Source organism: Pan paniscus, chromosome Y, assembly GCF_029289425.2.
Source record: "Pan paniscus chromosome Y, NHGRI_mPanPan1-v2.0_pri, whole genome shotgun sequence".
In the NCBI taxonomy this organism is placed as follows: Eukaryota; Metazoa; Chordata; class Mammalia; order Primates; family Hominidae; genus Pan; species Pan paniscus.
The window spans coordinates 16639523-16711611 of NC_073273.2; the positions used below are offsets into that span (position 1 = coordinate 16639523).

The following is a 72089-nucleotide window of genomic DNA, read 5'->3' on the forward strand; positions in this document are numbered from 1 at the left end:
TGCCCTCCTTGGCCTCCCAAAGTGCTGGGATTACAGGCCTGAGCCACCACACTCAGCCCAATATCCTAAGTTTTGAGAGTGACACTTTTAACTGTTAGCTTGGGGTCTATAACAAAGTCACACAGTCACATGTGTACTGGGACACCAAATGACACTGTCTACAACATCCAAGGGCTTCATATGGCATGAATTATATTTGCAAACTTCTCTGAGGCCCATATGCTTGTATGAACTCAGAATCTTATATATTGCCTTAAATTCAGGTACAATAGTCAAAATCTCTCATCTGGGCTACATTCAGGAAGGAGAACCATTTTTATGCCTGTGAGGTGGGTCCAAAAATAAGTCACGATCGCACCTGAGGCCAGATGCACATGTAAGAGTCACAATTCCATTTTTGTACTGTTTTCTCGTGTTAAACTTAGTAACTCAACAGTATACTTTGTAATTGTGGGATGGTGACAATTTTACTTTCACCTGGGTGTGCAACTGAGAGTCAAAATTTTAACTTTTTGCTGGGCCTTGTTATGAAACTCTCTGTACCACCCATAAAGTTTATACAAAAATGAATTATTTTTGTAAACTTCCATGAGCTTTGTACAAATATGCAACCCAGAATTTTTTCTATTGCCATAAGCCTAGTGATGAGAGGCAAAATATCTTCTATTGGCTGAATCCCAATATAGGTTTGATCATCATGCCTGTGAACTGAGCAAGGTATGTTCCATAATCCCATTAGTGGGCAAAAAGTTAGAAAAAGAGTAACATCACTTAGGTGATGTGGCAATCAACATGTCACACTGTTCCCTCTAGGCAGAATCTAGGAAGGAGGGTCACATTAACTGGGTGCTGGAACCAGCAATATGTCAATTCCACATGGTGAAAAACATAAAAAAGTGATGAGAGCCAAAACACTTACGAATAAGCCAAAGATATTTCAAAATACTCTCTGTGGCTCTGGCATAGGCAGGACAGAACTGCAGTGAAAGAGTTATATTACCTTGGTGCAGGTTTAACTTTTATGTCACAATGATCTATACAGGTGAGGCCCAAGTATTCAGTCACATCACCTAGGTGATAAGCCCAGAGATATGTCACAAGGACCTCCTTGAAATATAGCCCTGGCAGAAAGTATCATTACCTGTGTTCCTGATCTACCAATATGTCACCCCATCCTCTGTGCTCAGGGCACCTTCCAGAGAAAGGAGTTACATCACCTAAGTGGTGAACACAGTAATATGTCACAATGATATCTGTGGGTGTGGTCCAGGCAAGAATGTAACATCATCTGGATGTTAGGTCCAGTGATATGTCATTATCCTTACTGAGAAAAGGGACCAGGCAGGAGAATCACATCACCTAGACATTAGATCAGGATGAGGTAGAGATTATAATCCCATATATGTGCTAGAACCTGTCTGGAGAGTCAAATCACACAGATGCTTGGCAAAGATATGAACGACATTCACACTTGGAGGATATTGCAGAGATGAGATTTACAATAACATACATGTCCTGTTTTCATGTTTCACAGTAGGCTTCATATTTATGAGATGCAGACAATACTTCCTGTCAGCTGGGTATGTATATGAGACTCCCAATTTCATCTTTTGGCTGGGTTTTGTTATGGCATTATCTGCACAAGCCAAAGGTTGTAAAATATCTCAGGCTGCTATAATCTTCTATGAACTTTTTACCAGAAAGATATCTGAGACATCACTTGCATTGCTAAACCAAGTTACATGAGTCAAACTTACTCCTATTTCAGGGGTCCACATATGAGTCATTATCATGCCTGTGAGCTGTGCCTAGCTATTTGTCAAATGTTACTCTGTAGTAATGAAACAGGCATGACAGTCACATAACCTAAATGCTGAGACCGAAATGTTCCAATATTCTCTTTGTAGGCAGGTTCCTCACAGAAAAATCGCATAACTTCGGGGTCTATGCCCAACTCTACGGCACAGTGTCTCTTGTGAATAATGTCAGGCAGAAGAGAGTCATATCACCTAAATGATAGGCCCACAGATATGTTACAATGCCACCTGTTGAAAGGGCTAGGCAGGTATCATTTATAATTATAGTCATTTTGTGTCTTATTGTAGCTTTGATTTGCATTTTTCTAATAATAATGTTGAGCATCTTTGCATACGTTTGGCCATTTCCATGTCTTCTTTGGAGAAATGTTACTTGGTGTCTCTTGCCTATTACTAAATTTTCTGTTATTTTTGCTTTAAGTTTCTTATATATTCTTTATATTTTTCCATTGCCATATGTATATTTTGCAAGTATATTCTCCCACACTGTAAGTTGTCCCTTCACTCTGTTAATTTATTTTTGCTATGTAATTATTATTTTTTTTTTAGAATCTGGTAATTTTATTTGTCTGCTTTTGTTTTTCTTGCCTGTTCTTTTGAGGTCTTATTTAAATTTTTTTTCCTGTCCTATTTGGTAAAGAATTTCTCTATGTTTTATTCAAATAGTTTTATACATTTGAGTTTACATTTCAATCTTCTACTTATTTTTATTTAAATTATTTTAATATGGTAACAGGTAGGAACCTAGTTGTATTCCTCTGTATTTAAATAATCAATTTTCCCAATACCATTCATTGAAAAGATTGTCTTTTCTTAAATGTGTATTCTGAACCACTCAAAAATTACTTGGCTCTAGGTTTATGAATTTTATTACTGGGATCACTGGATACTTTGGTCTATGTGTCTGTTTTCTATGCCATTATCATGCTGTTTTGCTTGTTATAGCTTTGCAGTATGTTTTGAATTCAGGTGGTTTGATGTTGTCAGCTTTGTTCTTTTTTCACAGGATTACTTTAGCTATTTCAAGAGTTTGTTTGTTTGTTTGTTTTGGTTCCACATAAATTTTGTGCCTCTTTATTTCATTTCTATACAAAAATATTCATGGTATTTTTAGAGAGTTTGCATAGAATCTGTAGATTTCTTGTGTAGCATAGCTATCCTACCTATATTTTTTATAACTCATGAGAAAAATATCTATTTTTTTTACTTTTTTACCAATGTTTTATAATTTATTGTGTAGAGACTTTTTCTCTTTTTAATTAAGTCTACTTCTACACACCTTTATTTTTTATTCTAGATAAACAAAAAGTATTTGGAAAATTTTACATGCCTTTGTGATTAAAACAAGTTAACAAATTAGGTATAGATGATATGTACTTCAACACAGCTAAAGCAAAATATGACAAATCAATAGCAGTTATTGTTACTGGTGGGTCTTCTTTATTCTCAGAGCTCCAAAGATGGTAGTAGGCTGCTCCCAACATGAGGCAGACAGCTCCGAAGATGACAGCAAGCTTTTTCTTCTCTGACCTGGGGTCTTGGCCTCAGGGATTCCAAGGAATGGAATCTTGGGCCATGCGGTGAGTGTTATAGCCCTACTAGAGGCTGTGGTTCATGGAAGAGAACCATGGAAGCCAGCAAATAGTGTTCTGCTCGATAGGACAAACCTGGGCACTTAGCCATGCAGGAACAATGGTGAGCCTGTAGCCCAATCAGGCTTGGCAATGGATGCCTAGCTGGATTAGGAGCACCATGAACACCCTGCTGGATCCAGAGGGGTGGAAGTCAGTGGCTGGTCTGCCATGGCAGCATTTAGCAGTGATTATCGGAGAGCAAAATCTCAGCTTCAGCAGGAACAAATACAGACCAGAGGACTGTGCAGTTGCAAGATTTAATAGAGTGAAAACAGAGCTACCATAAAATGGGAAGGGACCCAAACATGGTTGCCCCTTCCTGCTCTAATGCCAGGGTTTATATCCCAATCATTGTCCCTCCCGTCTGTGTTCTCAGGTGATATATGATTTGACTATTTCTTTATCTCCAGCTTTTGACTAATTTGTATTTTAGTTAACCCTCTTTACTATCTGATTGGTCATGTGTGAGCTGAGTTACAAGCCCCATGTTTAAAGGTAGGTGTGGTCACCTTCCTCAGCTAGGCTTAGGAATTTTTAGTCAGCCCAGGATATCCAGCTTGTCCTATCTGTCAGTCCCCTCTCTAAACAGGAAAACCAAAGTGCTGTTGGGGAGGTTGGACAATGATGGCTCTTAACTGCTTCCTGTTGAATTGGGGTGTAGTAGGGGTTGTGCAGTTGAGATTTCCTCAGGAGTGGTGCCTTTAATGTCATTAACATCAGATCATGGGATAGCAGGCCAGTTCAGTGGTCCAAGATAGATCTTAGTCACGAACTGCATCTGGAACTCCATTTGAAGAATGATTAGTAGTTTTTACAGCTTCGATTCTGGAAGAGAAAAACTTAACAAGGTGGTTAAAGGTACAGGGATTGAAATGTATGGCCTGAAGTGCAGGGGATTGTTTCTTAGGTACACTTCACAGGCCCTGACTATCTAACTGATAGTTTTGAAAAGGCCTGGTCCAGCAAATAATGATTTGGTCATCAGATGGATGCTATCAATGCCTAAATGAAAGGTTAGGTGAAAGGTCTGAAGTAATTTCCATTGGTTAGCTGCAGGCAAAATTATTTTTTCTTCTTCAGTGGCTAGCCATCCTAAAGGGCAGAAACTATGTCGTCATGAGGTTCCCCATTGTATTTCTTCTGCTAAATACTGGGGCTTGATTTCCCAGAGGGGATTATCCCATACTATGGGTCCTTCTATAAACATTTCTAATGAAGTCCCACATTGGGGCTCTTTTGCCTTCAATATCTGCATGGCAGTCCCCTTCTATTTCCTTTTTCTTTCCTTTCTGATGACCCTGGCAGTGTAAGAATGCCACCTCTTTAGTTTTCTGTACAGCCAATAATAATCTCCTAATGGTTTTCTGACGTTTGATAGGTATTCCCTTAGAAGTTAGGAATTCCCTTTCTTTTCATATTGCTGCGTGGGCATGGAGGACTAAATGGGTATTAGCTTTCTGAGTTTCTTTAATTAGTGTGTATAATGGCCTGGCTATTTCACTGTACCTGGGAATCCATATTCAGCAGAAACCTGATAATGCAAAGGAACCCTCTTAATTGATCCAGGGTTTTGGGATAAGCATAAGGAAGTATAGGCTGTATGGATTCCTCACTGAGGACCCTGGTGCCTTTGGATAAATTTTAGCCCTGAGTATTTAATCTGGTGCAAACACAGCTGAGTCTTTGGTTTGGAAATCTTGTAGCCACAGGTGGCAAGGAAGTTCAAGAGCATGTAGGTGGCTTGATGGCACAAGATTTCTGAACGGGTGGCTAAAAGTAAATCTTCCACATACCGAAGGACAAGAATGTCCAAGTATGAGAACTGTCTCAAGTCTTGGGTTAATGCCTTGTCAAATAGATGGGGCCTATCCCTGAAACCTCGGGTAAAACTGTCCAGGTTAGTTGAGACATTGGATTCAAAGGATCTTCAAAGGCAAACAAAAATTGAGAGTCAGGATGTACAGGGATGAAGAAAAAGGCATCCTTGAGATCCAGGACTGTAAACCACTCACTTCCTCTGGTATTTGGGAAAGTAGAGTACAAGGGTTAGATACATCTGAGTATAGATTGACAATGGCCTTATTGATAATCCTGAGATCTTGCACTAACCTCCCCTCTCCATTTGGTTTTTTTACTCCTAAAATTGGAGCATTGTTGGGACTATTGCATGATTTTACCAGGACTTGGGCTTTTAGGTCCTTAACATCTTCTGGAGTCCTTGTTGAGCCTTGGGTCTAAGGATTTACTGCCTTTGGTAGGGAAAGGAGGCAGAATCTTTTCATTTAACTTTAATGGGATGGACAATCTTTGCTTGTCCTTTTTGTCCTTCTGTTGCCCAGACTTCAAGATTAATTCCTTCTTCAAGTAAGGTACAACAAATGGTGTACCTAATCGAAAGACAAGTGAAAGCTCTGTGAGGGTGACGGCATGGGCTTCCACTTGCCCCAGGCACCGTCAGTCCTGCTGCTAGATCATCTGGTTAATGTCTTCTGACTCAGAGGACCTTTGTCACCTGGGGCAGTGGTCTTCCAGTGATTCCCTTGACATAAGGCACTTGGATGAGGGGGAGCTTATTTCTATTCGGACAATCTTTATTAAAGTGTCCTCATAGACTGCACTGGAAGCAAACCCTATTATGCATTTGATTTGCCCAGGCTTTCCCTGTTCCAGAGCCTCCAAAGTCCACTTGCCTGAGGACCATGACTAAAGTGGGGGCCTTTTATTTATTTATTTATTTATTTATTTATTTATTTATTTATTTATTTATTTAAATCATGTATGTCCCATTCTGCCTGCTCCTCCTGATCTTTATTATAAAAAAACAGAGGTTGCCAAGTTCAATAGTGTTTCTGAGTTTTGCTCTGGGCCTAAGGCAGACTTTTGTTTTTTTTCTAATATCTGCAACTGACTGAGTGATAAACTAATCCTTTAAGATTAGTTGGCCTTCAATAGAGTCAGGTGACAGAGTAGTATGATTGCTCAATGCCTCCATTAGTCTCTCCAGAAAGGCAGTAGGATTTTCTTCCTTTCCATTTGTTATAGTGGACATCACTGAATAATTCACAGGCTTCTTCCTAGTTTTCCTTAGTTATTCTAACATGCAAGCTAGCAAATGTCTGTGGCACCACTTTCCATGTTCTGATTATGCATTCCAATGAGCATCTACACTAGGAACTGCCTGCTGGCCTATGGGGAATTGTTCTCTTTCCTCTGTTATCATCCTATCATTGACCTGACTGAGATACCAGAGGTCACCAAACTCTCGGGCTGCTGCTATGGAGGCACTTCTTTCATTTAGGGCGAGTGCCTGATCTAGTAGTAACATTATGTCTCTCCATGTAAGATCAAAGGATTGCCCTAACCCTTATAAAACATCAATAGTGCCATCAGGGTTATATGATAATTTGCCTAGGTCTATTTTGACTTGCTTTAAGTCTGAAAGGGAAAAAGGTACAGATACTCTGACTGGGCCGAATTCTCCAGTATATATCATACGGGCATTTTTGACTTGGGGGGAATGATTCTCATCAGAAAAAAGAACACAGGGATGCCAACACCCCTAGTCATTTTCTGATAAGCGTTAGTTCCTAGAGCGTCCTCTATGGTCCTAATGCTTATTCCTTTACAGGGTGCATAACGACACATGGACCTCTGTTTCTCAGATTAGTGATGCTCACTGATGTAGCAGTACTGTACCCCTTTTCCCACCTTTCTTGACCACAAAGAAATGGGTCTGGGTTGCTGGAATCCAGCGGTCCTTTAACCAGCATGCCCAACATTGCCTTTGTGCTCAGAGGTGAGTTTCTATCCACGGTGTGGATAGAAACCTCTGCTTATCAGATTAGTTATGCTCACTGATGTAGAAGTTCTGAACCCCTTTTCCTGCCTTTCTTGACTGCAGAGAAAGGGAACCAGGCTGCTGGATTCTAGTGGTCCTTTGCCAGCATACCCAACATTGCCTTTGTACTCAGGGGTGAGTTCTAGAGCTAGGCTGAGTTCCTGAGTATTTTACAACAACCCAGTTGCCCAATCAAGATGCATTCCCATAAACAGTTATTATGGAAATTCGCTTCAGAGAGGGTGTAGGTAAGCTTTTTGAGTCAGGATTGAGATAGAGTTTTTTGATTATGTAAGTACTTTAAGACTGGGCTGAGTGCAAACAGCTTGCACGTTTGAGCAGACCCGTTATTAGGTAGTTCTCCTAACTCTGTTTCCACAATTACTGAATACCCATTGTGTTTTTTTTTTTTTTTTTTCTCAAACACCTGGGATGAACTGTCTATCTTCCTGTCCTGAAGGGAGTTCCTCCTAGATGTGGTCGGATCTTTGTAAGGTAATTAAAATTTAAATCCTCTGTTACAAAATCTGCTGGGTTAACAGAATTTTCAGTGGTTAATGTTAAATCACCTTTATCTACCAGAATAGCCCCATACTTTAAGATTTGTGAGTTAGTAAGTTAACTTTTTGCCTTTTTTTTTTTTTTTTTTTTTTTGATTTAGGATAGCTCTGAACTGGTGAGGTGTTCTCACAATGAGGTTTGCTCTAAAGGTTATTTTTCTACTTTTAGCAAAGCAGTTGCTTGTACCAGCTGAATGCATTTGGCCCATCCGTACATTACTAGGTTAAGGAATTTTGATAGGAAGGCTACGGGTTGTCAGTGGTCTAAGTGTTTTCAGGCTATGCCCTCATTTATACTGACAACAAGGTAGAATTGGAGAGTTATAGGGTCATGGAGAAGACCTTCTATTATCAATTATAGGTTTTAAATTTAGCCTGTCTTTTAAAATAGGGCACACTGTTTTTTCTTTACTACTTCTATCTTTCTCTTTCTCCCTTTGTCTCCCTCTTTGTCTCTCTCTCTCTCCTATCTCTCTTTCTGTCTCTCTCTTTCCACTCTGTTTCTCTCTCTCTCTCATCTCTGTCTCTCTCTCCTTTCTGTATCTCTCTGTCTACTCTCTGTCTCTATCTCTTTCTGTGTCTCTCTCTCATTCCTCTCTGTTTCTATCTCTCTTCTCTCTCTCTTTTCTCCTCTCTCTCTCCTTTCTCTCTTTGCAGATGGATTTTGGAAACACAGTAGAAGTACAGTTGCTTGTTGCTCCAATTTGCCACTATAGGAATATGTGCCACCCTTTAATTACTCAATTTGGGAAAGAAAGTGAAAGTCTGAAGCATTAGTATCTAGGAGGCAGGGATCAGAGGAAATAGATTCAGAGGTAATGAGAATTTTGCTGATACATTTTCAAGAAATCATGGTCAGGACCCAGGAGGTATGGGTCAGGAGAGGTAGGGGTGCATGCATGGGTGACTGCTGAGTAGAGACTTCTGGATGTGAAATTATCTTGACCAACCAATGCCAGGAGTTTGGGACGACAGTTTTCTGCCTCTAGTTGATCCTCAGCTTCCCCAGGATAATTGTGAAAGTGGAAGCGGTTCCAGGCAGACCAATGCTCCCAATGCAGAAGGGTTGGGGGTTATTAGAAAGCCTTTTCCCCAAAAGCCTCACACCTGAGTCTTTAGTCTGGCAGCTACGCTAACCAGCCGAGAGGTGCCCAGTATTTTCTTCCAATTCTAAGAAAGGATAGGACAAAACAGCAAGTGAAAGTGGTCTGATATTACTCGCCTCTTTGGAAAAGCCCCATATGGGTCACCAAATGTTACCAGTGGGTCTTTGTTCATAGAGTTCCCAGGATGGTGGGGGGCCACTGCCAAGATGGGGCAGGCTGCTGCCAAGATGACAGCAAGCCTTTTGTTCAATGACCTGGGTTTGTTGACCTTACAGATTCCAAGGAACGGAACTTTGGGCCATGTGGTGAGTTTTATAGCTCTATTAGAAGCCATGGGTCATGGAAGAGAACCATCAGACCCAGTGACTAGTGTTCAGCTAGATTAGGATGAACCCAGGCACTTAGCCATGCAGAAACAATGATGAGCCTGTGGCCCAATCAGGAGTGGCAATGGGATCCTCACTGGATCAGGAGTGCCGTGAACACCCTGCTAGATCTGGGGAGATGGGATTCAGCAGTGGGTATGCAATGATAGCATTCAGTAGTGGTGGATGGTGAGCAAAAGCTCAGCTCCAGCCAGAAAACAGACCAGAAGACTGTGTACTTGCAAGATTTAATAGAGTGAAAACAGAGCTCCCTTACAGTGGGAGAGGACCCAAAGGGGATTGACACCCCCACTCTAATGCCTTAGTTTGTATTCCAATAATTGTCCATCCCCTTGTGCTCTCAGGTGATATATGATTTCACTATTTCTTTACCTCCTGCTTTTGCCTAATTGGCATTTTAGTGAGCCCTCTTTACTAATTGATTGGTAAGGTGTAAGCTGAGTTACAAGCCCCATGATTAAAGGTAGGTGAAGTCACCTTCCCTAGCTAGGATTGGGAATTTCTTAATCAGCCTAGGAAATCCAACTAGTCCTATCTCATATTATCACAGCAAACGGGAAAGGAAAATGCTTTTTACTGAAGATCTGAAACAAGACAATTATGTCAACTTTTACAATTTGTATTCAACAGAGTACTGGAAGCCCAAGAAAGATCATTTATGCAAGATAAAGAAATAAAGCACATCCAAATAAAAAATTAGAACATCAAAATTTCTCTGTTTGCAGATCATATGATTGTCTCTATAGCAAACCTAAAATACTGCACTAAAAATCTTGAGAATTAATAAAAAATTCGATGAAGTGGCAGAATACCAAATTAACATAAAAAAATTAGTAGAAACAGGGTTTTTTTGAGATAGAGTCTTGCAGCAGAAGCATTTTGGTATGCCACCAATAAGTCGTCTGAAAAAAAATTAAAGAAAAAATATTTAGAAGAGCTATAATATATGTTTTACTTAATTTTAATTTTATGTTTGTGGAAAGGTTCACCTTTGTTTGTTTGTTTGTTTATTTATTTATTTTTGAGACAGAGTCTTTCTCTGTCACCCAGGCTGGAGTGCAGTGGCATGATTCCGCTTCACTGGAAGCCCCACTGCCCAGGTTCACGCCACTCTCCTGCCTCATCCTCCTGAGTAGCTGGGACTACAGGTGTTCACCATCACTCCTGCCTAATGTTTTTGTATTTTTAGTAGAGACAGGGTTTCACCAGTTAGCCAGGATGGTCTCGATCTCCTTACTTCGTGAGCCACCCACCTCAGCCTCTGAAAGTGCTGGGATTACATGTGTGAGCCACCACACCCAACCAGTTCAACTTTATTTGTTGTAATTCGGACTTACAGCACTCTCGCTCCAACCAATTTGGTAAAAAGACTGTTTCTTTCTCATTTTAAGTGATAGAGACAGGAGCTAGTCAAGGGGCCTTTTCTCCTTTTAAGTAATGGAGACATGCGATAGTCAAGGGAAATTTTTATTTTGAGTGATGAAGACAGGAGATAGCCAAGGGACCTATTCTCTTTTTGAGTTATGGAGACAAGAGATAGTCACAGGTACTGGCCAAAACTCCGTCTTCAAGCTTAAAACAGCCTGAAGCCTAAAAAACTGGGTAGCTTGTTTCACACTCACCCTTTTCTAATCTCTTCTCACTGAGTAATATCTACCTCTACATTGGGAAAAGGAAGTGGAGACATTTAAATTCACACCTTTTGGCAGGGCAGGAGCCTGGACTCTTTCGTTGGCATGTGGTGAACTAGCATTCATCAACCTGTGAAAAGGGGCCTGTTAAAAGGAGTCCCACTCACTTTGCTGACAGGTTTCTTTCTCTTTGTTTGTTTGTATTTTTTTCTTTTTGCCCAATGAACTTTATTCTTCCCCCTTCAGTGTGTCTTTTAGCCTATTCACTCCTGATCATGTGACAAGATCCTGGTTTTAGCTTTCCAAAAAACAAATAATAATTAAAAAAAACAAAATAAAGAAAAGAAAGAAAAAAACTTGTAAAACATTTCAGTGTCTAGATGTGGGGCTTGAGGAGGGGTAATAGGTATACCAAGAAAAAAAAAATTCTATTTCGTTTATAAGACTTTTCATCCTTGGATTTCTCCTGAGGCTAGAGGAAACTGCACCACCTCACCCCACAAGCCCCAGGCACATCCCATGTATGGTGGCCCTTACCCTTATCTCCTCTGGGATGGAAAATGCCAAGCATTCATGTTGTCTACCCCTTCACTGGCCAAGGGATTCAGTCTCCTCTAAAAACAATTATGTTTTTCTCTCTGTTGATAAAAACCATTTGCAAAAGAATGAATATTTTCTTCCCTCCCCTACACTTTAGCCTTTCATTTTAGTTTTTGTGTCTTTTATTGTTTGTATTGTCTTATTGTTGTTTTTCTTCACACTGTCTGCAGTTTCCTTTTAAACAAAAGGGTCTTTTAATTTTTCTTCATAGAAAATGTTTTGCTGGGATAAGACCCCAACGATCACTGCTTATATTCTTTGTAGTGTTTTAATCGTGAAAGGGTATTTTTGAGGTTGATCTTGAGCTGTGGCCAATCTGGTATGCTTTCTATGTGATTCTCTATGATTGTTAGAAAATTTTGCAGCAGGCCTCCATCTTGTTTTATGCTTTAGAAACATGACCTGTCACCAGGTTGTAATGTTTTATTTTGGCCTCTTCAGTTTTATGATGGTGGCCCAGGTTTAATTCTGGCTTAGGGAATGTGTCTCTTCTGGTTTCACATCAGCATGTGACTTTTGCTATTTGCAGATTCTCTTCCCCTTCACAAACTACCTTAACCTTTTTTTCTCTGAGCACCTGGTAAGGTATCTCTGATAAAGTTTGAAAGCCAGAAATACTGGCTACTTGGTACTTCTTGCATCAGGTAATATGCATGTAAAAGGATTTTCTTAAACAGTACTCAACTCAATTAAAAGTACATATCCAAATAATAGGTATGGTTAAAAGACATTTATATTTTTCTCTTCTGGGTTCTTGTTTGGCTGGGGAAAGGATTTTTCTCAGCTAACTGAATTATTTTTCTTTATTTGGGCTTGCCACTCTCCTGCATAAATGAGAGTCCAGTAATTCTATCAGGAAAATCGCAAATAAAAAACATATTGGCTACTGGGTTTTCGTTTGCCAGTCTATGTAGTTATATATGTGCTATGTGAGTGACATCTATAAAGAAGAGCTCTAATAAATTCACTTAAAGAATGATAAGACCTTGGATCAAACATTTTCTGACGGGAAGATAAAAGCTATATACCTTTAAGTTCACATGATTTTCATCTTAGAGACATAAAAACAGCCTTAAAGATGATAAAAAAAAAAAAAAACACACACAAATGTCATCAATGTATGAGTAGGTGCACTAAATTATGCAGGTCAGATACTAGGCTTGCTAAATATTTTAAGGTTATAAACTGATTTTTTGGTTTTAGAGAACAGTTCAACTTTGCTTTACAATTGATAAGGCACCCTTATCAATTAACCACACCCTTAAGCTGAAAGGAGACAAAACCTTGGCTGCACTTAGTACATAATAACAACAATTTACCTGGCATTACATTAAAGTTAAAATTACTAGAATTTGCCATTACAACATGTAATCAAAACCAATGGAAATATATTTACAAATGACTTAGATTATAAGAAGTCATGGTAATATAAATTCTTGACTAGGCTTGAACAATTGTTTTGAAATAGATAAGATGAAGTTAACAGTTCAAACAAATTGTAGAAGTATTGTAAAACCAAATGATGACAAAGAAATTCTTCATGTGAACACTAATTAAATTCTAAAGGTATTATATGGAGATTTTATAAATTAAACATTGAAATAAAAACAGCACAGTAGTCTTAATGCAATAATCTGCTCTTTAGCATAATTTTTGAAGAATTATTAAAAGTTTCTGCTTTTTACATTTCTAAGTCATCGTTTTGGTTAAATAAGTTATTTATGATAATCTGGAATTTTATTTCATAACATTAAGTGTTTTAAACCACTAATATGTAACATGCTTCTCAAAACCAATGTTTGTTATAAAATTGTCATTCTGAATTTCTGGCTTTTAGATGATACAGAGGGCCCATGAAGTATCCACAAGAGAGGCAAACAGGATTATATGACATGATTAGTTACATTAAATTGCCAAAATGGTGTTCAATATTCTTTAGATGATGTTTTGGTGAGTAATGCTAGTACATGTTTCAAAACTGTATGGGATTTCTAAAATTCTAATATCTGAAGTATATGCTATCAACCACAATTAAAGTTGTTATGTTAAGTTGTTGGAACCACAGAAATAATTTTTTTTGTCAAAGAAATAGCCAAAATATTTTGTCAATCATGTTTCTTACTGTAATTACCCTTGACATTTGTTATACACAGATAGTTCTTTTCCTGTTTTGATTTTTTTCAAAAAAGGGATGAATCAGCTATAGAACTTTGCACAGATGCTCTCAAATACAGGTTTCTGATAACTTTGTAGATTTACATAAAAGTTAAATTAAAGTTAAAGTTAAATTAATTAAATTTGAAGTTAAAGTAAAATTAAAGTTAAAGTTAAAGATTGTGATATTAGAAAACAGAAAAAATGTACAGGACTCATGGAGAGCTAAAGTGTTCATGATTATGAAACAAAACAAGAGTTAACTGAATAGACTGGAAGAATAGAGAACCAAAATAATCTTTCTCACTTTTGCTTGTACCATTAATGATCATTGTATTGTTTATCATAGTCAAGGAAACATATTTTGAGTTTCTTATAGCCTTTAATGTTTGACTAAGTTGTACTCTTGTGACCACAATTTAGAGCATGTTTTTCTCTCTCTGCCTGGCTTCTGCACAATTTGAAAAATAGTTGTGACTATTTTTAACTTTAGACAATGTATCTATTTGCATCAGTGCCATAATAACTTTTCTTTTGCAACAGGACACAACTAAAAAAACTGATTGTTTTACCAAAGCCATGACTAAAATGGTCTGCTTTCCTTTAAGGAGTCAAGTTCTACTTGCAGAGCCAATGAAAGTCCCTTGGAAGAACTGGGCTTATACCTTGTCTTCACAGTCCTTGCACAGGGTTCCTGATCTGTGGTAAGTAAAGAATGAAACTTTCTGACAGGCCCAGTAGCTCCAAGTTTCTCTTGGGATCATAGCAGGAGATTACCCAAGTCATAATTAATTGATGATACAAGCCAATTGCTTGGCATGAATTTTGAAAGTCCTATCTGAAATTTCTTCTGGAAGAGAGTTCCATCAAATCTAACATAAAAGACCTACGGATACAAAATTATTCTTGCTGCACTTTATGCAAATAATTAGGCCTTATATAAGACTAAAGTTTATTTCACAAACAAATCAGTCCTATTGTGATTTGTCTTTTTAAATTAGAGGACTGGACAGAGAAAGATTATATATCAAAACTTACTATGCATTTGTCATTAAATTTTAAAACCATGAGTTTGAATTTTTGCCCACATTTTAGATCAACCGTGCTTGTTCCTGTGAAATAACTTGCAATCTTCAACTGCAGCTCAGAAGAAACAAAAAGGGATGAGTAATGTAAAAGTCTGGTTTAATATTCTGGTTCTGGGCAGTTATCCTGCAAATTTTTCAGGTAGTGAAAATAAATAGGATGCCCACCCACATCTTAGCAAGTTTAACTATTGTCACTAGTTATCTGGGTTTGTCACAAGACATTTTTATTTTCTCTTCCTGTGGAAAGAGGACTCAATTCCACAACTTTATCTTAGCATTCAGCTATTAATAAGGAGTCCGTGCAATCCCTTGAGAAACATTTTTGTCCCAACCTCAATTCCTAGCCTCCAGTTGAAGTCCTAAGAAAGTATACTGGAGCTGAGAAACCCAGAAGTAGATGATTATGGGGGTTAAAATTCACAGTGGAGGAGAGCATGACTAATTCCAGTGGATTAAGCCAAGCCTCACATTTCATGGATAAAGGTCATGATACTATCTGTTACGTAAATGAGATCTAGTGAACTCCAGAACTACTGACAGCAGGGGAGATATGACATATGTAGGTAACAGCAGATATTTCCACCCCCAACAGGGGTCCATGTTAACATGAGTGAAAGCTGCTTTGACATCCATGGGTTGCACCCTATCACAATCACTGGGATTTGAGGATACAAGGATGCAAGGGGGAAAGACAACATTCCTTCTTCTATCTCTCAACATACACTGGATATTTGGTAGAAAGATAAAGGAATCAAGAATACCTTCTCTCTCTTTCTAGATGTGTAGTCATTCATTTTCAGTCTATATTCCTTTTAAATGCATCCTAAAATTTTGGGCCTCCTATGAAAAAGTGCTTACTTTTTACCTTTTTTTCTCCTCTGTCCTCTGTTTATAGACAGGTATTCATGTCTTTATACTACGAGACAGTCACTTCAGATGCATCCTAGAAGTTTGGAATAGTTAATTTCCCAAAGCTTAGACTGGTTGGCTTAGCTTAGGATTGGACTCAGGACAGAAGAACACAGAAGCCAGACATGCTTGCAAAAGGGTAAAAAAAAAATTTTTCTTTTGAAGTTGTGCTTTCGTTGCCCTTCTTCCTGTGCAAACTGGAAAAAATATCTTGGAATTTTTGCGCTGTACTTTACACCTTCTCCTTGTTTCATTTTAATACATGATTTTTAATAACCCAGTTTGATTCTTCTCACATTTAGGCTACCAAACTTCTGACACTCATGCCACCAGAGGCTCAGACAAGGCCCCTTTCACTAGAGACATTTAGATAGGGCTTTTAGGAAAAACTGACTGCTGGTTTTCCAAAACAGTGCCCCCTGTTAGCAGGAAGCTCTTAAAAGTGGTGTTTGTCCTGATACTTCTCCTTATTCTAATGGCAGTTAGATATACCTCTTTATATGGGGAACTTACAGAGTTAGAAAACAGCCAAATGGTCCTGGGTGAAACCCCACCTTCAAGCCTAAAACACCATAATGACTGAAAAATCAGACTGCTTCTCCTGGAGGAAGCCACCCTTTTTTCAACTGATTCATTCTGAATAATGTCCACCTCCACAATGGGGGAAGTGATCGGAGCCATGGAGCCACGGAGTGTTCACTCTTGTTCAAGGAGAAGACTGGCCTCTGCAGTTCTTGTGTTACAGTTTAGTGTATCTGGAAGGTGGGGCCTCCTCCTAGGACTCCCACTCACTTTGTTGACAGTTTATGTTTTCTTCTTTTTATCTTTTTACCCAATCAACTCTACTCCTCATCCTTCAGAGTATCCCTGAGCCTCATCTTCCATAGTCATGTGAGAAGAACCCAATTTTGCTGAAGTGAGGAGAAAGTTCTGCAAAATGAGGATTGTGAATCCTCATTTATGGTAAGCTGAGTATAAGCATGTGGATTTCTTTCTGGCTTCTCTTATTGGTTTCAACAATTATTTTTCTGTCTTTATGCCAGCACCACACAATTTTGATTAATGTAACTTTGCAATATGTTTGGAAATACAAAACAATTATTCCTCTGAGATTTTTTTAGGTTGTTTTCTTACTTGTGGTTTTTTGAGTGTTTATAGGGCAATATTTGTTGGCTCACTCCTGTAAACCCAGAACTTTGGGAAGCCAAGGTAGGTAGATTGCTTGAGTCCAGGAGTTTGAGACCAGCCTGGGAAATACAGTGAAACCCTGTCTCTTAAAAAAAAAAAAATACAAAAACTTTCTGAGCTTACTGGCGTGAACCTGCAGTTTCAGCACTTCTGAAGCTGTGGTGGGAGAATCAATTGAACTTTAGACTTCAAGGATACAGTGAGCAATGATTATGACACTATACTCTAGCCTGAGTGACACAGGTAAATATTGATTCAAACATTTTATCATAATTTAGTATTTCTGCAAAAATTATGATTTTTAAAGAGTTCTCACTGATCTGTAGATCACTTTGTATATCATTAACATCTAAAAATCTTGCATGTTCTAACTCTTGAAAAATAGTATGGTAAAGAATATATCTATTTTTCAAATACATGCAAACACGCTAGTTTTGTTTTAACTTCCAGTTATATTTTACTGTAGTCAGAAATAATACTTTTTGTGAATACCATCTGTTTAAATATGGTAAAAATAGTATGCTACCTTAGAAGTTTGCCTATTTTAGAAAAGGTGTCATATGCAATTAGTAGTGTTATGTATTATGCTATTGTTGGGTAAAGTGTTTTGTAGATAAACTTAACGTCTTATTTCTCTGTTCAACATTTTTATTTCTTTGTGCATTTGTCATCTTTATTTTGTTTCTCTTTATTTTTATTTATTTTCATTTTTTCTGTTAATTTAATTTAATTTAGTTTATATTATTTCTCATTTATTCTCTTCATCTCCAGTATACTCCAAGTTGTATCTTGTTTGTAGCAGTTTAATTTTATATTGCTACTTTTATTTATTTCTCTTCATATTCCTTCATATTAATTTTTATTATTTAATTTTTATTTTTTCTTTATTCTGAAAATTTTTACTGCAAATTATTTCATTTCTGTTTATTTCTTTTTTGTATTTATTGTTTATCTTAATCTTAATTTTTATTTCACTGATTTAATTGCATTTCTCGTTATTTTTCTCTATTTTATTTCAGTTTATTTTATTTGTCCTTACATTTTTCACTTACTTTAAATTTATTTTTATATTTTATTTCTCTTGATTTTTCTTATGTATTTTTCTATATTTTGCTTTGTAAAACAGAAGAGATGAGATATTTTAGATTGGCTCAGCCATAGCAGTCAAGACTCATGTTTGCTGTGGCTCTCTGACAGCTACTGTACCCTAGGAGTCTTCAATGAAAAGTATGATCAGGGCATCCTAGCAAGACTGCTAAGATCCCTAGACAGATCTTCCATTGCTACAGGCCCATCTAGCATTCAGTGTCATGGGTCATTTCCGCTGCTTTCAGAAGGCCCCTGCAAGCCTCAGTGTTGCTAGGCCAAAGCCCTGACTGCCTCTTTGTTTGTGTCCCAATGGATCCCCCACACATAATCCAGGATCCTGACCGTTCTTTCTTTTTTCCCAGAACGGGGTCACACCCACTCCACTCCACATCAGGGCATATCTAGACCATAAGTGTGTCTTTGTGTTTTTAAAAAGAGTATCTTTTTTTTTTTGGACAGATAATTGCTTTATGATTCAGGCTGGAGTGCAATGACACGATGTCTGTTCAATGCAATCTCTGCCTCATGGATTCAAGTGATTCTCCTGCCTCAGCCTCCCAAGCACCTGGGATTACAAGTGCCTGTCATTTTTTTTAATATTTAGTAGAGATGGTGCTTCACCATTTGCCAGGCTTGTTTTGAACTCTTGACTTCAAGTGATCCATCCTTCTTGGCTTCCAAAAGTGCTGGGATTACAGGTGTGAGCCACCACTCCCAGTTGATTTTTTTTAATATATGTTCACTTGACATATAACTGGTTTATTGTGAAAATATCAGCTTTATTGGTAGATACACATGCAAATTTCTGCAAAAATGCTAATGATGTTAGGAGATGACATTTCTACATTTCATCTGATGATTTCATGGTGTTGCTATTTTACTTTTTCTGGTCTTTATCTCTATATTTTCAATGGGAAAATCCTCAATGAAGAATCCTCAGTATGATAGACAAAATGTTGTTTAATTGATCATTGATAGACGCAATGAGTTAACTTCTGGTTTTTACTTGGAGTTCTTATAGCTAGGATTAAAACCTCTTGGTTGTATACTCACACGATGAGGAGTTATACTATGCTGTCCTCTTCTATACATTTGTCTGCTGTCACAACTTTTCGAACTTGCCAACGGAAATTGAGGAAAATTGTTTCCCTCAGACTTACTCATTTCCCTTTAGTAAATTTTAAAGTGGTGCATTATTTAGATTTCTTATAACCTCATAATCACAGAGGCCGTATTTGTCAATAGAAAGATTTCTTGCATCAGGATTAAGTAAAGGTGTTTAACAATCATGGCTTATGGTTCCTCCAGAGGCAAAATGGAGCTTAAAAACCATTACTGAAACAAAAAAGTAATAAAAGAAGTTGAGGGCTGCCCAGAGGATAAAGAAAAAAATGCTCCCTTTTACTTCCCAAGTGGTCACTTCTTATTTTGACATTAATCTTGCTTCTGACCGTGATGTGTTTCTTACTGATCTTTCTTGGTATTCCACTGATTGTGCATCTATAAAAAGAGGCCTGGATGAAAGTAGTAAAAAGAACAACTGCATCCTTCTATAGCTGATAGCTTGTTGAGCTGTGAAGCACATTGAGCAGAGTCTGAAATTCTTCCTCACTATGGGGTAAGTTGTGTCAAACTCAACACCAATTGAAATGGCACAAGGATCAAGATGCCAAAGAAGAGACTCAGAACCAGTACATGAGATATGGACTTTTAGTGGAAACTTCTATAGAGGGCAGAAAGTACAGTGTCAATGGGCTTAACTGAATAACCGTGCCCACTTGCAAAAAGTCTGCAGTTTGTATAGCCTTTTTATCTGGCACTTTTTTCCTGAAGAAACTTTCACCTGTCAGCCTTCATTTAATAAAAATGGAATAGCCTCAATTCCATGTGTGGCCTGTGTTCCATGTCATAAGATGAGACAGAACAGATGCTCAGACATTCCTTATAGATAAATAGTAATCTCCAGGTTGACTACAACTAGACTTTTTAGCATTGGAACTATGAACAATCAAAAGCATTTATTTATGCAGGGTCAGTATCCAGGTATTCCCAAGTCAACACTGTCAGTTTTGTCCATCATACAGGCTGGTTCAGGCTGTGGAGTTTCTTCTTCCTGAGATTCTAGATTCAAAATAGTTTTTGCTTTTACTTGAATTTTTGAGTTGACAGGAGTTTATCTAAAAGGCCTGATGTGTGTGAACTTTGCAGGTACAGTTGTATAAGTTAATACAATGACTTCTTAGTTGGTAGAGTTTCTGTCTGTTACAGGTGTGACTGTGTGTTTACAGGTTGCTGAGGTGACCTTCTCCAGATTTTCATTGGACCGTGACATTCTGGAGCCCCAGTTCCACTATTTTCCAAGGTGGGACATGCTGAACCAGACCCTGAAATTGTGGTTCAGTGTGACCAGGCTGAGACTGCCCTTTAAAAGAAAGAACTGCAAAGTTGGTGTCTTATTTTCCTTGTCATTCCAGTGTATCTTTTGATAAGGAGACCAGAAAGGACTATTTTGGTATGGAGACCAGAAAAGAGTGAGTATGTGACAGCCCTCCTCATAGAGTGGTACTATTTATTCATGACTCCTAAGTGTCAAGAAAAGTTGAGAGAACTGTCTTCCTGGCACAGCCTGAGTAGGCTAGAGCACTGTGACCCTTAATACTTAGTTCATGTATTCTTCACAGAAATAAAAAAAAATCGTATATGGGGGGTAGAGAAATGGTTGGTACAAATAACAAGTTGCAGATGAAATAATTGGAGACAGGAAGAGAATGGAATCTGCTTACACCAGTACACATACTGCCTAGGTGCTGCTGAACAGTCAAGTCAGTTCTCTGATTTGAGCCTTGTGTCTTGGAATTAACAGGCCCACTTCTGCTCTGGCCTGAGTGCTAAACTTTTTTGTTCTAGAATCAAATGTGAATTCTGGACTCTGGAATTCCAGTTGCGTTTCACAGGCCAGTGGATTAAGGAGGCCCAAATCAGCCCACAAAAGGGGCTGTGGATGGCTCTACCACAAGTGACTGGTTGCTTTTGTGCCTACACTCATGAAGAAGAGGCATCTCCTTCCTCAAGGCAAGCCCAGAGAGATCTGAAGGGTACAGGTGCCAGTGAAGGAAAAAGGTAATGCCTCAGGCCATTGCTTTTGCCCCTCCTGTGTTGTGTCTTTGGAGGCTCTATTTGCTCATCCAAAAATGGGCAATGAAAGCCCCTTGGTGACTGGCTGCTCACCCCACATTTACCAGGCCACTGCAGAGTGCCCACCCAGCAGCTCTAGGTACATCCTGTGCTTCAAAAAGCTGGGGAAACTCTGGGCTGAGTTAACAGCCCTGAGAGGGTTCTCCCACTCTGGGAGCACTCCTGCCCGCCCCTTTATATCCACGTGACAGCTGAGCATGTCTGCTATATGCCAACCTTATTGTCTGCTTTTGCCAAGCCCAGGGCTTCACTGATTGGCTAGGGGAACGTGCTCACAGAAGCCCAGGTGAACTATCTATACTTTCTCCAATGCACAACCTCATGCAGGTGCCACCCAGGTTTTCTTTTAAAGTGTAATCTTAGGGGGTTAGAAGGCACTAAATTATTCACTAATAAATCTTCTCTAACTTCTTGACTAATCAATCAATAAGTCACTTAATGGGAAAAGATGGGTGTGGGCCTTGATATTCTTAATCTCCTTCCTCTAGTGGGACTGAATTGGGGTTGTCATCCTGATTTCTTTTTCAAAAAAGCTAGCAAGTGAGGCAGGACTCAAGGTCCAGGAACAGTACCGAACTCCTAGGCTGGAGTCGCGCAGGGCCTTCTGAGGTCCCTGCAGATAGGAGGCCTTAGTGGAGGTCCAGCTCCCTTTTCTAGGATGATAACTATGGACCCTTCCTGAAACACCAAGGAGGGCCTACTCTTTCTGCAAATTGCAATCTCTGGTTTCTGAGGGGTGAGATTGTGTGTATATGTGTATGTGTGTGTGTGTGCGTGAGTGTGTGTGTGTGGACATGGCCTTCTGCTTCATTTCCAGGGGTGTTTCCCTAGAAGAAATTCCTAGGGAATCTTGAGACTGTGCTGGAGGTTGTCATACTGCCAAAGTCAGTAAGAGTGTCTCAAGGCTATAATTAATATGTTTTCTGAACATTATTTTGTCAAGATTACTTTTGCCAAATAATGTGTAAAAGAAAGTTGTTTATCCTTTACATTATTTTAATTAGGGCATCAAACAAACCTTTTATTTTCTTCAAATTTATTTTCATGACACTTATTTAATTTTTGTTTTCTTCTTTGTTCAAATTGTTACCTGATTTAGAGCCAAATATTTAAAGAATGTGATACACAAATACTAAAAAGTGACAACAATTTATTTGAGAAGTAATTAAATTTCTTAAATTAGTAAATAATTTCAATAAACTTAGTTTATGTTACTTATATAAATTATTTTTCATCTTATCCTTAATCTTAAAAAAATTTAGCTAGGTACACAATTCAAAATTGAGGGATGATTTAAATAGGCAACATAAAAATATTTTATTAGACATGTTGAGTAGTTTAATTCTCAAATATTTTTTCTTAGAAACCAATATACTTGACAATTGATATTGATAGTATCTACATAAGTGGCATTATAAACATGCTTTTATAGTTTCCAAAATTTTAGAAGAAAAAAATCTATTCTTGTCTTCATCAGTAAAACTTTAAGATTACAGCAATGAGATTATGTTGACCGGCTAAATTACCCACAAAAAACTGAAACAGATTAATTTACTTACTCTTTATCTTTCAGTATCTGATAATGAACAGATTTTAAGAGGCTCAGAATCTGCTTCAGTATAGAAATAAAGCCAAACAACTCTTCTGAAAGAATTATTAAAAATATACAGAAAAAACTGATTATTTATAATATTTAAAAATTTGCCCAATTCATAGTTCTAAAAATACCATTCTTACTGTGTTTTACTACTGGCAGAAGGCATGTTTTCTTAATGACCTGACACAACATAACCACTCTTTATATATTATTTAATTGCCCAAAATCTACCCAGAACTGAAGGCTAATTCTGCCAGTTCCTAAAAAGACAGTTTTCAGACACAAAACCATTTTCATTTAGGCTTGTTGCCTACATTGACCTTCCAGTAATGTCTGCCAGAACTACACTTCTAAGAGCCCAGGAGAGTAGGGCAGAAATAAAGACTCCTTGGGTTATAACAATTATTTGGTTTTGTTCTTCCATATCACACAGTATTTCTATCCTCAGAGACAATAAGTTGAGGATGTGCTGTGTCAAGATCTACAATCGAGGCAAGGAGTAGTGGCTCATGTCTGTAATCTTAGCACTTTAGGGTGCCAAGGTGGGCAGATCACAAGGTTAGGAGATCAAGACCATCTTGCCTAAAACGGTGAAACCTTATCTCTACTAACTGGCCATCAGAGAAATGCAAATCAAAACAACAATGAGATACCATCTCACACCGGTTAGAATGGCAATCATTAAAAAGTCAGGAAACAACAGGTGCTGGAGAGGATGTGGAGAAATAAGAACACTTTTACACTGTTAGTGGGACTGTAAACTAGTTCACCCATTGTGGAAGTCAGTGTGGTGATTCCTCAGGGATCTAGAACTAGAAATCCCATTTGACCCAGCCATCCCATTACTGGGTATATACACAAAGGACTATAAATCATGCTGCTATAAGGACACATGCACACGTATGTTTATTGTGGCACTATTCACAATAGCAAGGACTTGGGACCAACCCAAATATCCAACAATGATAGGCTGGATTAAGAAAATGTGGCACATATACACCATAGAATACTATGCAGCCATAAAAAATGATGAGTTCATGTCCTTTGTAGGGACATGGATGAAATTGAAAATCATAATTCTCAGTAAACTATCACAAGGACAGAAAACCAAACAACACATGTTCTCACTCATAGGTGGGAATTGAACAATGAGAACACGTGGACACAGGAAGGGGAACATCACACTCTGGGGACTGTTGTGGGGTTGGGGGAGGGGGGAGGGATAGCATTAGGAGGTATACCTAATGCTAAATGATGAGTTAATGGGTGCATCACACCAGCATGGCACATGTATACATATGTAACTAACTTGCACATTGTGCACATGTACCCTAAAGTATAATAATAACAATTAAAAAAATACAAAGAATTAGCTGGGCTTGGTGGAGGATGCCTGTATTCTCAACTACTCAGTATGCTGAGGCAGGAGAATCAAACCTGGGAGACAGAGGTTGCAGATTGTACCATTGCACTACAGCCTGGGTGACAGATGGAGACTCCATCTCAAAGGAAAAAAAAAAAAAAACCTAGAGTTAAATGTAAAAAAATGGAGTGATAATTCTGTCTAAGCCAGATTATAGAGGGGGAAGACTAATACCATGTTTTGTTAATCTAAATGAAAAGACTACGGGACATTTTAGGTTTCAATATCTGTTCTGAATACCCTTAACATGTGTCAGCCATTCCATAGGCTTACCATCTGCCCTCCTTAGTAAATGTTCAAATGTAGAAACATAAATGTTCAAATGTAGAAACATAAACCAAAAAAAAATACAAGTTTTTAATTCAATTATGCACTCTTCCTGTGAACAATTAATGTCATTTCTTTACTACAGCTATTGTTAATTTTTCACCTGAGACAACAGGCTAATTTCAGAAAGAATATTTATTTCCAATTATGTAGCTTCTATTACATAGCTAATTTTGTTTTTTTTTACTTCATGTATATGCCAAAAAGACCGTATGACTTATAAAACATTCAACTATTCACTTGAATGAATTGGTCCTTTACATTTAATAAACTCATTTATATAAATTTTATAAAATAAAATGAATTATAACTAACCAAAAAATGGATTAATAGGATTTTTAATTGAAACAACTTATAAAATGTACTAAATAAATAACATAAATAACATACAGTAATACACTGTGAAATTACTCATATATGAAAATTATTTTGTGAACACCATTAAATTTTATCAAAGCTATTTTCATAATCTTCAAGGAAATTATACAAATAATGTTTTATAAAATTAAACAAACACCAAATTGTGTATTATATTTGTGGTTAACAACATGCAAACTGATATAAAAAAAGAATTTGCACAAGATGTTTCTAAGCCAGCAGCAATGACATTTTAGATAAATAAATTTAATACAAAGCAGAGAAAATAAATTTGCTTTCAAAATCTTTGAAGATTTTGGTTTGCTGATAATTTATCAGTGCTTGTAAAATTGTTTCATTATAATATTTTTCTTGTAAAATTAGGTACACGATCATAAAAAATATGATTATTCTTTATAAATCTGTTACACCTAAAGTTCATTTTACAGTGATAGATTTGTATATTTAAATCCATGTAAACCAAAACTGAAGATGTGTATATGTTTAGCAGACCAGAGAAGTTGTATTTCCAAAAAAAATTGGGATAAAATTTTGTAAATAGTTGTTCAGAATCCCAAAACATATATTTCCATTATATTCATAATCTTCATTGCAACCATCATAATAATCTGTAGTTACAAGGAAAACAAAAATGTAAGTGGTAGAAACCATATTCTCCACATTATTTTCAATTAAAGACCACAACAAAGTAATCACTAGAGATGTTATTCCACTGTCACCCAATAGTACATTGTTACCATCTGTTACCTACAACCTTGGGTAAAAATGGGATAAGTTAACATCAGTGGCAAGATACACATTCAATGTTAAATAGCCTTAATACAATAATAACAATTTTGATTTATTAAAACAAATTAAGTTCACACTTGTCATTAAAAAGGACTTTTAAATTAACTGCATTTTAATTACCTTAATTTGCAAATGGTAAAGCAATTTCCTTCTAAAATTCATATTGTTTCTCTTACTGTGTATATTAACGTGATCACTTAACAGACTCCTGTCATCCTGACACTTATAATACTGCTGCAAACCAACCACTAAGTGACATTTCTACTTAGATTTTCTTCATGTATCTTAGATTTCACTTTCCTTAATCTTCCATAGAAAAGAATGTAAATTTATCTATATAATATAGAAAACCTCTCATAACTCTGGTACAGCAATCATTGAACATGTTCTTTCATGTAAATTCTATAAATTAAGAGATCATCAAATGTATGAGTTAAATTACATCAATAATTGCTTTAAAAATTACATTATATTTTTTATTTTTGTTTGAGACATAATCTCACTCTGTCACCAGGCTGGAGTGCAGAGGTGCGATCTCAGCTAACTGCAACCTTCACCTCCTGGGTTCAAGGGATCTTTCTGCGTCAGCCTCATATGTAGCTGGGAATACAGGCACCCACCACTATGGCCAGCTAATTTTATTGTATATTTAGTACAGATGGAGTTTCACCACGTTGGACAAGATGGTCTGGATTTCTTGACCTCCTGATCTGTCCTGGGCATTCCAAACTGCTGGGATTACAGGTGTGAGCCACGGGCCAGACCTAATTTCTTTTAAAATAGTTAATTAGGTTTCTTTTAGAGAAAAGTAATCAAGACTGCCAACTAGAAACTTCTAGACTCTGTTGTTCTCACAGAGAGAAATGTGAAATGTTCAGAAATACAGCACATTCAACTGAAACATCCAGGTACTTATGTTGGGATCAATCAAAGAAACAATGTATCTAATGGAAAATGGAACAAAACAAGGCAAGAAAATGGGCCACCCAGGAAAAACATGAAGCCAAGGGAAATTCCCCACCCAGTAAATCAGTAATTGCTTATGTGGCCCTAACAACCTGTGATTCTCTCACAGATCTTTGCAGCCCTCAGGTAACGAGATACCCTCATGAACCCACTTCATCATAGCCTTCCATTTAACACACAGAGTTACAGAAAGTCTCAGAAGATCAGCCACTCAGGCTAGTGCAGAGATTCAAGAGTCTTAGATAATCTGTCTTCCAAGGCTTCCCAGAAAAATTAGCTGCAACTCCAGCAAAGCAGGAGGTTAAATGCTTTTCCATACCCACAGGAAAGAGGCAGAATCCATGGTGCTGAGCAGTGATGGTCTGTAGAACTCACTTCCACAATTCCTCACAGCGTAAGACCTACTGGCTTAGAATTCCAGCCAACCATTGAAACCGAATTTCACCTTCTTGTGATAGAGCTACCAGAAAGAAAATTGGGCCGCCATCTTTGTTGCCTGTGCAAGTTAGCCATTTCAGCCTTCAGGCTGAGAAGAGCCCAAGCCAACTGGGAACAGAAAGAATCTCCTACCATGGTACAGGTGCTCTAAAAAGACATGGTCAGACTGCCTGTTAAAGCAGGTCTGCAATCTCATTCCTCCTCACTGGAAACTGCTTTCCAACCAGCGTGTCCAGCTACCACCACTTGTGCTATTTTGTAGATGGAATTTTGAAACATATTTGGGATATAGTTCCTGGAGGGAAGAGTGAGCTGCCACATTTGCTGTTTGTGTGACTTAGCTGTTCCAGCCATCTGGCTTTTGAGAATCCAGATAAACTGAGTGTAAAAGTGGTACCTCTGTCCAGCAAAGCTGTCCTACAAAAATGTGGCTAAACTGCTTTTTAAGTGGGTCCCCAATCACATTATTCTCACTGCCTAAACCTTTCAACAGAGGTTTTTAGCTACCTCCTATATGTGCTTTTGTCCTGGAAACAGGTCTATACCTCCCTGGGATAGAGTGCCCAGAAAAAAAGGGCATGCTGCCATTGTTGCTGCTTTGCAGCATTTACTGTTGATAACTTCAGGTACTGGAAAATCTGAGGTGACTAGAAACTGTAGTGCACACTCAGCATCCTGCAGCAGCCCTTCAGAAAGTAGTCAGACTGTTACGTAAGCAGCTGTTCTCATATATTCTCACTGGGAAGATTCTCCAGGACTGGGCCACTAGCCAATCATTGCCAGAGCTATTGAACCAGTAGAAAATTAGCAATTCCCTGGACAGGGGCTCCAGCACCAACTGAATATATTTCTGCCACTACTTCTGCAGTAGATCTGTCCTTGCTTCCCTCAGGTTAATGAAAAACCCAAAAATCTAAGTGCTTTATTCACAATTTAAACAAGCTGCAGTTTACCCAAGGAGAGGAGGCCAGTCCATCCTCCATGGGTTCCACACACTACTCACAGCTGCTCACCAGAAGTGAACCTCTAACTTGGCCAAAAGCATAGATCCTCCATCCTGGGCTGACTGCACTGCGGGATTGCTGACCTACATCCCTCTGAGATTCAGCCCCCAGAAGAGAAGCAAAGAAGTGGGGCTGCAAGCCAGCTTATGTGGTGTCCAGTGGGTTTGGCACAAGAGCATCTGTATTAAAGTGTGGCCAGTGATGGCAATTTCTCTAGGCTAAACTTTCTCTCATAAAAGGCTTTAGCCCTAGAGAACCTGTTGGACCTAACTTCTGCAGGATGTTTTTACAAATGAGAGGAAACTGCTCCAAGTGAGCACTTTTAAGTCTGCTCAGCTCTCCCAGGATCCCAGTCTGGCTGCAGCTGCTTACAGTGTAGTCTCAGCTCCCCTAGAAGAGTAGTTTACCATACCATAGCATCTGCATTGGTGGGCCATGCCTCAGCCCTCTGTGCTCCAGCAAGGCAGCCCCTATGACTGCACCAGCCCACATTTATACTCCCCATATGCAGCTTCTCCAGAGACCATAGCAACTCCTGATATTACTTTGGTGGCACATGTCTGCAAAGGTGGGTTTGGCTTTCCTTGCCCCACCAGCAAATGAGAATGCAGTATGCCCCTGCCACCCACAGCAGCTGCCATTATAGATGAAGTTTGGTGGGCAGAAAGCCACAACTCTGCCTTTGTGCTAACACTGTGAAGAGAAATGTGTATTCTCCCACACTCTGAACCATCACTGTGTTATTGGTGGGGCACAAAGAAGGCATCACAACATTTGTTGGCCAGCATGCTGCCCCAAGCTAACATCACCATTAGTGCAACAGCACACACAGTCTCCAGAAGGTAACTTCCAGTTCCCCTTCCAGCTTCTTTGCTCCTGCCAGTAAGGTAAATGCCCAAAGACAGGCAGAAAACCCATATCCACTAGCACTTTGCTGCAGCTGTGGCAGGTTAGTCATACAGAGTGATGGACTCCAAATATCAAGGAGCCACAGAAGACAGTTGGAAAAAAATACAACTGCCCAAGAGCATGCAGCCTATGAATTGTGAGCTGAGCATTGCCAAACACACCAACAAAAAACAAACAAACAAAAATATTCCAGGAACAAAGGCTGTTGGCTTAATCCACCTTATACCACAGTCAAATATTAAAGACAATTGAATAGGATCAAAAAAAGAATACTCCATTCAAAGGTCAGCAACCTCAAAGTTATGCCCACAAAGATTAGGCAAAAATCACTGCAAAAATGTTGAAAACAAAAAAAGCCACAGTGACTTCTTTTATGCAAATGACCAAAATTACATAATTTGGTCAAGATGACAGAAGGCCAAAGACGACAGAAGGAGAATTCAGAATTTGGATAGAAATAAACTTTATTGAGCTACAAATGTAACTTGTAACACAATGCAATGAAGGGAAAAATTTGTAGGAACTGCTAGAAAAAGCAGCCAATCAGGAGGAAGATGTGGTCAACTGGATAGAGCTAAAACACAAAATATAAAAACTTTATAATGTAATCACAAGTATTAACAGAAAAATGGGCCACGTAGTGAAAAGAATCTCAAAGCTTCAAGACTGGCTTTCTGAGATAAAACAGAGAAAAATAGTGAAAGAAAATAAAGAGGAATGAACAAAGTCGCTAAGAAATGCAAGATTATGTAATGAAACCAAATCTATGGTTAAAAAGAGTGCCTGAAAGTGAGGGGGAGAATGAAAACAACTTGAAATACATATTTCCAGATATTATCCAACAACAAATCTTTCAGCTGAAATCCTACAAGTCAAAAGAGACTTGGGGCCAATATTCAACATTCTTAAAAAAAAAGAATTCCAAACCAGAATTTTATATCTTACCAAAGTAAGCTTCAAAATAAATAATAAATATAATCCTATTTGGATAAACAACAGCTGAGGAAATCTATTACCACAAGACCTGTCCTACAAGAGCTTCCGAAAAAAGCATTAAATAAGAGACTATTAGCAGTCACTACAAAAAAAAAAAAAAATACGCTAAAGTACATAAATAGCTAGCACTTTAAAGCAACTACATAAATGTGCAAAATAACCAGTTAAGATCATAGTGACAGAATCAAATCCACACTCATAAATAGTAATGCTAAATGTAAATGGGCTAAATGCCCCAATTGAAAAACAGTTGAATGCAGGTTTAATATTTAATGGTATGTTGTAATCCAGACACCCATCTAAAATAAGTTCAAAATACAGGGAAAAAGAACATTCTACCAAGCAAATAGAAAGCAGAAAAAAGCAGGGGTTACAATTATAGTTTCTTGTACAACAGGCTTTTAGTTAACATAGATTAAAAAAAGACAAAAAAGAATATTCCATAAGAGTAAAGTGCTATATATACATCCAATGCAAAAGCATCCGGATTATAAAGCAAGTTCTCAGATACCCTCCAAGATGTCAAATTAAATGGTCTTAAACAGTCATTACCTTTATATTGCATTTGTTCAGTGTTAAATCTCTGTTGCTGAACACAATGTGAGGACTTGTTAAAGGTCCACTTTTTTTTTTAACACTTATGGACCTTCTCTCTACTATGAATTATCTTATGTCTAATGAGCTGTGAAAACAAGCTCAATGATTTGTCACATTTTTCACATTTGTAGGGTTTCCCTCCAGTTTGAATTTTCTTATGATTAGTAAGGTCTGAGAAGTACTTAAAGGCTTTACCACATTCTTCACATTTGTAGGGTTTACCTCCAGTATGATTTCTCTTGTGTTTTAATAAGGGTTGAGGAGCATGTAAATGTTTGCCACGTTCTTTATATTTGTAGGGTTTTGCTCCAGTATGGACTCTCTTATGTTCAGTAAGGCTTGAAAACTTTTTAAAAGCTTTGTCACATTCTTTACATTTGTAGGATTTATCTGCAATATGAATTATCTTTTTTATAGTAAAATCTGAGAACAACTTACAGTCTTTGCCACATTCTTCACATTTGTAGCATTTCTCTCCACTAAATTTTTTTTATGCTCACTGAAGTTTGAGCACAACTCTAAAGCTTTGCCACATTTATTACACTGACAAGTTTTGCTATGGGTAGTTGATAAACATTGATGAAATCCATTAAACTGCTTTTCTGCCCTTTGCAATTACCCACACTTTGGTAGTCTTTCTTTAAATGAAAATCAGTAAAGTCACAGCTTTCATATTTTATCAGAATCACTTTTTGGAATGAATCTTTTCTTTTGTGGTCTGTCAATATCTCTGCAGTTAAATGAAAAGAGCCAACTGAAGACAAAAGAAAAAAATTTCTCCCTCATTAGACTCAGGTGAGTACATTTTACAATGTAATTATACAAATCACATTAACAAAGTGACAATAGAATACCATAGTCCCTAATTCCTTTACAGACATATAAATTTAACAGTAATATACTTACCAAAATGCCTTTGTGAGAAGTCTAAGAATCAGTTAAGCATTTGCAGCACCCCAAGTGAGCAAAATGCCAAGAACCGTATAGAAGTGTAACAAAACTATTTCATATTTACACACCACGGACATTTTTTATCCTATGAGAAATGTAGAGACTGATAACTCCTATCTGACCCTCCAAAAATAAATAAAATAGTGGTACTTATGTCCATGCTTCTGGCTTTCTGAGACCTTATCAAAGACTAATTTGTATATTCCACAACAGTGTTTAAAGGAAAGGTGGTAAACTTTGACAGTTTTGGGCAGTTGTGACTAAAGACAAAAGACCATCAAAAGAAAAAATCTTCAGTGTCATAGACAGACAATGGGCATCCAGCTGACTGCAGGATCTCAATGAGAAATATGGGGAATTACTGGGAGCGTTGATTCACACCTGTAATTCCAGCACTTTGGAGGCTGAGGAGGGTGGATCAACTGAGGTCAAAAGTTCAAGACCAGCTAGGTCAACATGGTGAAACCCTGTCTCTACTGAAAATACAAAAGTTAGCCACAGCAGAAACCAGTAATCCAAGCTCTTAAGTAGGCAGAGGCAGGAGAATTGCTTGAATCTGGGATGTGGAGGTTGCAGTCAGCCAAGTTTATGCCATTGCACTCCAGCCTGGGCAACAACAGTGAAACTCCAACTCAAAAATAAAAAATAAAAATAAAGGAAAGAAGAAAACAAGAAAAAAAAATGAGGAAATCTTTTTAACAAACAAACAAACAAAAAACAGAGAAAGCATCCAAAGAACAGGCTTGAGAGACTCCAAGAACCTCTAGCCTAATAAATTGGTACCATATTCCCCCAGACAAAGCCACTTAATGGAGATTTTGAAATGTTGTTTTTTATTATACAAATTGCAACCTAAGATAACAACATATACAAAACATCAAGATAATATGGCTCAAAGATAAAAATGAATATCCAGAAATCAACTATAAGAAAAAAGAGATGTAAAAATTACCAGAGGCAATTTGGATTAAATTCTAGGTTTATTTTTAAAAAGAAATAAATAAATTATGCTAAAATTTAAAATCGCCATCTCAATGATGTTAATCAGTAAAATGGAAATAAAGAAAAAATAAAAAAAGAAAAGAAACCAACAAAAAGATAAAAATCCCAAAATAAATAAAAATTGTGGAGTAGAAGTACAAAAACAGGCTAATATGAACTTCAACATTAGTAGAAAAGTTTAAGAAAATCAAGAAGCTCAGCTAATTTTAACTAAGGTTAACAGAAAGATATTTCTAATGGACAAAATATAAGCAATGTTGTGAAAGTCACAGACAAGAAGATAATCTGGAATTCAGGAAGAAAAAATAGATGTGTATGTATGCTTCTGCCAGATTACTACAAATTTATGAACGTCAATCTTTTGGGCATGAAGGGTATAAGATGATGTAGTTAAAACACTGAAAAAAAAAAAAAAAGCCTAAGCAGGAATACTATAGCCTCCAAAAGTAGCCATCCAAATGAAAAAACAAATCTGACTATACCGTAATCTGTATCAAGAACTAACTATTTAGAACAGGTAATTATTTATTAAGTTGAAAACTGTTATATTTTCTATAATTATTTTAAGTCAAAATTCACAATAGACAAAGTAAGACATTCAAATATAGTAAGAGGTTTAATTCACTGAACACCTATAAAGACAGTTCTTCCAAACACATAAACCAACATTGACAGAATTGAATGAAAAATAGGCAGCAATATAATAATGGATGTATACATCAATATCTTACTTTCAGTAATAAATAAAGCAAGACAGAATATCAATAAGGGAACAAAAAACTGGAATGCACTACACAATAATTACACCTAACAAATGTATGCAGACAACAGAATAGACATTCTTTTCAATAGCTCATAAAACATTTTCCTAGATGGATGATCTGTGACACCACAGATGAAGCCTTAATAATTTTTAGTAGAAATTTTACAGAAAATTATTTATAGCCCAGGTTGAATGAAACTAGAATTCAATAACAAAAGAAGAGCAGAAAAACCCCAAAAATATAAAAAATAAGCAAGAGTTTGTTTGTTTATTTTTTATTTATTTATTTATTTATTTATTTATTTATTTATTTATTATTTATTTATCTTTTGATGGAGTATCACTCTGAAGCTAGGCTAGAGTCCAGTGGCACAATCTCAGCTCCACTGCAATCTTCACCTTTGGTGTTCAAGTGATTCTCCTGATTCAGCCTCCAGAGTAGCTGTGACTACAGGCGTGCAACAACAAGCCCAGAATTTTTTTTTTATTTTAGTAGACATGGGGTTTCATTATGTTGTCCAGGACCACCTGTATCTCCTGATCTTTCTATGCATGCTACTCAGCCTCCAGAAGTGCTGGGTTTACAGGCATGAGCCACTGCACCCAGCCAACAGCACACTTTTAAGCATGCTGTTTTTCTAGGGTTGGAAGATAAAATATTGTGAAGATGTCCACGCTGCTCAAAGTGACACAAACCCGCAACACAACCTTTTTCAATTTTTAATTTTACTTTTCCAAAATAGAAAAAACCCACAAAATTACATAAGATTCCAAGAAACCATGAAAAGTCCAACAATCTTAAAAAAAAGAAAAAGAAAAATATTGGAAGCATTACATATAACAATTTCCAAACACTAAGCAAACCTACAGTAACAAAGGACTTTGCTACCAGTATAAAGGTAGAACACCAAAGTAATGAAATAAAATGCAGCACAGATATAAACTCTTGAATAGACAGGAGAGACATCATACCACCTAGGTTTTTCATTCAGCCATATGTCATAATTCCTTCAATAAGCAAGACCCAGGCAGGAGATCAGAGTTACATTACGTAGATGCTAGTTTCAGTGATATTTCAAAATGTCCTCTGGGTGAAGGACACAGGCTGCAGAGACACATCACCTACCTGAAAGGCCCAGAAATATGTAATAGTACTCCCTATTGACAGGGCCCAGGCAAACGAGTCATGTTATTATGATTCTGACCCATCAATATGTAACAATGAACCCATGGGAAGGAATATGAGCCAAAAAGTCTCAACACCTGGGTACCAGGATGAGTCATATGACCCGATCTCCACATCTTTGAGTGTGACAGCTTTAACTTTTACCTGAGAAAGTATATTAGAGTCACAGTCTTATATGTGTTGCAGGACAATATATAACACTGTCTACAGGAGCTGAGGGTTTTATAAACCTGTATGAGAGTTGCAAAGTTCTCTGAAGTCTACATGCTCCTATGGACTTACAATCTTACATATCGCTCCAAACTCAGATCTAATAGTCAACATCTTTCCTATAGGCAGGGTTAAGAAAAAAATCCATTATTATGCCAATGAGCTGGATCCACAAATGAGATACCATCCCGATTCTTGTCAGATTAACATATAAAAGTCAAACCTCCAACTTTGTGCTGTATTCCTTTGTTAGACTCAGGACCTCAACATTGGGCATTATAAATATTGGATGGTGACAATTTTAAATTCACCTAGGTATGTAAACATGAGTCTCAATCTGAACTTATTGCTGGGCCCTGTTAGGAAACACTCTACCACCAAGGAGTTTGAAAAATATAAGTCAGTGTTGTAAGCTTCTGTAACATTGGTAGAAATATGTAACAGAGGACCTTACCTAATGATGTGAGATAAGATATCTCCTATTGGCTGAATCCCAACATAAATTTGATCATCTATGCCTGTCAACTAAAGCAAGGTGTATGTCCTAATCCCATATGTGGGCAAATAACTATGCAGGAGGGAAATATCTCTTATATGCTGTGCCAGCCAATATGTCAAAATACCTTTTCTAGGCAGGGTATAGGATATAAGGTCACATTAACTGGGTGCTGGACCCAGTAATATGACCCTATTCCACATGTGGAAAATACCCAGCCAAGTTATGAGAGCCAAAACGTCTACATAATGGGCTGAAGCTATGTCAAAATACCTTCAGTGGCTCCAACACAGGCCGAAAAGTCATATCATAAGGATGCTGGTCTTAGCAATATGCAATATGCCATAATTTCTTCTTTATGGAAAACAAAGGCAGGAGAGTAACATCATCAGGATGTTGGTCCGTGCAATTGGTCAAAATTCCTTTTTTGGTTGCATGTTCAGAAACAAGAGGAGAGTTACATATTCTGAGTGCTGGGATCAGCTATGTGCCAAAATCTTCTTACTGTGAAGGCCCAGTCAAAAAGTAGAGTCATATTTTCAAACTATGGGCTCAGAAATATGTCCAAATGTTTCCATTAGGTAGGTCTCATTGAGATGAGGAAAGTCATATCCTAGGTGCTTCCCTTCATATATGAACAAAGTAACATGTTTGCAGAAATCATGAAGAAGAACCACATCACTTGGGTGCTGGGTCCTGAGATATGTCACAAGGCCTTCTTAGAATATCATCAAGCACAAAGGGTAACATAAACTATGTGCAGATTCTCTGTTTATTCCACAATGTTCCGTGAGTGTAGGTCCCAGAGAGGGAGTCATTTCAGTCAGCTGACAGCCCAAGAGACTGTTACAATGTCCTCTGTGAAGCATAGACCTGGCTAAAGAGTACCCTCACCTGTATGCCTGGCCTAGAAATATGTCACTCTTAAGGTTGGCAGGGCCCAAGCAGGAGAACCACATAGCCTAGGTGATGGGCCCGGATATATGTCATAATGTCCTTCTTTCAGGTTGGCTCTGGCAAAAGAGTATCCTCACATGCTTGATTGGCCTTGCTATATGCCGCTATCCTTCCTCTGTGCAGGGCCCACTGCAGAGATGAAAGTTACATCACCTATGAGGTGGGCACAGAAATATGACACAGTAATTTTGATGGACATGGCACTGGCAAGAATGTAACATCACCAAGCTGCTAGATCCAGTGATATGTCACAACCCTCACTGAGAGAGGCACCCAGGTAGGAGAGTCACATCCCCTCGAGGTTGAACTAGGTAGATATCACAATTTCATATATAAACTCGGACCTTTCTGCAAAGTAAAACTACATAGGTGCTTGGCAAATATGTGTATCAAAATAACACTGTCAGAAAATGTCAAAGGGGAGATTTACAATACCGCTCATGTTCTGTTTTATATGTGACAGTTGGCTTCATCCATGTGAAATGATGACAGTTCTGTCAGCTGGGTTTTCATACAAGACTCACAGTTTTGCCTGTGTGCTGAGTGCTACGTTAGTTCTGCTTATATAACCCAAATACTTTATAAAGTATGTGTGAGTGTTGTAATCTTTTGTGACCTTTGTACAAGAAAGTGATCCATGACATCACACATGTCACTACACCTAGTTATAAGAGCCTAAATATTCTCTATTTGCTGAGTCCACATATAAAAGTCATTATCATTCCTGTGAGCCCTGCCTAGGTATATGTTACAATTCCATCTTGGTTATAAGGCAGGCAGAACAGCCTCATCACCTAAATTCTGGGCCTAAAATATTTCAATATTCTCTTTGTAGGCAGGGTCCTGTCAGAAATGTCACATAAGTTTTGTGCTAGGGCCAGGTCTGTGGCATAATGACCCTTGTGGGCAGTGTCTGGGCAGAAGAGGAGAGTAATATCACCTAAATGATGGGCTGATATATATGTCAAAATGCTGCCTGTTGACAGAGCCCAGGAAAGAAAGTCATATAATTTGGATGCAGTGTTTAGAAATGTTACAATTACCAAAGGAAGCAGGGTACAGGCAGGAGAGGAGTCATGTAACCTAGATGGTGTGTTCAGAAATATGTTACAATGTCCCCTGAAGACATTGTTAAGATAACACAATAAAATCACCAAGTTACTTGGTCAGGTATTTGTCAAAATCTCATTTGTGGGCTATACCTAGGGAGAATTATTAAATCTATCTGGAGCTGGGCAAAGATATGTGTCACAATTTCACTTGTGGAAAGATTTAAGAATTAGAGTCACCATCCTGCACATGTCTTGGCTCTAGGCATATGAGTTGTTCTTAGGCTTTTGTTTTGGTCTCAGTTATATGGCATAATATCACCTGTGGTCAGAGATAAGGCAAGAAACTCATATCATCTACATGGGTGAGGGTCCAGTGAGATGTTACAATCCACCTGGTGGGCAAAGCCCTTCCAGAAGAGTCATATAACTTGGATGCTGGTTTCAGCGATACATAAAAACCATTCTCTGAGGTAAGGACTTTGGCATGAGAGGAGACCCACTTCATCTAGGCAATTGGCCTAGATATATGTCACAATGACCATTAACTGCAGGAATAAGGCTAAAGAGTGACCTCACCTTGGTGCTGTGCCCAGCAGTATGTCACATGCTCCCTGAGGTCAGGGCACAATGAAAAGTAAAGAAACATCACCTTGGTACTGAGAGAAGTTATAGGTTACAATGCTTCCTATTGGCAACCCCCCCACCAAAAAGAAATCACATCTCCTGGGTGCACAACCCTGTTATGTGTCACAATACTCTGTAACTGGAGGGCCAAGACAGTAGAAGGGAGTCACGTAATTTATGTGATGGACCTAAATATAACACACAATTCTCTTTGTAGGCAGTTTTCAGGTGGGTAAATCACATCATCTGGGTGATGGTCCCAGTGATATATAAAACTGCACTTTGTAGGCAGAACAAAGTATGATGTTATGTATTGATTTGGGGCTTTTTCCACATATGGCACAATTTCATCTGTGGTTTGGGCCTAGAAAAGTTCATCAAACTACCCATGTCCTGGGCAGAGTTACCTGACCCAATCACACTTTCAGAAAGGTTCAGAAATAATTTTCAGTCCACACAAATCCTAGCTTCAGGTATGAGAATTAACACGTTCTGTGAGTTGGGTCGGAGTACAGGACTCACAATCAACAATGGGAAGGTCAATGTGTAAGAACCCCAATCCCACTTGAAGATTGTGTTCCAATAAGAGAGACACAACACCACAGTTCTGCTTAATCGTGGTTCAAACATCATCAAACAAACACCTGCGGATCAGATTTATATATGAGAGTAACAATTTAAAGCTTTGATGGCCTATGTGAGTGAGATTTAGTATCACATTGGTAGGATCTGTTTATGTGTGAAAAAAACAGTTGTGTCAGCTGGGTGTACATCCAAGACACCCTGGCTTCTGTTGCCTCTTATGACACACTTTGGACCACTCAGGCTTTATATGATATGCCTCAGTGGGATACTTTTCTGTGTATTCTTACAGGTGGGTGGTATAGGACTTTTCTCATGGCTGTAAGACTCGATATGAGAGTTGAAATACCTTCCCAGGCTGGGAGTAGTTTTGAGAGTTATTATTATGCACATAAGCTGAATCCAGGTATATGTCACAATCTCACCTTTGGACAGAGACAAGACAGAAGAGTCCTATCATCTGGGCTCTGATCCAGGGATACATTTTAATCTACTTCATAGGCAGGATCCAGTCCAAAGAGTCATGTCACCTGGGTACAGTCTTAAGTAATATGTCATTATGCCCACTGTAAATACAGGGTTGAAAAAGTAGTGGATAATCACATTCTCTTGGGATTGGCCTCAGTAATATGTTATAATTTTCTCTATTGGCAGAGTCCAGGACAAAGAGGAGGGTCACATCACCTAGATTTTAAACTCAGTCATATGTCACAATTTCTTCAGTGGGCAGGATCCTGCAGGAGAGGAGATTCACATTACCTAGATGCTTCATCTAGCGATATGTCACAGTGTCCTCTTTGGGCAGGGCACTGGCAGGAGAGATACACAACCTAGCTGATAGGCCTAAAGACATGTGATAATATCCCCTGCTGTCAGGATTCAAGCAAAAGGGTTTCATTATTGTAATTCAAACCCAGGTATATTTTACAATACAACCATTGAAAAGAATTTAAGCCAAAAATTCTCAACACCTGGAGGTACTAGTCCTAGTGACATGGAACAATCTCTTTATGTATTAGGGTGACAACTTTGAATCTTTACTTGGTGAGTATATAAGAGTCACAATCTCATGTGTTCTGGCTGATCCCATGACACTCTACAACCTACAAAGGCTTTAAGCAACATGCATGAGAGTTGCAATCCATTCTGAGGACTACATGCTCCTATTGACTCACAAAGGTATGTATTGCTTTAAACTTGGTTATGATAATCAACATCCCTTTTACAGGTTATGTTCAGACAGGAGACCCATTATTATGCCTGTGATTTGGGTCCAGAAGTAAGTCACCATCTCACCTGTAGCAAGAGCCATATGTGAAATTCACAAATCTATCTTTGTACTTTATTTACTTGTTAAACTCAGTGCTTCAACAGTGGGCTTTGTGAATGTGGGATGTTGACAACTTTTGCTCTCACCTTCATGTGTAATCAAGAGTCACGATCTTAACTTTTGCTGGGCCCTGTTATAAAACTCTGTGTACCAAGCAAGGAGTTGATAGGTTATATGTTAGTGTTGTAACATTCTGTGAACTTTCTACAAACTTGCACCTCATAAACTTACCTGTTGTTTTAAGTGTAGCAGTGAAAGGCAAAACATATAGTATTGGTGAAATTCCAATTTCAGTTCGATCATGATGCTTCTGAATTGAAGCAATGTAAATTTCATAACACCATTTGTAGAAAACAAAAAACTTTTCAGAAAGGTAGAAAACTGACATGCTGTGTCAAGAAACATGTCACAATGTCCCCTCCATGCAGGGTCTAGTAATTGTGTTATGATAACTGGGTGCTGGACTCAGTGGAATGACACAACTCTAAACATAGAAAATGTAGGAAAAACAAACACATACAAATGATGAGAACAAAATTATTTACAGAATAGGCGCATGGTATGTAAAAATACTTTCTGCTACTCTGGAACAGGCAGAAGATTTACATCATCAGGGTGGGAGTCCCAGCAATATGCCATAACTCTCTCTTTATGTTGGACCTAGTTAGAGGAGAAACATCATCTGTATGCTGGGCCCAGCAATAAACCAAAGTTCCTTTTCATAGTCATGGTTCAGGAAAAAAGAAGTCATATTACCTAAGTATTAGGCTTAGCAATATGTCACATCACCCCATTCTAAAGCCTCTTGCAGAAGAAAAGGTTCACTTAACTTAAGACACAGGCTCAGATACAAGGCATGATGTCCCAGGTAGGTAGTGCTCATGCAGAAGAGAAGAGTCATATCACCTAGGTGCTTCCTAGGTATATGACACAATTTAACATGTGAGGGGAAACCAGGCAGAAGAGTCACTTCATCTTGATGCTGGGTCCTAAGTTATGTCACATGGCTTCCTTAAGACAGCACACAGGCAAGAGAGTTAAAAAAATAAGTATGAAAAATGTCACAATGCTCCATAAGGACAGGACACAAGCAGGGAGCCACATCACCTAGGTGACTGACCCATATATATATGTCACAATGTCCACCTTGAGTCATGGCCCTGGCGAAAGAGTACCATCACCTGTGTGCATAGCCTAGCAATATGTCACTATCTGAGTAAGCAGGACCCAAGCAGATTAGCAACATCACCTAGGTGATAGGCCAAGAGATTTGTCACAATGCCCTCTTTAGGACATAGTCCTAGCATATGAGTACTGTCACCTCTGTGCCTGGCCCAGTCATATATCACTATCACTCACTGTGTGCAGTACCCACTCTAATGGGGAGAGTTTTGTTGCCTAAGTGGTTGGCACAGTGGTATGTCCCAATGATTTCTGTATGCATCGCTCAGGCAAAAATGTAACATGACTTGGGTACTGGATCTAGTGATATGTAGTGACTCTTACTGAGAGCAGGGCCCAGGCAGGAGCATCATATCACCTAAAGTTTTGCTCACGTAGATATCACAATAGCATATGTGGGCTGGAACAAGTCTGGGAGTAAAATCACTCAAGGGTTTGGCAAAGATTTATGTCACAGTCACACTGGCAGAAAATTCTCAGGACGAGATGTACAATACCACACATGTCCTGTTTTTATGATTGACAGTTTGCATCGTATATGTGAGACAGTGGCAGTGATTACTGTCAGGTGGGTGTACATATAAGACTCACAGTTTCACCTTTCTCTTGGGTTCTGTTCTGAAACTCTTTGTATGAGCCAAGTTCTTTACAAAATATGAGGCTGTTATAACCTTCCTTGTCTTCTTCTTTACCAGAAAGTGATTCAATCCATTGTGTTTCTGAAGCAAGTTATACGGCTCAAAATTACTCCTATTTATGGGTACCACATATAATGGTCATTATCATGCCTGTAAGTTCTGCCTAGGTATATGTAACAATTTACTCTGTGATGTGTTACAATATTCTCCTTGTAGGCATAGTCCTGGCAGAAATGTTGCATCACCTGGGGGTTACACCCATATATATGGCACAATGCCCCTTTTGGCACAGTGTCCAGACAGAAGAAGAGACTCATATCACCTATATGCTAGGCCCAGTGATATGTCACAATGTCTCATGTTAAAGGGATCAGGCAAGAGAGTCATATCATTTGGATGGCATGCTTAGAAACGCTATAATCCCCAGTGGAAGGAGGGTCCAGACAGGAGAGGAGAGTAAGATAACTAGATGGATGATGAGTCCAGTGCCATGTTACAATCCTTCCTGAGGATACTGTTGAGACAGGAGAGTCAAATCGTCAAGGTGCTCAGCTGAGGAATATATCCAAATATCATTTGTGGGCAACATTTAGGCAGGATTATTAAGCCACTCAAGAGATGGGAAATGAAATATGTCACAATAACACTGGTGGAAAGCTCCAGGAATGGAAGTCTCCATCTTGGATATGACCTGGCTTCAGGTTTAAGCATCTTGATTAGTCCTCTCATTTGGTGTCAACTATATGGCACTATGTAATCTATAGGCAGAGAGAAAGCAGAAATGTCACATCACCTGTGAGGGTGCTCATCCTGTGAGATGTCACTTTTTTTCTTGTGGCCAGGACCCTGGAATAAAAGGTACATCACCTGGATGTTGATTTTAGTGATATATCAAAATTTCTTCTGTGGGCAGGGCTTAAGGTGAGGAGAATCACTTTACCTAGACAATTGGCCTAGATATATGTCACAGTGGCTGCTATGTGCAGAACCGAGGTATGAAAGTGACCTCACCTTGGCACTGGGTTTATCAATATGTCACAATCTCCCCTGTGGTCAGGGCAAGGCAAGAAGGTAGAAACATCACCTAGGTGCTGAGCCAAGTGATATGTTACAAAGCTTTCTGTTTGTAGAACACAAAATTGAGTGTCATATTACCTGGGTGTAATACCCAGTTATGTGTCACAATTCACCATAATTGCAGGCAAAGGCAGTAGAAGTAAGCCACATCACTTATGTGATAGACCTAGATATAAGCCACATGCTTTATGTAGGCAGGAATCAGGCAAAGAATTCACATTACCTGGGTGCCTGTCCCAGTGATATGTAAAAGTGCCATTTGTAGGCAGGAACATGTACCTTTTCTTAGGTGTTTGGTCCACGTATATAACAATTTCATTTCAGGTTATGGCCTAAGAAGGACAGTCAATTTACTCAGGAGCTGGGCTAACTTTTATGCCCTAATCACACACCAGGAAATATTCAAAAATAAGTTTCACAATCCCACACAAGTCCTGGCTTTGTGTACATAAGTAAACACCTCCTGTGAGGTGGGTCAAAACAGAGGAGACACAATCCCAACAATGGGCATAATCCATGTAAAAGATGGCAATCCCACTTGATGACTGTCAAGTGGAGATGAGTGTGAAGTGGGAGAGTCACAGCCTCATATGTGCACTGGATTATGCATCCCCAAATCACCTGTAGGTCAGATCAACATATGAGAGGAAAAATTTCATACTTTGACTGCTCTTTTGGTGAGATTTAGTACCTTATTTGGAGGCCATGTTCTTGTGAGGCAATGAAAATTGTGTCTGATGAGTGTGAATCCAATAATCCCAATAGCATTGGGTCGCTGTTCCCTGTTATAACACTATGTATGCCTCTCACACTTTATATGATATGCTGGAGTGTCATAATACTGTGTGAACTTTATACCACTAGGAGACTCATTACTTTACTTATGGCTATAAGACTGGGTAGGAGCATCAAAATATGTCTCGTTTTTGGAGCCAGGTATGATAGTTATATTTGTGCATGGTAGGTGAACACAGGTGTATGTCAAACTTTTACCTGTGGGCAGAAACATGGCAGGAGAGTCTCATCACCTGGAAGGTGAGCTCAGGATACATTATAATCTCCTTTGCAGGCAGGGCCAAGTCAGAAGAGTCACATCACCTGATTACAGCCTCAAGTAATGTGACACCATGTCAAATGTGAACAAGGTTAAAGAAATAGAGGAGAGTCACACCACCTAGATGCTGGGCTCAGCAATATGGAATAATCCCCATTTTGGCAGAATCTAGAATAAAGAGGAGAACTGCATTACCTAGATTTTGCATTCAGCATCATGTCACAATTCTTTTAGCGGGCAGGACCTAGGCCATAGAGAAGAGTCACATTTCCTAGATGTTACACCCAGTGATGTCACAATGTTCTTTGGGGAAAAAGCACAAGCAAAATAGACAAATCACCTAGCAGACAGGCTCGGATATATATAATGTCCCTACCTTGCAGGACTAAGGCAAAAGAGTCACATTATTATGACTGTGACCTAACGATATGTCACAATGCACACATGGCAAACAATTAAGTCAGTTTTTACACCTGGATACTAGGCCCAGTGATATGACAGAATCTCCTCATCTTTTAGATGACACCTTTAACTGTCAGCTTTGTGTGTATATAAGTCACATTGTCACGTGTGTGCTGAACCATTACATGATACCCTCTAGAACATCTGAAAGTTTTATACAACATGCATGAGATTTGCTAACTACTCTGAGGTCTACATGGTCATATCAACTCTGAATCTTGTATATTGCCTTAAACCCAGATATGATAGTCAACATCTCTCATTTACGCTTAGTTCAGGAATGAGACTTATTTTTATGCCTGTGAGATGGGTCTAAAAACGAGTCACTATTGAGCCTGTGGCAAAATCCCCAAATGAGAATCACAATTCCATCTTTGTACTGTTTTCACTTGTTAGAGTCAGCATCTCAAAAATGGGCTTTGTAAATGAGGGATGGTGACAACTTTTATTTGCACCTGCCTGTGTAATTGGGAGTCACAATCTTAAACATTTTGCTGGGCCTTGTGAGGAGAGTCTGTGTACCACCCAAGCAGTTTATACAATATTGATTATTGTTGTATACTTATGTGAGCTTTGTACAAGTATGCAACCCAGGATTTTACCTATTGCCTTAAGCCTTGTGATGAGAGGTAAAATATCTTCTATTGTCTGAATCAAATATAAGTTTTACCATCATACCTGTGAACTGAAGCAAGCTATATTTCATAATCCCATTTCTCGGCAAAAAAGAGTCACATCACGTAGGTGATGTGGCACGTGATGTGGCATGCAGCATGTCACAGTGACTTCTCTAGGCAGAATATAGAAAGGAGGGTCACATTAACGAGGTGTTGGATCCAACAATATGATGAAATTTTACTTGTACAACAACATATCCAAGGGAAGAAAGCCACAACACTTACAGAATGGACTGAAAATGTGTCAAAATACTCTTTATGGCTCTGGCACTGAGAGGACAGTAGCATCATTAGGGTGCTGGACCCACCATTATGCAGTAACTCCCTCATTATTCAGGACTCTTGTAGAAGAGTAACATCATCTGACTGCAATAGGTCAAAATTTCCACTTGTGCAAATGGTTTAGAAAAAAGAAAATAGTCACATACCCTAAATCCTGGTCTCAAAAATATGTCACACTCTCAACATTTTAAAGGCTGAGGCAGGGGAGGAAAGTCATATCACTTAGTTCATCAGCTCAGAGATATGTTCCAATGTCCCAGTAGGCAGAACTCAGGCAGAAGAGGCTTCTTTAGGTATAGTCCTAATCCAACACGTGAGCAGAAACCAGGCAGAAGAGCCACATCATCTGGGAGCTGGGTCCTAAGATATGTCACAAGTCCCCATTAGGACAGAACCAAGGCAAAAGAGTTACATCACCTTGGTGTAGGTTTCTCTTTTATGTCACAATGCTCTATGTGCATGAGGCCAAAGCATTCAATCCCATCGACTAGTTGATAGGCCCAAGAGATAGGTTACAAAGTCCTCTGTGAAGCATAGTCCTGGCAGAAAAGTATCATCACCTGTGTGTCTTGCCTAGAAATATGTTACTCTCCAGGTTGTCAGCACCCAAGCAGGAGAGCCACCTAACCTAAGTGATAGGCATAGAGATGTGTCACAATGTCCTAGTTTGGGTATGACTCTGGCAAACAATACCCACAGCTGTATGCCTGGCTTCACAATATGTCACTATCCTTCGTTTGTGCAGGATCCATTCCAAAGATGAGACTTACATCACCTATGAGGTGCACACAAATATATGTCACAATAATTGTGATTGGCATGGCACAAGCAAGAATGCAACATCAATAGTATGCTAGATCCAGTGATATGTGCAATACTTACTGAGAGAAGGGCCCAGGCAGGAGAGTCACATCTCTTTAAGGTTAGCCTAGGTAGATATCACAGTCCCATATACGCACTGGAACAAGTCTGGAGAGTCAAATTACACTGGTGTTTGGCAAAGATTTATATCACAACCACACTATCAGAAAATTCCAAAGATGAGTTTACAGTACAACACATGTCCTGTTTTCATGTGTGACAATTGACTTCATCCATGAGAGATGACGGCAGTCCTTACTGTCAGTTGGGTGTGCATACAAGACTCACAATTTCACTTGAGTTGAACCCTGGTTTGACTTTTTCATTATAAACCAAAGACTTTGTAAAATATGTGTGAGTGTTGTAATCTTCTGTGACATTTGTTCAAGAAAGTGATTCAGGACATCCCACATGTCTGTAATCTGAGTTATAAGAGTCAAAATATCATCTATTGGCTGAGTCCATATATTAATAAGAGTCATTATTATTCCTGTGAGCCATTCCTAGGTATTTGTTACAATTTCCTCTGTGGTTATGAATCAGGCCAAACAATCACATCACCTAAATGCTGGGCCAGAAATATTCCATTATTATTTTTTCAGGCAGGGTGCTGTCTGAAATATTACATAACTTGTGTGCCAAATCCAGTTCTGTTGCACAGTGTTCATTTTGGGATGTGTCTAGGAAGGAGAGGAGAGTCATATAACCTAAAATCTGGGTTCAAACATACATCAAAATGGCTCCTGTTGAGGAGGTCCAAAAAAGAGAGTCATGTCCTTTGAATGTGGTGATTAGAAATGCTACAATTACTAAAGGAAGCAGGGTACAGGTCAAAGAGGAGAGTTATATGCCTTTGATAATGGGTCCAGAAATATGTGACTATTCTGCCTGAGGACAGTTTTAGACAGCACAGTCAAATCACCAAGGTGCTTGATGCAGATATTTGTCAAAATCTCATTCATGGGCTATATCTAGGCAGAATTATTAAGTCACTCAGGAACTGAACTAAAATATATGTCACAATTACACTTGTGGAAAGGTTTAGGAATAAGACTCAACTGTTGGCTTTCTAAATGTAGGATGGCGGCAACTTTTAATTTCACCTGGGTGTGTAATCAAGAGTCCCAATTTGAACTTTTTGCTGGCCCCTGCTATGAAAATTTCTACTACAAAAGAGTTTATAAAGTATAAGTTAGTTGTGTAAGCTTCTGTGAGCTTGCTACAAATATGCAACCTAGGACCTTTCCTATTCCCCAAGCCTAAGAATGAAAAGCAAAATATTTTCTATTGGCTGAATCCCAATATGAGTTTCATCATCATGGCTGTGAACTGAAGGAGAGTATCTGTTATAATCAAATATGTGGGCAGAACACTATGCAGAAGGGCAATAGCACTTAGATGTTGTGTTAGGCAATATGTCACAATACCTTCTCTATGCAGGGTGTACAAAATTGAATCATATTAACTGGGTGCTAGACCCAGAAATATGACACAATTTCATATGTGGAAAAAACCCAGCCAAGTTATGAGAGTCAAAATGCCTACATAATGGGCCCAATATATGTCAAAATACATTCAGTATCAGCAGCACATGCAGAAACATCACATCTTAATGTTGCTGGGCCCAGCTATATACAATATGCCGTAATTATCTCTTTATGCAGATCCCATGCAGAAGAGTAACATGATCTGTGTGCTGGGCAACGTTGTATGTCAGATTTCTTTTTTGTGGGCATGGTTCAGGAGAAAGTGGAGAGTCACATATCCTGAGTGCTGGGCTCAGCAAAGTGACAAAATCCTCCTATTGTGAAGGCCCAGGAAGAAAAAGAGAGTCACATTACTTAGGTCATGGGCTCAGAGATACATCTCAATGCCCCCAGTAGGCAGAGCTCAGGTAGATGAGGACAGTAATATCAGCTATGTTTTTCCCACAGAATATGTCACAGTTTAACATGTAGACAGAAACCAGGTAGAAGCACTATATCACTTGGGTGCTGGGTCCTGTGATATGTCATAAGTCTCTCTTAACACAACACCTAGGCAAGAGAGATACTTCATACTAGGTGCAGGTCACTTGCTTATAACACAATCCTTCATCTGGTTAGGACCCAAGGAGGGAGTCACTACATTTAGGTGATAGGCCCAGAGATATGTCACAGTGTACTGTATGAAGCATAACCCTGGAAAAGAGTACCATCACCTGTGTGCCTGGCCTAGAAATATGTCACTTTCAAGGTTGGAAGGACCCTAGCAGAAGAGCCACATAACATAGATGATAGCCCCGGAGATATGTCACATTGCCCTCCGCTGGTCATCCACAGAATAAGGAGGAAATTTGCCTGTGTGTCAGTCCTTGCAATATGTCACTATTCTTCTGTTGTGCAGTGCCCATTGCAGAGAGGAGACTCACATCAGCTATGAGGTAAACACAGAAATATGTTACAATAATTTTGGTGGTCATGGCCCAAGTAAGGATGTAACGTTACCTGGGTGCTATATCCAGTGATATGTCACAATCATTACTGAGAGATAGGGCAAGTAAGACAGGAAAGTCATATCATGTAGAGGTTGGCCTAGGTAGATATCATAACCCCATATATAAGAAGGGACAAGTCCGGAGAACCAAATTACACAGGTGCTAAGCAAAAATTTACGTCATCATAACACTGTCAGAAAATTCCAAAGATGAGATTTACAATACCACACATGTCCTGTTTTCATGTGTGACAGATCCCTTCATCTATGTGCGATAAGTTGTCCTTACTTTCAGCTGGGTGTACATACAAGACTCACAATTTCACCTATGTGCTGAGTCCTGCTTTGATTTTGTCTGTATAACCCAAAGACTTTGTAAAATATGTATGAGTTTTGTAATAATTTTTGACCTTTGTACAAGAAAGAGACAAAGGACACCATGTATGTCCCTAAACTGAGTTCTAAGATTCAAAATATTCTCTATTGACTGAATCCACATATGACAGTCATTATCATGGCTGTGAACCATGCATAGGTATACGTTACAATTCCCTCTGCGGTTAAGAAGGAGGCCTAACAGCCACATCACATAAATGCTGGGTCAGAATACTCAAATATGCTTTTTGTAGTCAGGGCTGTCTTAGAAATATCACATAATGTACATGCTATGTCAAGCTCTGTGACACCATACCCCTTGTGGGCAGTGTCCAGGCAGGAGAAGAGAGTAATATCACCTAAAGGATGGGCCCAAAATTATGTCAAAATGCTTCCTATTGACAAGGCCCAGGCAACAGGGTCATATCATTTGGATGCAGTGTTTATAAATACTAAAATCACCAACAGAAGCAGGGTACAGTCAGGAGAGGAGAGTCATGTAACCTAGATGAAGCATCCAGAAATATGTTACAATATCCCATGAGGACATTTTAAGATACATCAGTCAAATCACAAAGGTGCTCAGCCCATCTATCTGTCAAAATCTCATTTGCTATACCTAGGCAGAATTATTAAATCACTCAGGAGTTAGGCAAATGTATATGTCACAATTAGACTTGTGGAAAGACTTAAGACTAAGAGTCACCATCCTGCACAAGTCCTAGGCTCCAGTCTTGTGAGTTGTTATTAGGCTTTTGTTTAGGTCTCTGGTATGTGGCCAGAAAAAACACAAGAAAGTCCCATTGCCTACGTGGGTCCGGGTCCAGTGAGATGTCACAAATTCAACTAGGGGACAGGAACCTGTTGTAATAGTTACATCGCATGGATTTCAGTGACATATCAAAATTCCCTATCTGGGCAGGACTTTGGCAAGAAGGGAGACTCACTTCACCAAGGCAATTGGCCTAGATACATGTCACAATGTCTATTCTGTGCAGTAACAAAGTTGTAGAGAGGCCTCACACAGGTGTTGTGCTCAGGAAATATGTCACAATCTCCTTGTGGCCTGGGCCAAGGCAAAAGCAAAGAAACATCACTTAGGTTCTGAGCCAAGTGATATGTCACAATGCTTCCTGTTGGCAGAACCCAAAAAGAAGAATCACATCCCCTGAATGCAGTACCCGGTTATTTGTCACAATTCCCTGCAACTGCAGGGCAAAGGAAGAAGTGAGTAACATCACTTACATGATGCATCTACGTATGTCACAAAATTCTTTTTGTAGGAAGGTTTCAGGCAGATAACTCACATCACCTGGGTGATGGTCCCAGTGACATATGTAAAATTTCCCTTTGAAGGCAGAGCCACGATGGATGTTATCTATTGCTTAGCTGCTTGTTCCACATATGGCACAATTACTTCTGTGATCTGGGCCTAGAAAAGGAGTCAAATTATTCATTTGCTGGACAAAGTGACCTGTCCCAATGTGACACTCTCATATATGTTCGGAAATAAGTTTCACATCCCACACAAGTCCTGGTTTTGTGTATGTGAGTCAATTCTTTCTGTAAGTTGGATCAAAATGGAGGAGTCAAAATCTCAACAGTGGGCAAGATCCATGTATAAGAGCTGTAATCCCACTTGAACATTGTGGTCCAGGAGGGGAGTTACAGCACCACAGGCATGCTGAATCCTGGTTCAAATGTTAATGAACCACCTGTGGATCAGGTCCATGTGTGTGAGTAATTATTTCAAACATCAACAGCTTTTTATGTGTGAGATTTACTATCTCATTCCTAGGCCCTGTTAATGGGTGACAATGAAAATCATGTCAGCTAGGTGGGCATTCAAGAGTCACATTCTCACCTGGTTGGTTGCCTCTGTTATGACACTGTTTGCACCATTAAGGCTTTATATGATCTACCTGAGTATTATAATCCTTCATGACTTTTATACAAGTGAAAAACACAGGGCTAAACCCATCGCTATGAGAGTCAAAATATCTCTACTGGCTGGCTCCAGTTATGAGAGTTATTTTTGTGCATGTGCTCTTAACCTAGTTATATGTCACAATTTCACCTGTAAGAACAGACAAGGCAAAAGAGTCAACTCACCTCGATGCTGAATCAGTGATACAGCATAACCTCATTTGCATACTGGGTCTAGTCAGAGGAGTCACTTCACCTAGGTATAGCCTCAAATAGTTTGTCAGCAAGCCTACTATACACAGGGAAGAAATAAATGAGGACAGTCACTCCACCTAGGTGCTGGACTCTGCAATATATAACAAACCTCTCTCAGAAGAGTTTAGAATATGAAGGAGAGCCATATAATGTCAGTTTTTCAATCAGTGGTATATCACAATTTATTTGCTGAGCAAGACCCAGGCAGGAGAGGAGAGTCGCATTACCTAGATGTTAAGTGAAATGATATCTCAAAATGTCTTCTGGGGGAAGGACACTGACAGAAAAGAAAAATCAGAAAAGAAAAATTATCTGGCTTATAGACCCCAAGATGTATGATAATATCCCCTCTTGGCAGGATCAAGACAGAACAGTCACAGTATGATTCTAACATAGTGATATGTCACAATGCACCCAAAGAAATGAATTTAGGCCAAATAGTCTCAACACCTAAGTACTAGACCTATTCATACACCAATTCCCCTTGTCTTTGAGGGTGACCCTATAAACTCTGAGCTAGTGTACATATGGGAGTAACAATCCTGAATGTTTCCTGGGCCATTGTATGACACTCTACAATATTCAAAAGCATTATACATCATGTATGAGAGTTTCAAACCACTCTAAGGCCTACGTGTTCATATGTACTCATGATCTCGCATATTGCCCTAAACCCAGGTATAACAGTCATCATCTCTTCTCTAGGCTGGGTTAGAAGTGAGACCCATTTTTATGCCTGTGAGCTGGATCTAGAAATAAGTCACAATTCCACCTGTGGATAGATCCATATACGAAGGTCATACTTCCAACTTTGTACTACATTCATTTGTAAAACTCAGGTTCTTAACAGTGACCTTTGGACATAAAGAATGATGACAACACTTGCTTTTACCTGGGTATGTAATCAAGATTCTCAAACTGAAATTTTTGTTGGTCTCTGTCACCAAAATCTCTATACCATCAAAGGAGTTCATACATTATGAGTTAGAATTGTAAAGCTCTGTGAGCTTGGCACAATTATGCAAACTAGTACTTTGTCTATTGCCCTAGGCCTAGTGATGAAAGGTAAAATATCTCATATTGGCTGAATCACAATATAATCCCAATATAAGTTTGACCATCATGACTGTGAACTGAAGCCATAGTCGCATTTGTGTGGAAAAAAACAAAAACAAAAACTGGGCCAGAGGGTAACAACACTTAAGTGCTATGCCAAGCAACATGTCACAATGTCCCCTCTAGGTAAGGTATAGAACTTAGAATCACAGTAACTGGGTTCTGGACTCAGCAATATGACACAATCCATTATGTGGGGGAAAAAAAAAACCAGCAAAAAGTTGAGAGCCAAAACACCTATATAATTGGCCCCTGCTCTGTGAAAATACCTTCTGTGGCTCCAGCACAGTCATGAGTTTTACATTTTCAGGGTGCTGGGCCCAGCAGTATGTCATAATATTCTCTACATACATAACCCATGTAAAAAGAGTAACATTATCTGGGTGCTGGGTCCTGCAAGAGGTCAAAATTTCTGTTTGTGGGCATGATTTGAGAGAAAAAAAAAGATAAATCAGATAACCTGATTACTAGGCTGAGCAGTCTTTCACAATCCCTCTACTGTAAAGACCAGGCAGAAAAAAAGAGTCACTTTCCTTAGTTCATGGACTCAGATATATGTCCCAGTATCCCAAGTGGAGAGGGCCCAGGCAGAAAGGGGGTGTCATATCACTTAAATGCTTCACTAGTTATATGTGAAAATCTTAACTTTGGGCAGAAACCAGGCAGAAGACCCACATCATCTGGGTACAACCGGAAGTAATATCTCATGATCTCCACTATAGATAGGATTTTTTTTTTTTTAAAATAATGACACCACCACGTGGGTGCTGTGCTCACCAATATGTAATAATTCCCTCTCTTGACAGACTCAAGTACAAAAAGGTGATTTATGTCACATAGGTTTTGCACTCAAGGGTATATCAGAATTTTTTCAGTGAGGAGGATCCAGGCAAGAGAAATGAGTCACATTACCTAGATTCTAAATCTAGTAATATGTTGCAGTTTCTCTTCTCAGCAGTGTAATGTCAGAAGAGACATATTACACAGTCAATAGGCCCAGAGATATGTGAAAACATCCTCTGTTTACAAGGCCCTGGCAGAAGAGTCACATTATCTTGATTCTGACCTAGAAATTTAAACTAAAAGGTCTCAACACCAGGTACTTGGGCAAGGAATGTGACAAAATATTCCCATCTTTAAGGGTGATACCATTAAATATTAGCTATTTGTGTATAACAGACTCATAATCTCATGTGTATGCTGGCCATTGTATGACAGTCTCTACAATATCTGAGAATGTTATACGATATGCATGAGAGTTGCAATCCTCTCTAAGGACTATAGGCATTTACAGACTTATGATTATACATATTGCCCTAAACCCAGCTATGACAGTCAGCATCTCTCCTATAGGCTGGAGATAGGGATGAGATCATTATTATGACTGTGAGCCAGCTCCAAAAATGAGTCACCATCCCAGCTGTGGCCACATTCCTTCATGAAAGTCACAATTCCAACTTTGTCTTGTATTCACTTGATGGACTCAGGATCTCAATAATGGGCTTTGCAAATGTAGGATGGTAAAAACTTACTTTCACCTGAGTGTGTAGTCAAGAATCATAACCTTAACTGTTTGCTGGGCACTGTTAAGAAACTCTGTACCAACAAGGAAGTTTTTATTACATGAGTTAGTGTTGTAAACTACTGTGAGTTTTCTAGAAACATGCAAAGAATAACCTGACCTTTTGACCTAAACATAGTAGTGAGAGGAAAAATATCTCCTATTGGCCAAATCCTGACACAAGCTTGATCATCTTACCTTTGGACTTGTTAACGTCACTTAGGTTCTTTGTCAAGCAATATGTCACTATGCTCTCTGTAAGCAGTGCCTAGGAAAGAGGATGACATTAACTGGGGGCTGGAGCCACCAATATAATACAACCACACGTGGAAGAAATTCAGCCAAGTGATAAGAGCCCAAACACCTACAAAATGGGCCAAAGATATGTTAAAATACCTTCTGTGGTCCTGGTACAAGCAAGAAAGTCACATAATTAGGGTTCTAGGCCAAGCAATATGCCACAATTCCCTCTTTATGCACAACCTAGGCAGACGAGCAACATCATCTGGGTACTGGGCCCTGAAATAAGGCAAAAGTTCTGTTCGTGGGCATTGTTCAGTTACAAGATGACAATCACATTACCTAAGTGCTGAGCTCATCAATATGTCACAATCTTACCATTGTAAAGGCCCAGACAAAAATAGAGTCACGTCACTTAGGTCATGGGCTCACAAATATGGCCCAATGTCACCAGTAGGCAGGTCTCAGACAGAAAAAGTCATATTACTTAGGTGCTTCATTAGCTATATTTCACAGTTTAATATGTGGGTGGAAACCAGGTTGAAAAGCCACATCACCCTGTCCTTGTGGACACTTTTGGAGTGTGTCCAGGCAGTAGAGGAGAGTCATGTCAACTAAATCGTGGTCCCAGAGAGATATCACAATGCCTCCTCTTTAAAAATCCCAGACTCATGTCATTTAAATGCAGTGCTTAGAAATGCTACACTCCTCACTGGAAACAAGGATAATGCAGGAGAGGAGAGTCACATAACATAGACATTGGGTCCAGAGATATGTTATGATCACTTCTGAGAACCTGTTAAGACATGAGACTAAAACCACAAATGTTCTTGGCACAGGTATAGGTCCAAAGGTCATCTGTGTGCTATGACAAGGAATATGTTACAATAACACCTGTGAAAAGGGGCAGGGATGAGAATTATGATGCTGCACATGTCCTGGCTCTGGGGACAAGTGTAATCATTAGGCTTTTGATCTGGTCTCAGGTAAATGGAACAATATCACCTGTGAACAGGGAGAAGAAAAGGAAAGTTCCATCACCTTAGTGGATGATAGTCCAGTGAAATATCTCAATTGTCCTTGTGGCTAGGACCCTTGTAGAAGAGTTACATCACCTGGATTCTGGTTTCAGTGATATATAAAATCCCCTTGTGAGCAGAACTTAGGCAGGAGTGAAGACAAACTTCACTACGCAATTGGCCTGAATATATGTCACAATGGCTGCTATGTGTAGGACCAACATAAGGGAGTAACCTCACTTTGCTGCTGGGTTCAGCAATATGTCACAATCTCACTGGTGGTCAGGGCACAGGCAAGAGAAAAGAAGCATCACCTAGGTGCTGAGCAAAGTAATATTTTACAAAGCTTACTATTGACAGAAACTTCATCCCCCAAAAAAGAGTCACATCACCTGGGTGCATTACCCAGTTATGTGTCACAATCAACTAGAAGTGCAGGGCTAAGACAGTATAGAAGGAAGTCATATTATTTAAGTAATCGACTTAAATAAAAGCCACAGTGCTCTTTGTAGGCAGGCTTCAGGCCAAGATTTCACATCAGCCAAGTGCTGGTCTTAGTGATATGCAAAAATGCCCTATGCTGCATTGCCAAAAAAACATGTTGCTTATTGCTTCAGTGCTAGGTGCAGGTAAGTCACAATTTCAACTGTGCTCTGGGCATAGAAAGGAGAATCAAGACACTCAGATGCTGTGCAAAGTCATACTTCTCAATTACACTGTCAAAAATGTTCAGAAATAAGTTTCAACGTCCCACAAAAGTCCTGGCTTCAGGTATGAGAGTCAACACCTCCTGTAAGTTGGGTTGAAGTACAGGAGAGTGAAACCACAAAGGTTCCTGGCAAAAGTGTAAGTCCAAATGTCATCTGTGCACTAAAACAAGGCAGGATTATTAAATCACATGGGAGCTGGGTAAATGTGTAAGTCACAATAACATCTGTGAAAAGGGGCAGGGATGAGAATCATCATCCTGCACATGTCCTGGCTCTGGGAATAAGTGTCCTCAGGTATCACAATCTCAAAAATAGGAATGACCTATATATAATAGTCTAAATCCCACTCATAAATTATGTTCCAGCAGGAAAGTCAAAGTACCACAGGTTTGCTAAATCATAGCTCAAACATCACCAAACCACCTGTGGATCAGATTCATGTATGAGAGTAACAATTTCAAGCTTTGAGGCTTATGTGTGTGAGATTTACTACTTTATTTGTAGGCTTTCTTCATGTGTGAAAATGAAAATTGTGTCAGCTGGGTGTGCATCCAAGAGTCACACAATAGGACCTGGTTGCAGGTACCTGCTATGAAACTCTTTGTAACACTCAGGCTTTATATGATATGCCTGAGTAGCATAATTTTCTGTGATTTCTTATAGGTTGGAGATCTAGGACTTTACCCATGGCCTTAAGACTGCCTATGAGAGTCAAATATCTCCCCCTGGCTAGGTCTAGTTATGAGAGTTACTACTGTGCATATGAACTGAATCCAGGTATGTGTCACAATTTCACCTTTGGACTGAGACAAGACAGAAGAGTCACATTATCTGGGTACTGAGCAAGGGATACATTATAATTTCCTTTTTAGCCAGCACCCAGTCAGAACAGTCATATCACCTGGGTACTCTCTCTAATAGTATCATCATGACTACTAAACACTTGGTTGAAAAATAGAGGATTGTCACACTCCTCGGTGCTGAGCTCAGCAATATGTTATTTTTTCCTCATTGGCAGAGTCCAAGACAAAGAGGAGAGTCACATCACCTAGATTTTGCACTCAGTGATACGTCACAATTTCTTCAGTGGCCAGAATCCAGGCATGAGTGATTAGTCGTATTACCTAGATACTATATCTAGTGCTCTGTCACAGTGTTCTCTGTGGCAGGGCACTGGCATGAGAGACACATCACCTAGCTCATAGGCTCAGAGATAGGTGATAATATCCCCTGTTGGCTGTGTTTCAACATTATTAGGATTCTGACCCAGTGATAATTCACAATGTACCTATGGGCGAGAGTTTAAGCCAAAAGTCTCAACCCCTGATTACTAGGCCTAGTGATATGACACAATCTCCTCATCTTTTACTGTGACACCTTGAACTTTCAGCTAAGCTTGAATATTAGAGTCACAATCTCACTTGTATGCTGGGTCAATGTATGACACTCTCTAAATCTGTGGGCATTATAAAACCTGGTGAGAGTTACAACTTCTCAGCGACCTTCATGCTCATTTGGACTCACAATTTTACATATTGCACTAGGCCCAGGTTTGTTGGTCAACCTGTCTTTTATATGTAGGGTTAAAGTAGAAGACTCATTATTATCCCACCTCTGGACAGATCCACATATAAATTCAGAATTCCAATTTTGTTTTGTATTCCCTTGTTAGACTCAGGACCTCAACAGTGGGCATTGTACATACAGGATGGTGACAACTTTTAATTTCACCTGGATGTGTAATAAATAGTCCAAATCTGAACATTTTGCTGGGTCCTGTTGTAAAATTTTGTACCACTAATGAGTTTATACAATATAAGTTAGTGTTGTATCCTTTGAGCTTGGTACAAATATGCAGCCCAGGACTTACTTATTGCCTTAACCTAACAATCAGATTCAAAATATCTTCTATTGGCTGAACTGCAGTATAAATGTGAACATCATACCTATGAGCTGAATCAAGGTACATGTCATAACCCCATTTGTGAAAAATAAAAAACAGGAAGGCAACACCATTTAGGTGCTGTGCCAAGCAATATGTTTCAGTGCCTTCTCTAGGCAGGGTATAGAAAACTGGGTCACATAAACTGGGTGCTAGACGAAGAAATATGACACCATTTCACATGTGAAAAAAACCCAAAAATGTTATGAGAGCCAAAACACCTACATATTGGACCCAAGGTATGTCAAAATACCTTCAGTGGCTCCAGTACAGACAGGAGAGTCACATCATAATAGTGCTGGGCATAGCAATAGGCAATATGCCATAATTTCCTCTTTTTATAGAAATCAGGCAGAACAGTAACATCAACTGGGTGTTGGGCCCTGAAATAGGTCAAAATTCCTTTTTTTGGGTGGCATCATTTAGGAAAAAAAGGAGAGTCACCTATCCTGAGTGCTGGGTTAAGCAATGTGTCAAAATCATCTTATTGTGAGGTCCAGGCAGAAAAAAGAGAGTCGCATCACTTAGGCCATGGAGTCAGAGATATGTCCCAGGGTCCCCAGCAGGGAGAACTCAGGCAGACAAGCAGAATTATATCAAATAGATGCTTTTGTAGGAATATGTCACAGTGTAACATGTGCACAGAAACTAGGCAGAAGAGCCACATCACTGGGGGCTGGGTCCTGACATATGCCACAAGACTATCTTAGGACAGCACCCAGGTAAGATTGTTACATCACCTAGGTGCAGGCTCTCTGCTTATGCCTCAATTCCCCATGTCTGTATGGCCCAATTCAGGAGTCACTTTACTGAGGTAATAGGCACAAAGATATGTCATAATGACCTCTACAAAGCATAGCTCTGTCAAAGAGTAACATCACCTGTGGGTCTGTCCTAGAAATATGTCACTGTCTAGGTTGGCAATGCCCAAGTAGAAAAGCCACATAACATAGATGATAGGCCCAGAGATATGTCACAATGCCCTTTTTTGGGAATACCTCTGGAAAAGCAGTACCCTCACCTGTGTGCCTGGCCTTGCAATAAGTAACTCTCCTTCCTTTGTGCAGGGCCCATTCCATAATGGAGATTTACGTCACCTATGGGTGGACACAGAAATATGTCACAATAATTATGATGGGCATGGCACAGACAAAAAGTAACATCACATGCATATTAGATTAAGTGACATTTCACAATCCTTACTGAGAGAAGGGCCCAGGCAGGAGAGTCACATCACCTCGAGGTTGGCCAAGATAGGTATCACCGTTCCATACATGAGCTGGAACAAGTCTGGAGTATCAAATTACACAGGTGCTTGGCAAAGATCTATATCACAATCACACCGTCAGAAAATCCCACAGATGAGATTTACAATATGACACATGTCCTATTTTAATGTGTGACAATTGGTTTCATCCGTGTGAGATGATGACAGTCTTTACTGTCAGATATGTGTACTTCAAAGACACAATTTCTTCTGTGTGCTGAGCCCTGCTTTGTTTCTGTCTGTATAACCCAAAGACTTCGTATATGTGTGAGTTTTGTAATCTTTTGTGACCTTTGCAGAAGCTGATACAAGATATCACAAACATTCCTAAACTTATTTATAAGAGTCAAAATATCTTCTATTGGCTGAGTCCACATGTGAGAGTCACTATTATTACTGTGAACTGTGCCAAGGTTTATGTTCAATTTCTCTGTGGTTATGAAGCATTCAGAACAGCAACATCACTTAAGTTCTTTGCCAGAAATGTTCCAATATACTCTTTGTAGGCAGGATCCTGTCAGAAATGCTATGTAACTTGTGTGCTAGATCCAGCTTTATGACACGATGTCCTTTGTTGATAATGGCCAGGGGGCAGAGAAAAGAGAAAAGCCATATCAGCTAAATCATGGGCCGCAAAGTATGTCACTCTGCCTTCTCTTGACAGGGCCCAGGCAAGAGAGTCATATCATTTGCATGCAGTGTTTAGAAATGCTACAATTAACCAAGAAAAGCCATATACAAGCAGGAGAGAACAGGCATGTAATGTAGATCATGGGCCAGAAATATGTTACAGTCACTCCTGTGGATATTATTAAGATAACACAGTCAAATGACAAAGGTGCTTAGCCCAAGGATTTGTCAAAATGTCATTTGAGGACTATACCTACACAGAATTATTACATCACTAAGGAGTTGGGCAAAGGTATATATAAGTTACACTTGTAGATAGGTTTAAGAATAACAGTCACCATCCTGCACATGTCCTGGCTCCAGATATATGAATTGTTATTAGGCTTTTATTATGTTCTCTGGTGTATGGCACAATATCAGCTGCGACCAGAGAGAAGAAAATAAAGTCTCATCAGCTATGTGGGTGTAGATCCAGTGAGATGTCACAATCCACCTTGTGGAGAAGACCCTGGCAGAAGTGTCAAATTACCCGGATGCTGGTTTCAGTGATATATCAAAACTCCTTCTCTAGGCAGGATTCTCACAAAAGAGGAGACTCATTTCACATGGGCAATTGGCCTAACTATGTGTCACAATGTTTCTTATGTGCATTATCAAGGCTGGAGAGTGACCTCAGAGGGGGGCTGGACCCAGAAATACGTCACAACTTCTCTGTGGCCAAGGCCCAGGAAAAAGCAAAGAAACATGAGCTACATGCTGAGCTAAGTGATATGTTACAATGTTCCTGTTAGTAGAAGTCAAAAAGGAGAATGACATCGCCTAGGGTCAGTATTCAGTTATGTGTCAAAATCCACTGTAAGTACAGGGCCAAGGCAGTAGAAGGGAGTCACGTCAATTCATGGGGGATGTAGATATAAAACACAATTCTTCTTGTAGGCAGATTTCAGGCAGATAATTCACATTACCTGGGTGATGGTCCCAGTGATATATGAAAGTGCCCTTTGAAGGCAAGGCCAAAGAAGGTATTATATATTCCTTGGGTTTTTGTTCAACATATGGCACTATTTCACCTGTTGTCTGGGCCTAGAAAAGAGAATCAGATTATTCATGTGCTAGACATGGTTACCTGTCCCAATCACACTCTCAGATATGTTTGGAAATAAGTTTCACATGCCACACAACACCTAGTTTCCTGTACCTGAGCCAACTCTTTCTATGAGGTAGATCTTAGTAGAGGAGTCACAATCTCAACAATGGTCAAGATTCATGTATAGGAGCCCCAATCCCCCTTGAAGACTGTGTTCCAGTAGGGAAGACACAACACCACAGGTGTGCTGAATCATGGTTCAAATGTTACCAAATCATTTGTGAATCAGATCTATGTATGAGAATAATTATTTAAACATTTGACTGCTTATTTGTGTGATATTAGTACCTTATTCCTATGCCCTGTTCATGTGTGAGAATGACAATCATGTCAGCTAGGTGTGCATTCAAACTTCCCATTCTCATTTCATTGCTGGCCTCTGTTATAACATTATTTGTACAATTAAGGCTTTATATGATATAGCCGAGTGTTATAATCCTTTGTAAATTTTATACAATTAAAAAACCCAGGACTTTACCCATGGTCATAAGACTGGCTATGAGAGTCAATTATCTCTACTGGCTGGGTCCGGGTATGAGAGTTATTATTCTGCATGTGTGCTTAACACATATATATATCACAACTTGACCTGTCAGCAGTTATAAGAAAGGAAAGACACATCACCGAGGTGTTGTGTCAATTATACAGTATAGTCTTATTTGTAGACTGGGCCTAGTCAGAAATGTCACATCCGATCACCTTGGTGCTGAGCCAGTGATACAGTATAATCTCCTTTGCATATGGCAACTAGTCAGAATGGTCACATCGCCTTGGGACAGCATCAAAGAGTATGTCACCAAGTGCACTATTGACAGGAGGAAAGAAAAAGAGGAGCATCACTCTACCTAAGTGCTGGGCTCTGCAAACTGTAATAATCCACTCTCTTGGCAGAGTCTAGAATATGAAGCAAAGCCACATCACATAGGTTTTGCAATCAGTGGTATGTCAAAACTTCTTTGGTGAGCAGGATCCAGACAGGAGAGGAGAGTTACAAGACCTAGATGTTAAGTTAAACAATATTTCCCTATGTCCCCTGGGGGCAGGGAACATGCAGGAGAGACCAATTCCCCAGTTTATAGACCCAGATTAATGTGATAATATCTCCTGTTAGCAGAGTCCAGACAGAAGAGTCACATTATAATAATATGAACCCAGTGATATATCACAATGCACCCATGGGAAGAAATTTATGCCAAATTATCTCAACAGCTGGATACTAGGCCTAGTAATATACCAAATTTCCTTGACTTTGAGGGTGAAACCATTAACTGTGAGCTGGGTGTGTATATAAGAGTAACAATTTCATTTGTTTCCTGGGCCATTGATTGACACTTTATTGCATTAGAGTTGCAAACCATTCTGAGGCCTACATGCTTATATGGATTCATGATCTTACATAATGCCCTAAACCCAAGGTATAGCAGTCAACATCTCTTCTGTAGTCTGGTTTCAGGGATGACACACTTTATTATGCCTGTGAGCTGGATCCAGAAAAGAGTCACCAGCCCACCTATGGCCAGATCCACATATGAAGGTCACAATTCCAATTCTGTAGTGTTTTCACTTGTTAGACTCAAGACCTTAACAGTGAGCTTTGGATAATTGGAATAGTCTCAACATTTGCTTTTACTTGAGTGTGTAATCCAGAGTCCCAATATGAATTTTTGCTATTCCCTGTCATGAAACTCTCTGTACCCCACAAGGAGTTTATACATTGCCAGTTAGTTTTATAAAGATCTTTTAGTTTGGTGCAAATATGCAACCCACAACCTCATCTATTAACTTTGTCCTAGTGTTACAAAGCAAAATATCTCCTATTGGCTGAATCTCAGTATAATTTGGACCATCTTGCCTGTGAACTGAAGTAAGGTATATGTCATTGTCTCATTTGTGTGTCAAAAACTAAGCAGGGTTGCACCATCACTTAGGTGCTGTGCCAAGCATCATGTCACAATGCTGTCTCTAGGCAAAGTATAGGAATTAAAATCATATTAACTGGGTAATAGACCAGCAATATGACACTACACCATATGTGGAAAAAGAACAGAAAATAAATCAGAGCCAAAACACCTACAGAATAAGCTCAGGATATGTCAAAATACCTTCTGTAGCTGCAGGAAAGCATGATAGTCACATGTTAGTGTGCTGGGAACAGCAATATGCCATAATCCTCACTGTATGCACAATCCAGGCTAAAAAGTAATATTATATGCATGCTGGGCCCTGCAATAGGTCAAAATTTCTGTTTGTTTACATGGTTCAACAGAAAAAGGAGTCAATTTGAGTGCTGGGCTGAGCAATATGTCACAATTCCCTCATTGTAAACACCAGGCTGAAGAACAGAGTCACTTCACTTAAGTCTTGGGCTTGGAGACAGGTACCACTGCCCTAGTAGTCAAGGCAGAGTCAGAAAAGGAAAGCCATGTTACCTAGGTGCTTTCCTAGTTATATGTCACAATCTAACAAGTGGGCAGAAATCAGGCAGAAGAGTCACATCACCTGGGTAGAGCCTCAAATAATATGTCACAATGCCCAATGTAGACAGGTTTGATGAAAAAAAAAAATCACAACACATGGGTGCTGAACTCAGGAACATGTAGTAATTCCATGTCTTGGCAGAGTCCAGGAAAAAGAAGAGAGTCATGTCACTTAGGCTTTTCACTCAATTGTATGTCACAATTTCTTTGGTAGACAGGTTCCAGGCAGAAGAGGAGACTCACATTACCTAGATGCTATATCTAGTGATATATCACAATGCACTGGCAGGAGAGACATATCACCTGGCCAATAGGCCCAGAGGTGTGCGAAAATACCCCATTTTCAAGGCCCAGGCAGAAGAGTCCCATTATCATGATTCTGACCCAGTGATATATAACAATGTCCTTATGGAAAGGAATTTAAACCAAAATGTCCCAACACTGGGGTACGAAGCCAAGTAATATGACACAATCTCCTCATCTTTAAGGGTGACACAATTAATGGTTAGCTAGTTGTTTATATGGCAGTCACAATCTCACGTGTGTTGTGGCCATTGTAAGACATTCTCTGCAACATCTGTTAACAATATACAACATGCATGAGAGTTGAAACATCTCTGAGGCCTACATGCTTATATGAACTCATGATCTTTCATATTGCCTTAAGCCAAGATATGACACTCAACATCTCTCCAACAGGCTGGCTTCAGAGATGAGATCGTTTATAAACCTGTGACCTGGGGCCAGAAGTGAGTCACCATCTTACCTGTGACAATATTAACTTTTGAAAGTCACAATTCCAACTTGTGTATGCACTTGTTCTGTATGCACTTGTTAGACTCAGGATCTTAACAATGGGATTTGTAATGTGAGAAGGTAACATCTTTTACTTTCACTTGAATGTGTAGTGGAGATTCAGAATCTTAACATTTTGCTGGCATCTGTTGTAAATATCTTTTAGTATAGAATTAACAACAGAAGTTTTGAGTAAACACACTTGTGGATAATTAACATGGTTAAGAGCGTAGTTCTAAAAATGATTAAGGTCAGGTACTATGGTCTAAAGTAAATACTATTAAGGGGAAATTTTCTTGGTCAAGCTCCCCACTGAGAGGGCCAACTAGTTCAACTAGAGGTAGAATAAACAGACTTAACTGGGGAAGCCTATATTGTCCCTAATTTTACCCTGGGGTAAAATTTAAGCCTGCTCAATTATTACAAGCTATGTAACTTTTCAGCCTTCAAAAAAGGTTTGTGACTGTTCCTTTTAACGTCCCTTAATATTTCCTTTTAATATTTCTACCAGAAACCCGAGTGAATCTCAACATACCGGCTGTGTCTAGGTGTGAGAGTTATTATTGTGCAGAAGTGATTAACCCAAACATTTTTCACCGTTCCACCTATGAGCAGGAAGAAGCCAGGATACTCACATCATCTGGATGCTTAGCCAGTGATACAGTATAATCACATTTGTAGTCTGAGCGTAGTATGAAGAGTCACATCACCTGGATACAGACTGAAATAGTATCAAGCCTGCTATTGACAGAAAAAGAGACAAGTCACTCAACCTAGGAGCTGGGCTCTGCAAAATGTAATAATCCCCTCTCTTGACAAAGTCTAGAACATGGAGGAGAGTCACAATACCTAGGTTTTGCAATCAGCTGTATGTTACAGTTTACTTGGTGAGCAGAAGACAGACAGGAGAGGTGAGTAACATGACCTAGATGTTAAGCCAAATGATATTTTACAATGTCTTCTGGGGGCAGGCACTGGAGAGAAAAATCACCAAGTTTATAGGCCCAGAGATATGTGATACTATTATCTATTGGAAGGGTCCTAGCAGAAGAGTCACATTTTTATGATTCTAACCCAGCAATATGTCAAAATGTACCCATGGGAAATTTAAACCAAAATGTATCAACACCTGGGTACTATGCCTAGTAAGATGCCAAATCTCCTTGTCTTTTAGGGTGACACCATTAACCATGATCTGGCTGTGAATATGAGAGTCACAATCTCACATGTTTCCTGGGGCACTGTATAACCCTTTACATCATTAGAAGGCTTTATAGAGCATGAATGAGAGTTGCAAACCTACATGCTGCTATGGACTCATGGTATTACATACTTTCCTAAACTGAAGTATGACAGTCATCATCTGTCTTGTACGCTGGCTTCAGGGATGAGTCCATTATTATGCCTGTGAGCTGGGTCCAGAAATGAGTCACCAACCCACTTGTGGCCAGATTCCCTTATGAAAGTTACAATTCCAATTTTTTACTGTATTCACTTGTTAGACTCAGGACCTCAACAATAGGCCTTGTAAATATAGGATGGTCACAACTTTTATTTTCACCTCAATGTGTAGTTGAGAGTCACAATCTTAACATTTTGATGGGCTCCATTATGAAACATTCTGTACCACACAAGAAGTATTTATGATATGAGTTAGTGCTGTAAAATTCTGTGAGCTTTGTAAAATATCAAATTAAAGAATTTATCTATTGATCTAAACCTAGTGATAAGAGAAAAAAAAATCCATCCTACTGGCCGAATATAAGCTTGATCATCATGCCTTTGAACTGAAGGAAGGTATATGTCATAATTCAATTTTTAGGACAAAACCTAGCCAGAAGGTTAACATCACTTAGGTGCTATGCAAAACAATAAATCACAATACCCTTTTCAGTCAGCTACTAAAGAAGGTCACATTAACTGGGGGATGGAGCTTAGTAATGTGACACAATCACACGTGGAAGAAAGCAAGCAAAGTAATGAGAGCCAAAATACCTACAGATTGGGCCAAAGATATGTCAATATAATTTCTGTGGCTCTGTCACAGGCAGGAGAGTCACATCATTAGAGTGCTGGGCCAAACAGTATGCCATAATTCCCTCTTTATGCACAACCTAGGCAGAAGAGTAACATCATCTGGGTGCTGAGCCCTAAAATATGGCAAAAGGCCTGTTCATGGGCATTGTTTGGCAGCAAGTCAAAAGTAACATTATCTAAGTGCTGGGCTCAATATCTCACAATATGTCCATTGTTTATATGTATTTAATACACCTAGACAATTTAATAGGTGGGCAGAATCCAGGCTGAAGAGCCACATCACCTGGTCCTGGGACCTGAGATATTCACAAGCCCTCCTTAGAAAAGGACCCAGTCAAGAGATTTACATCACCTAGGTGCAGGTCCCACACTTATTTTACAATGCTCCATGTGGGCAGGGCCAAGCAGGAAGTCACATCACCTAGGTGAAAGGCATAGAAATATGTCACAAAGCTTTCCTTAAAGCATGTCCCTGGCAAAAGAGTACCATCACCTTTGTGTCTGGCCTAGCGATATGTCACTCTTCAAGTGGGCAGGTCCCAAGCAGAAGAGACATATCATCTCTATGATAGGTCCTGTGGTATTTCAAAATGTCCTCTTCTGGACATTTTGAAATATGCCAAAATAGTATCATAACCTCTGTGCCAGGCTTAAGAATATGTCATTATCCTGCCCTGCTTGCAGGGCCCATTCCAGAGAGCAGAGTAATGTCTTTTAAGTGATGGACACAGTAATATGTAACAATGATGTCTGTCTCATGGGGCAGGCAAGAATGTAACATCACCTTGTTACTGCATCCAGTAATGTCACAATACTTACTGAGAGCAGGGCCCAGGCAGAAGAGTAACATCACTTCAAGGCTGACCCAGGTAAATATCAAAATCCCATATGTATGCTTGTGCCAGTCTGAAGAGACAAATCACACCGGTAATTGGCAAAGATTTATATCACAGTCTTGATGGAATAAAATTCTAGGGATTAGATTTAAAATACCACACATGTCCTGTTTTCATGTAGGACAGTTGCATTCATCCATCTGTGATGGTGAAAGTCCATACTGTCAGTTGGGTTTGCATACGAGACTCACAATTTATTCAGTGTGCTAGGCCCTTTATGACACTCTCTATACAACAGAAGGGTGTTATAAAATATGTGTGAGTTAGTAATCTTCTGTGACCTTTATAGCAGGAGAATCCACATCACTCATGTCCGTAAACCTAGTTATAAGAGGTAAAATTTCTTCTATTGCCTGGTCCCACATATAAGAGTCATTATGATGCCTATTAGCTGTGCCTAGGTGTATGTCACCATGCCTTCTTTGGTTATAAAACAGACAGAACAAACATATCACCTAAATTCTAAGCAAGAAGTATTCCAACCTTCTCTTTGTTAGCAGGGCACTAACAGAAAATTTACAAAACTTTGGTGCTAGTCCAAGTTGTATGGCATAATGCCTCTTCTGGAGAGTGTCCAGGCAGTTGAGGAGAGTCACATCACCTAAATGATGGGCCCAGAGATATGTCACAAAACCTCCTATTGAAATGGCCCAGGAAAGAGAGTCACGCTATTTGGAGGCAGTGTTTAAAAATGCTATACTCTTCACTGGAAGGAGGTTCAGGCAAATGAGGAACATCACATTACCTAGATGATGGGCCCATAGATATGTTATAATTTTTTCTGAGGACACTGTTACGACAGGAGAGTCAAACTAATAAGGTTGTAGGTCCAGGTATATGTCAAACTGTCATATGCAGGCTATAATTAGGCAGGATTATTAAATCACTAAGGAGCTGGACAAACATATATGTCACAATAACACCAGTGGAAAGGTTCAGGAATGAGAGTCATCATTCTGCCCATACTAGCTCCAGGTATAAGAGTTGCTATTATCCCTTTGATGTGTTCTCAGGTATATGCCACAATATCACCTGTGGGCAAGGTGAAGAAAGGTAAGACACATCACCTTAGTGGGCTCTGGTCCAGTGAAGTATCACAATCCTCCTGGTGGGCAGGACTCCTGGAAAACAGTCACATCACCTGGATGCTGTTTTAAGTGATATATCAAAATCCACCCTATGTGCAGGGCTTAGGCAGGAGATGAGACAAACTTAAGCAATTGGCCTGGAGATATGTCACAAAAGGCCCTAAGTGCAGAACCAAGGCAGGAAAGTGTCCTCGCTTTGCTTCTGGGTTCAGCAACATTTCACAATCTCTCTGGTGGTTGGAGCTCAGGGAAGAAAAAAGAAAAATCACCCAGGTGCTGAACCAAGTGTTATGTTAAAAAGCTTTCTATTGGCAGAGCCCCACAAAAAATGAGTTGCATCACCTGAGTGCAGTACCCCGTTATGTGTCACAATGCACAATAAGTGCAGTGCCAAGACAGTAGAAAGAAGTCATATCACATACATGATGGATCTAGAAAAAAGCCACAGTGCTCTCCGTAGTAAGGGTTCAGGACAAGATTTTACATCAGCTGCATGCTGGTGTCAGTGACATGTAAAAGTGCCCTTTGTCACATTGCTGAAGGTGTTATATATTGCTTGTTGCAGGTGTGTCACAATTTCAACTGTGCTCTGGGCCAGAAAGGAGAGTCAAAATACTCAGATACTGGGCAAAGTCACCCTTCTCATTCACATACTGAAAAATGTTCAGAATCAGATTCACAGTCCCACACAAGTCCGAGCTTTAGGTATGAGAGTCAACATCTCCTATGATTGAGTCAAAGTAGAGGAGTCACAATATCAACGATGGGCAAGATGCATGTGTAAGAGCCTCAATCCCACTTGAAGATTGTATTCCAGGAGGAGAGTCAAATCACTAAATTTCTGCCGAATCATGGTTCAAACATCACCAAACCACCTGTGGATCTGATTCATATATGAGTGTAACAATTTCCAGCTTTGACTGCTTATGTGAGGTAGAATTACTACATCTTTCATAGGCTCTGTTTATGTGTGAGAATGAAAACCATGCCAGCTGGGTGTGCATCCAAGATTCACAATAACACGTGGTCGCTGGTGCCATTTACGACATGGTTTGTACAACTCAGGCTTTATATGATATGACTGAGTAGGCTAATTTTCTGTGAATTCTTATAGGTGGGAAATTTGGACTTTATCCATGGCTATAAGATACATTATGAGAGTTAAAGTATTTCCCATGGCTGGGTGCCTTCATGAGAGTTATTATTGTGTATGTGCACTGATTTAAGGTGTATATCATAATTTTGCCTTTGGACAGAGACAAGACAGAAGAGTCACATCATTTGCATACTGAGCCATGGATACCCTATAATCTCCTCTGTAGGAAGGAGCAATTCCCATGGGTCAAATCACCTGGGTGCAATCTCAAATAATAGGTCATCTTGACAGCTGTATACGGGATTGAAAAAATAGTGGATAGTCACATCATCTAAGTGTTGGGCTTAGCCATATGATATAATTCCCTCTCTTGACAGAGTACAGAACAAAGGGGGGAGGTTCGCATCACCTATGTTTCGCACTTGGGGTATGTCACAATTTCATCAGTGAGCAGGACCCAAGGAGGAGAGGTGAGCCACATTACCATGATACTATATATAGTGATATATCATAGTGTTGCCTGTGGGCAGGACACCAGAAGGAGAGACACATCACCTAGAAAATAGGCCTAGAGTTATGTGACAATATTTCCTGTTTGCTGGGCCTAAGATGAAGAGTCGTATTATTATGATTCTAATCCAGCGATATTTCACAATCCACCTGTAGTAACGAATTTGAGTCATTAATCTCAACACCTAGGGTTACTAGGCATAGTGGTGTGACAAAATCTCCTTATGTTTTAGGGTGACACTTTTTACTGGTGTGTATTTAAGTGCCACAACCTAACACTACTGTGGGATCTGGCCAGCAGCCCACAATGCAACGGGGCTCTTTCTTTGTTCCCAGGCAGATCAGCTGGTCGAGAAATAAAAGACACACACAAGATAGTGAAAGCTTTGTTCAGGGGGGTAACCACATTCTGGTTCTGCGATGTCACCAATGCACTGGATATAACAGCATTTATTATTAAGTTTAGTGAGGGTGGAGGTAGGTTCCTGAGGGATCATTTGATTATGAGGTGAGATTGTCACATGGGGATGAAGTAATTCTTTAACATAGCATCGGTACGTATGCAGAAGTACAGTATACAGAGATAGGAATTTACAATGTAATGTGTGCATCAGCAATTTCTAACAGAGCCTTAAAACAGAAACACAGTCTTTCCATAACCTGTGATTGGTAAGATATTAATCAGCCATAATAGTTGCAGCAAAAGCTGTTTGCAAACAATCAATGGAAGCAGGACGTGAAGCTAGACAACCAGTTAGACCATAAATTCTCAGATGGGAGTATGCCTTAACCCTAAAGAACAATAAGAGAGCCATGGCAAAATAAGGGCATTTATAGCCCTGTCTTATCCATATGAACAGGTGCCCATCATGCATCCATTTATGGGCTTTCCACACAAGGGTCTCATTCCATTCCCAGAGCTATGAACATCTGCTTTTCTGGGATAGGAATCTTGGTGATGTGAAACCTCCCTGACTGCACGTCTGTTTACAGGCTCTTTGCACGTGGAAGCACATCACATGCTGTTGGCTCATTCTGGCAGCCCAACTTGGCATTTTATTTACACAATCATGCATGTAATTTTGCATTTACAATAATCAGGAACATTTCATCTTTTATGTCATGGAAATAGTTTCAGGGGGTCTCCCTACATCTCCCCCTTTTCTCTGATTTAAATGAAGCACAGCAATCATAGCTTGGCACTGATCATGATTGGATTGAAGAATATTTTTTTCCAATTTTACTCATGAACAATAAACCAATAGCATAAATTATACACAGAAGAAAATTAATGATGGTGGATACTCCAAAAGATTTTACCCATTGAATTAGGTAGAGATTAGATAACCTCTCAGAGATACGGTCTAAAACTTTAGCACCAGATAAAGCAGTTAACTGTGTCTGAGAGGTCTCAAAGATCTGTTCTTTTAGCTTGCTTCTGTCCACACTTAAAGTATCTTCACTTCCTTGAAAATGGTATTTTACTGATTCCCAATTGTGAACACATTATATCTCCCATCCATATAATAGTTTGTCTTAGATCATTAATTTGATTGACCAATTTTTTATCAACACCTGAGTGAGAATTCTACATCTCAGTAGATTTTTTTTGCCATTTATCCACAAAATGAAAAGTTTGAATAGATTGATGTAATGCAACCCCAGCAGTAGCAGCAGTCACAGTAACAGCAATCAAACCCATTATTACTGCCATTAATGTAAAAATAAATTGTTTACTCCTTTTAAGAATTTCTGTAGAGTATTTTTAATAACATGTATAGAAGGGGAAGATTCCCGAGGCCTATGTAAGGCTACAGGGAGCCAAATACCATCTCTGGCTCTGATATTAAAATACTATGATATTGGTTAAAGGATGAGTTGATACAAGTATACAAGTAACAATTAACACAGGTAATCATGTTGTTTTGTGAACTAATATGCATTTTTCCTACTAATAACATATATGGTGGTTTAACACAACTTTTAAGAGGTATAGTTTTGTTAGACTCTGTATAGATAATATATGTATTTTGGGATAGTACTTTTTTTGTGTGAATGTGGGATGTGGGGAATACATTGTATGGGAGGTGGGGGGGGACATTAGCAATGGGGGGTATAAGTCCTCATAATCTTCACTGTCCCATCTTTGAATTGACCTTCTGATGATTGCCATAGTGATATTTTTGGCTGTGTGGGGATAATAGTGTGAATAAATTTGTTGTATTAGTTTTTTAGGTGACAAGGTGGATTTACTTATAACACTTTCTCCAGCCCAAACTCTGATACCAGTCATAGCTATGGTCAATCTTCATAATTCTGAATGTTCAGCTCCTAAGTGGGGATCAATAAGCCTTGGCTTTAGAGGGGCAACCCCTGCCCCTTTCTATTTAAAAGGAATAAAGTAGTTAAATTTATGATATAATAGGGGAGGTTTGTCACTAATTTTTGTTAAGTAATATCATAGAGAAAATGTTGACAATCTCTGTGACCTTGAGAACAGTCACTAGTAATATGACCTTTTG

General features: G+C 39.1%; 1 pseudogene; it reads right to left on the bottom strand.

The window, feature by feature from the left end:
- Positions 1-30653: 30653 nt before the first annotated feature.
- Positions 30654-40160, bottom strand: LOC129395668 (zinc finger protein 736-like; annotated as a pseudogene).
- Between the last annotated feature and the right edge of the window lie 31929 nt (positions 40161-72089).